The 72,089-nt window shown below is 39.1% G+C and overlaps 1 protein-coding gene across 3 annotated transcripts; it reads left to right on the top strand.

Annotated features, from left to right (window-relative positions):
• Window positions 1-13,130: 13,130 nt before the first annotated feature.
• On the top strand, window positions 13,131-69,220 carry Slc16a9 (solute carrier family 16 member 9). Of its 3 annotated transcripts, none has more exons than XM_026393726.2 (6): window positions 13,131-13,496; window positions 35,063-35,289; window positions 50,733-50,876; window positions 60,690-60,785; window positions 65,359-66,276; window positions 66,608-69,220. In XM_026393726.2, exons 2-6 carry the CDS (start codon window positions 35,094-35,096, stop codon window positions 66,784-66,786), a joined length of 1,533 nt encoding a protein of 510 aa, XP_026249511.2. In that variant the 5' UTR covers window positions 13,131-13,496; window positions 35,063-35,093; the 3' UTR covers window positions 66,787-69,220. The 3 variants fall into 3 exon arrangements, with proteins under 3 accessions (XP_026249511.2, XP_026249512.2, XP_026249513.2); XM_026393728.2 differs by lacking the exon at window positions 13,131-13,496 and adding an exon at window positions 45,943-46,016 and having other exon boundaries at window positions 35,225-35,289; XM_026393727.2 differs by lacking the exon at window positions 60,690-60,785.
• Window positions 69,221-72,089: the final 2,869 nt, after the last annotated feature.

Raw genomic sequence — 72,089 nt, 5'->3', positions numbered from 1 at the left:
CTGGGACCAGGGTGAGGGAAGATTAGTCTGAAAGCACGGGAAGTCCTTAGGGGCCAACTGTGTTTCCAGTATGAGCCACTGCCCTTTCAGCCAGGAGGTGGCTATAAACTGATCTGCAGGGTGTCAGTGCCCTTGGACTCCTGGAAAAGGTGTGATGTCAAGGCACAGAGATTGACCTTTCAGCTGTTGTTTATGGAAGTTGGTTATGACTTGTACCATGGAGATCATTTACTCAAAGAATATTTGTCAAGCACCCACTGCCTGTCCAGAAGTGTTGTAGGTTCAGGTCTGTATTGGAGAACAAGAGAAGAAGGGTCTCTGGCCGAGGGGAACTTGCTTTCTGGTGAAGGAGACAGGAAAAAATTGATAAACACATGAGAATTTCGTGTACTATGAAAAAATAAAGGAAGAAAGGGAAGGTTTATATAGTAGAAATATTTTTTTTTTTTTTTGGTAGAGGGCTCTAGGAGCAAATGAGAGCAAATGTGAAGTTCGATTTTTCAGGATCGATAAAAATCAGTTTCTGGGTACTTTCTTTGACATTTGTTCCAACACTGAGTTAGGATACTTTTCCATGGCAGAAGTTGGAGAAAACATGAGGCTCTCTGTGGTCTTGTCTTCCCTTTGTGCTGGCACATCACAACTCACACTGAACAGTGAACTCTTTCTCTAAGCGTTGCAGTTTTTCCATGGTTACTCTAGGTTGATCATGTTTGGCCCCTAACTTGGCAAAAGACTAGGTGGCTCAATTGTTCCGATAGATGAATTTAAAAAGGAATTTTAGGATAGCTTTAAAAAAAAACAGCAAAGTTAAAATTGTATGTGTTGTATTTTTTAAAATAATAGCTTTATTGAGAATAATTAATATGTCATTCAATTTCAATTGGCATACATCTACATACAATTTAAAATGTACAATTTAATGATTTTTGGTAGAGTTGTAAAGCCATCACCATAATTAATTGGGAAACACTTTCATTGTTCTAAACAGGGACTCTGTACACACTAATATCAAATAGGAGTTACTCCCTATTCCCTCAGCCTGTCCTGCTCTCCAACCCTAAACAACCAATAATCTATGTTCTGTCTACAGATTTGTCTAATTCTGGCCATTTCAACAGAGTTATAAAATAAGAAGCCGTTTTTTTTTTTTTTTTTGGTCTGGCTTCTTTCACTTAGCATAATATTTTAAAATCTATCCATTTTGTAGTATGTATCAGAACTTTTATGTTAGAAAATATTCATTGTAGGGACATACCATATTTTCTTTGTTCATTCAACAGTAGTGGACATCTGGGTTGTCCTATTTTTTTGCTATTATGAATAATGCTGCTATGGACATTCATGAATACGCAACTCTTTGTTTATTTATCATGATTCTATACTTAGGAATAGAGTTATTGCATCATATGATGACACTACAGTCAATCTTTTAGGGAACTTCTGGACTGTTTTTTAAAGTGGCTGCCCATATTCTATAGCTTTTGAAATGTTGTCTACTGATTTCAATGGGGAAAAGATGCTTTTAGACACTCTGATAATTATTAGGGTTCAAATGTTAAATAGATTATAAGACAAAAGCTAAATATTAAAGCATTTGCCTCATCTTCATTTGGTTTGAATTTTTAAAACATTCACCTATTTTCTTGAAACCTCAATTTTAGGATATCTAGCAATCATAGTTTTTTATTTTGGTTCCATATTATCAGTTTTAAGTTAAGAATTCAATTATCTAAGAAATTCATCACATTTTCTCTTAGTACCTTAGGTCAGGTGATGATCAAAATTGACATGAGATGATTTTCACTGATGATGATTAGATGCATTTTCCTTATAATCATTGAGTACTTAGTCTTCATCTGGCATGTGTGAGATACTGGGTACTTTACGTGCTCTTCTCTACTTTAAGAAGTTCACTTTGTTAGTTGTGTGGTTAGAGGAACACTGTGAACTGTAAACAATTCCTATGGCTCATTTTCTATAAGCCGACCCTTGGCATATTGAGTTTGTGGCTTTTGGCATTCATTAACTACAGACTTCTTTTAAAATACACCATTGGAGCCGCACCTAGTAAGTCAAATTTAATACAGATCATAATTCTCAGCACCACAGGAATTCCATTAGGTATTTCTTTTCCCACCCCATAGCAATGTTCATTTCTTGATTTATTTGATGATAAATTGTAACACCGTTGGCTAAAGAATCTAGTGAAAAACAATCTTGACCAGCCAAAGAAAAGTTGAACTAGTAGCCTTCCAAGAATTATATCTAAGTCAGAATACAATCCTGGAGTTCATTAAGACCATAGCAGACAGGAGATGTACAGAGTTGTGGAAAAATTGGTGTGATGTGGAATGAGGTTGATGGCTGAGGAACAACAAAAGTCTACTTGATTAAAAAGTTAATTTTTGGATTTTGTTCATCTCTAAACTGGCCACCATACCTGCCTGTCACTATAGAAACTTCCTGAGTAAATTTCAATAACTGGTTTTTATGATAACACCTTAATGAATAGCATATATGGCATTAATCCTAAGCACAGTAAATTTATCAATGGATAGTACTGTTCTCTTTTAGCTATAAACAGGAGAAGTGGGTCAGAACCTTAGTTCTTTGGTACACTCAGGAAAGCAAGTACTCATGTTGCATGTACAATGTATTAGCCTACAATAAGCATGTTTTTTTCTGGCTTAATTAACACATCTTTGCAACTACCATGCAAGTTAGGTGTTATTCTTCCCATTTTACAAATGAAGAAATAGACAAAGAGAAGATTGGAAACCTCATCAAAGTTACAATGCAAATTGGTAGCCTTGGCTTCAGGGATTGGGTCCTTGTCCTTGATGCCCTCTGCCTCTTCATTCAACTTCTTGAGATTTCTGATTCTTCATCAAAATATTAGCAGATTAAATTCTACACTGAGTAAGAAGTTTTACTTGCTAATATTCAGGGTCCCTTTCAGTTCTAAGTTTCTGACTCAAATTTAGCAGTCTCAAAAGAAAGCCACTCATAGAGCTGGAGTTGTAGCTCCATGGCTAAGTGCTTGCTTAGCATGCACAAAGCCTTGAGTTCAATAATTCCTAGGACTTAGAAAACAAAACAACAGCAAAATCTGTTGCTATCTCAATTACTTAGGAGACTTAAGAAGGAGTATGGCAAGTTTGAGGACACCTCAGCAACTTAGTGAGACCCCTTTTTTTCAGAATAAAAGGGGTTGGGATGTAGTTTTGTGGCAGAGTGCTTGCCTAGCTTGTGGATTCCCCTGGGTTCAATTTTCAGTTACACACACAGACATACACACACAGCAAAACAAAAACACTTGCATGACTGTGACTAAGGGAAATAATCAACATACAAAATATCCTAGGATTTAAAATATTCAGAAACAGCCTCTTTGTGTTTCCAAGCATGTCTGGAGGACCATGTTCAATGGAAGGAAATGCCTCTCATTATCATTGTATGTATGATTGGTTAATTCAGCCTTAGCATGGTGAGCACCAGAGTCTGTATGCTTGATCCCAGCATTGATATTTGTGGGTCATACTATGCTGTGGATGTAGAAACATGATGTTTTTTCTGAGTACATGGTGAAGGATTTGGTGGAAGGTAAAAGGGCTGTTGGCTAACTTCTATCTGACTTGGCTGTACACCTGCATCTGATAGGTATTTGCTTATTACTGCCAAAAGATATTGCTCTTTCTTCCTGAAGCTTTTTAATCTTAGTTATCCACTCTTGATTCTTCTTGACTAAATCAGGCTATTTCTAAATGAAACTGAAGCATTGGCTTTGACATCCACCACCGCTCACCCTACTGGCATCTAATGGGTTTCCTTCTTTTTGTTTGTGTTGCATCTATTCTGTGATTTATGATCACTTATTCCAAACCACAAATCAGGAAACTGAGCCTGACTTTTGTACCATTTTCAGGTGCAAAAGAGGTTTGGAGTTATTTTAGGTTTAACAATGCTGGAGTTTCTCAGATTTTTTTTTTTTTTACGATATTATCGGAACAACAAGACACAATATTTGGAATAGAACTGTTCTAGAGGATTCTGCTGTTGTGAGGCACACTTCCTTAATTTCTAGAAATTCATTCTGAACTCATAGGAAACCTCCATGTCACCCTGGGCCTTTCTCTTTGCTAATCCCTATATTCATCAGCTGCAGTTAGTTTTCTTACCTGTCTATGATTTTATTGAATTTAAATGTTCATGATGATGTTGAATTTAAATGTTTATGATTTTTTTACCTCAGTTATGAAATCAGCCTTCTAAAGAGTCTCTCTCTCAATCCATTCTCCACCATGGCTTCGAGGAGTAATAATTTTTGAAATACAAATTTGACCATATCATTCCTCTGTTCAGCATGTATCCACAGTTCTGTTTTGCCTCCTGGTTAGCTTTAATATGGAGATAAGAATGTTCATGATATAAACCATCAGAGAGGACATTTATTATGTTTGGTTAATCAGCCTCCTGATTTGCTTTTGGAGAATTACCTCTTGAGCATCCTGTCTTCCCTCACCTCAGAGATGGTTACCAGACCCCAGCCATGTCAGTCATACTCTTTCTTTTGGTCCCTTGGATCTTGAAATAAATAGAAACAAACAAACAAAAAGCAAAACAATAAACAACAAACAAAAACAATCAAATTTTATTTTTATTAGAACTTGATTTAATTTGTGTGGTGGTAAACAGCCCAGAATCCAGTCAGAAGGACAGCCTGGGTTCAAATTCCACACATCTGTTTTTTCACCTGTAAAATGGGGCAATAGTGTCTACCTCCTAAGGCTGCTGTTATGAAAACACAGGGATATAGTACAGGTAAAGTGCTGAGCTCAGTGCTAGGTGGTTCAGTTCATTCTCCTTTAACTGCCTGCCACCCCAATCCAATATCTACTCTCTTCTGGACCCTTTGTGGGCAGCAATCCCTGGACTCCCTCACTGCCTGGCTTCTTCTTGGCTTTGGCCAATGGTGGGCACCATCAAGAAAACTGAGAGCAGAGCGAGAGGTGAGAGTATTCTCTCCAAACCAATGTTTGTTCTTTGTCTCTGACCATAAAGCTCTCTCTCTCTCTTTTTTTTTTTTTTTTTTTGTACTGGGGATTGAACTCAGGGGCACCAGGCCACTGAGCCACAACCCTATTTTTGTATTTTATTAGAGACAGGGTCTCACCGAGTTGCTCAGCACTTCGCTTTTGCTGAGGCTGGTTTTGAACTCAGAATCCTCCTGCCTCAGCCTCCCCAGCCACTGGGATTATAGGCGGTGCCACGTCACTCAGCTAAACCTCTTATCTTTTCCCAATTCCAGCTTTCTTCAGGTGGTCCCTCCTTTGTCGATGCTCTTTTCCTAGGTGCTAGGTACACTAGGTCTTCCCTTTGTCACATAAGCCCCAGAGGCAGCTGCAGCTTCCTACTGTACCTAGTCTGTGGATGGCTCTTGTTTATTTCTTTAACCCTGCCCACATCTCCACAGATAGTTTTTTTCTGGTAGGTTTCCCTTATTTAACTGTCTGTGATAAACTCTATTTCCTGTCTGGACCTTGATACTGTGCCTAGCAAATGCTTAAAAATGTAAATTATTATCATTATATATTAAATTATTAATAGTAAATGTTAATATTAAGCATTTAAATAATTAAATGTTAAAACAAATAGATATTATTAAAATAAAACAGGGGACCTCAAGTACATATCATGTCTATAGTTGGCTTTTTCCCCTATATTTTTTAATAACTCCCAAGTACTATGATGGAAACATTTAAGCAACTCTATGATGTGGTTTATAGGGACAGAGATGAAGCAAATCTTTCTATATTAATCTCCCTGAGGTAGAGGCAGATAGAAGTTAATTCATTCATAATTTTAGATGATGATGATGATGAGGAGGAGGAGGAGGAGGAGGAGTCCTGGGGATTTAACTCAGGGGCACTCTATGTGTACCCTTACTCCACTGAACTACATCTCCAGTCCTTTTAAATTGCTTATTTTGATACTGGTTCTCATGAAATTACTGAGACTGGTCTAAAACTTTCTGTCCTTCTTTCTCAGCCTCCAGAGTTGCTGGGATTACAGGGGTGTGCCGCACTCAGCTAAGATTATTTCTATTTGTATTAATTTCAGTCTATGTTCAAATTGTTATGGAACTGTTATGGAAACTCTATGGACTTACATTTCTTCCCTCAGGGGTATATTTTTTTTCTTTTTAACTTTTAGCTTTATGAGTTAGCTACCATCTTCCAAATCACACTCAGGAAATCAAAATTATAGCATGTTGAATAGACGAATATTGAATTGACCACATTTTCCAAAGAAATAATGTTTTCTTGCTGAAACCATGGAGTGAAGACTTTGAACTAACTATAAATTTGGGCTGGTATGGATCTTGTACATAAAGTAGAAGTCATGCTCTTTTCCTTGCGTTATGTATTAAAGAAGAAAGCTAAAACTTAACATTTTGAACTGAAGAATTGTTTGGAATTGTCTAAATTATCTTTATGCAATACATCTAAAGCAGATACTGAGGTGGAGGCATGTTTTTAAAAACTAGCACTGTTTCATAAAAAATATTCAATTCACTGGTCTTAAGCTTATTTTTAAATAACTGTCACCTACTCCGACTGTGTTTTCACAAAAAGAAACTGGATCCATTTGTACATTTGAGCTCAATAGCTTGCACTGGGAGTAAACCCTTCTCTCCTAAGCTATTATCTAACATGATTACACCACAGATCATGTAAGCTGAATATGTAATGCATGATTCCATGCATAATTGTGTAAAAGCACTTAGAAGACCTGGAACAAAAGAGGAGCCCAATAAATACCATTTTTCTTAACCTCACTTTCTCTTGAGTTGTACAGATTATACACATTAACTAGCAATTTTGTTTTGTTTGACCCATAATGTTGTTGTTGTTGTTAATAATAATAATAATAATTCATGATATTAGAAATCCACTTTGCTTAATTCAACTTCCCTCTAGTTCACCTTCATTACCAGCAAAACACAGATGATAATAATAGTATTTACATCTTTGGTTCCTTGTGAAACCTCAGATGAGTTAATGTTAGCTCTTACCTGTCTTCAATCTGTGTGTGTGTGTGTGTGTGTGTGTGTGTGTGTGCATGTGTGTGTGCATGTGTTGTTTCTAGGGATTGAAGCCAGAGCCCTGCATGCTAGGCTCTACCATTAAGCTACATCCCCAGCCTTTTTGTTCAGAGACAGGGTCTTGCTGTATTGCCCAAGCTGATTCTCCTGCCTCAGCCTCCTGAGGAGCTAGAATTATAGGCCTGTGCCACTGCTCTAGTCTCTTGAATAATTTTCCTAAGGCAAAATGGAAAGAGCATGGGCCCACTCCTTTATTTACCTGTTGAGTGATTCAGCAAGTAATTTAACCTCTCCTAATTTCAGATCCCTCATCTGTAAAACAGAGATAGCAATCCTTAATCACAGGAGATCACTTTAAGCAGACATTGAAAAATGGCATTTATTTCTCTTCTCTCTTCCCCTAAGATTAAAAGTCATTTGAACTAGTACAGTATGATGAAAGGTAAAAGTAAGAAAAGATTAAATGACTCTCCCTAGAATTACCAAAAAAAAAAAAAAAAAAAAAACAGTAGTACCGGGCAAGGTGGCACATGTCTCTAATCCCAGTGATTTGGGAGGCTGAGGCAGGAGGATTTTAAGTTTGAGATCGGCCTCAACAATTTGGGGAGATCCTATCATTAGAAAAAATATGAAGGGCTGGGGATATAGTTCAGTGGTAGATTGCCCCTGGGTTTTCAGTCCCCATTTAACATACACAAAACACGCACACACAGTGTAGCTTCAAGGTTAATTTTTAAAATATTTTTTTTTTAGTTGTAGATGGACTCAATACCTTTCTTTTATTTATTTTTATGTGGTGCTGAGGATTGAACCCAGTGTCTCACCCCTGCTAGGCGAGCACTCTAACACTGAGCCATAATCCCAGCCCTTCAAGGTTATATTTAACATTCTGAAAATTTATCCTTTTAAATAAAACTCTGTAAATATAAAATAGAATGATTGACCTACTTTTATTACTTGTGGTCTTTTATCTTATTAGAGTGTGAGAGTATAAAATGGAATTTATTATTGAATGACTTATAGATGTATAGCTAACTTCTATAAAACCTAAAGTTTATCTTCCTTAGTTATATTTAATTTCAAAGTACAAAGTTTTTGTGGATATGCTGTTACTCATAAATAGGGGAAGAACAACCAACGTGTCAGAAGAATAAAATAACTTAGGGAGGAAATCTTGGTCAGCTGGGCAACTGTGGGACCAGTGTGATTTGGGCAGGTCCTGTGCATTCCCTGCCCCTACCCTACTGAAACCTTTCTCTGCTCTCTCTGCTTCTCCTTCCACACTGGGGTGAGGACCAAGGAGCAATTTGGGGTTAATTTCTTTCTCTAAAGTACTGACCTAGCAAATAGTTCAGGAAAGGGAAACCTTAGAATATTTCACAAATTACCAAGTTCTCCCTGCCTCTAGCCCCACCCGGTACTGGGGATTGAATCCATGGGCACTCTACCACTGAGCTACTCCCCAGCCCCTTTTATTAAAAATTTTTATTTTGAGACAGGGTCTAAATTGTCCAGGTTGGCCTTGAATTTATAATCCTCGGTGACCAGAGTAACTGGGATAATGGACATGCACTACTACACTTGGCAAACAAAGTTCTTAACAAGTGCTCCATAATAAGAATAATGCTGAGGAAAGCATTAACTCCTGCTTTTAGGGCATCATCTTTGTACCGATTCCTTCAAAAACTTTGCTTTCTTTTCTTGCCAAGGCAGGCTCATTTAGGTCCACCTTATTTAATGACCTACCATTTTCTCTCACTCCATCTGGTTGAAAGTACATAGTTATGGTTTGGATATGAGTGTCCCCCAAAAGCTTTTGAAATGTTCAGAGGTGAAATGATTAGATTATGAGAGCTGTAACCTCAGTGGATTGATCCACAGAGAGGGATTAACTGGGTGATGACTGTAGGCAGGTAAGTTATGACTGGAGGAAATAGTTCACTGGGGTTTATACATTGGAGAGCAGAACTCTTTCTCTCTGCTTCCTGACTGCCGTGTTCTGAACTACCTTTTTCTGCCATCCTTTTCTGCCATGATGTTCTACCTCATCTCAGGCCCAGAGTTATGGAGTTGGCCAACCATGGACTGAACTCTGAAGCAGTGAGCCAAAATAAACTCTCCCTCCTCTAAATTGTTCTTGCCAAGCATTTTGGTCACAGCAATGCAAAAGCTACATGAACTTTGGGACCTGGTGAGAGGAACTGGACAGATGCTCCTCAGAGCAAGAAAACTAGCAATATTCAACTTACGTGACCCTCACCTTGCCAGCAGACCTTGCATTTTTCATGCTGCTGGGAATGAATATTTGGGAGCATAAGGAGGTGTTTTAAAAAAATTTTTTGCTCACCAAAAAAATATTTTAAGTAAATATTTTAAATAAAATATCATGGGATTTCCCCCCTTTATTTTCTCTTTTAATACATAAAATGGCTTTATGTTCATTGTTACGTATTTGTGCATGAGTGTGCGTGTATAAATACTGACCCGTAGAGAGGTGATTTAGTTTTTCTCTCTGCCAACCTAACTGCCCTTCCCCTCCCCAGTGATGGAGGCACTTCTCAAGCTTCCCCGGGTCAAATTCCATCCGTAGGGACAGTGTGGGGATTGGACTAGACCTCTGAATTCTCTTGAATGTCTCAGTGATTTGCTGCATTGTGACTGAACGATGACCTGTTACAGGACACAGTTTTTACACTTCAGCCTGGCAAGTATCCCCTGTGCCAAGCAGCCATCACCCCACTGTCAGGTCCTATGCTAAGTTCCCCAGGCTGCCTTCTGTCTACTTCATTCATGAAACAAGACTGGCCCTGAAGCCATTTGAGTTTTCAACCCCTAGAGTCTAGCCTTACTCTAAGCTGTGAACTTGCCTGTGTGTGAGGACAAACTCATTTTCAGTTCTGGGTAGAAATGAGAGTGATGGCTATTTACTGACCAGTAGAGAGATCTGGAAAAAAATTTGGTGTGGGTAAGTGTAACAAGGGTTCACTTGATGCTTAGACTATATCCCTTGTGGCTTTGAAACTTATACATTTGTTTTCCTTTTTCCCCAATCTTCTTTTCCCTAAACTTCTCCTCCCTGATCTTCTCCTACCTGATCTCTCCTCCCTATTCTCATTTCCTCTGAATCACCTCTATAAAAGCCCCCCTGTACCTGTGGATAGGCAGAATCACATCTTTGGGACAGGAGTCCCCTGTGTTTCTTCTTTGTTAGCAAAGAAATAAACCTTCTTTTCATTTTTCTCAATACCTTGTCTTTGTTATTGGATTGGTGTTGAGGATGAGGATTGAGCTTTCAGTCGAATAAGTACATAGATTTCAGAAGCTATTTGGTGTGATGAAATATTTTCCAAGTAGGGTTTTGTGTTCCTATCATAGAATTTCACATACATTGAGTGGTTTGACCATGATCAAGAAGACATGGGCTCTGATGTTAGAATCTATTTAAATCAAAGAAATAACTTTCTACACTATCTTTTATTAAAGCATATACAAAAAGTTCATCAATTACCAGTGTACATGTTAACACATTATCTCAAATTTAACGCACCTGAGTAACTACAAGCTAGGTCAAAAATAGAATGTGATAAGCAGCCCCTACTAGGTCCACCTCCTCTTCAGAAATAAGTTTTTGATGGTGTTGACAGTGTTACCCCACCCTATTCTGTACTGTCTAGGTAGCCCAGATGAACTTCTTTTTCCTCCCAGGGGCTACTCCCTTGCTAGACAAACACTCTACCTTTGAGCTACATCCCCATCCCCCTTTGTATATATATATTTATTTGTACTGGGAATTGAACCAGGGAACACTTCTACACTGAGCCACGCCCCCCGGCTTTTTTATTTTTATTTTGAAACAGGGATCTGCTAAGCTGCTGAGAAATCACAAAGTTGCTGAGGCTCATCTTGAACTTGCAATCCAATTGCTTCAGCCTCCCAGGGTGCTGAAGACTGACACTGCACTCAATCCCATCCTTTTAAAAATATTTATTTTGAGATGGCTAAATTGCCTAGGCTGTCCTTGAACTTGCAATCCTTCTGCATCAACCTCTTGATTCACTAGGATTACAATAGTGAGACACCATTGAACTTCTATCCCATCCTACTCTTGCTTATTTTTGAGGACAGTATTACTAAGAGCCAGAAGTTTCTCTTCTGGTGGGCTAGCTGAAACCAGTGGGATTGAAGATGGCTGCTAGAGGAATCATCAGACAAATGCAAACTTCATTATAAATCCTTCTGCATGCTAAATGACACACCCCTTCATTCCATATGAGGTTCTTAATCGTCCTGAAAATGACCAGAAAGAATCAAGAAAGGAAGGGAAAGAGATTACATGTAAATTTGCAGAAAATCTGCACCCATTTTCAGAAAAGGCATTATATTCCCTCCTTTATTAGCCCATCTTTCTCCCTCATTGCCTTTATATCTATAACCTTCCAATCCCCAACAGAGAGGCTGATCTTTGAGCCTTTCTCCCTGCTTCTCCTATTATTGGTCAAGAATAAACCTTCCTCAACTGCTCAATTGAGCTCAGTCTTATTTCTATTTCCGCAATTCTAAGAGAGAAAAGGGAACCAATCTGGGGACAAAGATTGGTAACAACAGCATCACCTTTTCATTTGTATTCCATCCAGAAACTATTTGAGACCACCTCTCTCCAATTCTTACTGTAGTAATATATTCCTTACTCTTTCTTCCTTTTAGGGGAGGGGGACAAAACAAAAACCTGCTTATTTCCTTTCCCATAACCTGGAAGTCAGTAAATTGAATAGAAAGGAATGACATGGGGGAAAGGATGACCTTCACCATTTCTGTATTGTAGAAAAACCATGACAGGTGCAGCCAGATTTCACAGGCCTTTTTTTCTTTTCTTTTCTTTCTTTCTTTTTTTTTTTTTTTTAATTCTCATCTCACACAGACTCCATGATGCAAGCAAGAGTCTGGGAATCTCATTCTGATGTTATAAGTAAGGAAACTTATAACATATAAGGCTCAAGAGAGTTACAAAGCTTAATCTGGCTTTCTGACATCAATTTTTTACAAGATGTAGTCTTTGTCCAGGTCTGAAATCAAATCCTTCATTGTGTAAAGGGGATACTCACTGAATTGGTGCAGGGCTCTAGTCCCCTTTTTACTTTGAGTAGAAAAGCAGTGCTGCTTTCCAGAAAAAAAGTGCGCGGGTGCACACACACACACACACACACACACACTAATACAGAAAGTGCCTATCACTGGAGTTGGGGTCCCACACCTGGTGAACCCCACGGGTATCTAGGAACTGTGTCCAGTTTGTTACAGTGATTTTCTGTTGGGAATACAGCACACATCCATGTTAGCTCCCGTTAACCGCCAAAGATGGTATTGTTAGTGCAGTTCAGTCAATTACTGGGCAGACTGACCATCCTCATATGCAGTATCAGTCTCTCTCTCTCTCTCTCTCTCTCTCTCTCTCTCTCTCTCTCTCCCTCTCCCTCCTCCTTCTCTCTTCCCTCTCTCTGGCTGCCTCCCTCACTCCCTCTCCTGTGCACTGCAGGACGCCATCCTTTCTAGCAGAGCTGTCACAAAAGACAGCACTTGGCATTTTTACTTCCCACTGCCCAGGAGTTCTGGTACTGGTTTCTCTGGATCACTGCCAGTTGGGTATACAGCTTTGGCCAGCAGGGCGCCAGGTGGCCTTGGAAGCCAGAGAGATGAAGGGGGACTTGCATTCATAGCCAGACTCCGGATCCCCACAAATGCACACGGTTCTTGGCCTGCAGGACTACAGCACACAGTGGGCGGCGGCTGGGCGCAGTGGTGCCAAGGAACGCGCGCGTGTCCGCATGGAGAGGGCGCCTAGCCAGCGGTGCCCACCTCTCCTGCGGCCTTGGTGGCTCAGTGCTGGGCCCGGCCGCCGTCAGGCAGTGTCCTCCTTCCTCCTGGCTGGGCCCAGCCTGGAGCCACGAGAGCAGGCGCAGCGCCCCTACCGCCCGCTTTTCTGCCTCCATCTCCTCCTCCTCCTTCCCCCAGCCACCAGCGCAGTCACAACCGGTTCAGACTGGCCAGGGTGCCCGGCAAAGAAGAGAAACAAGGGGGAAAAACTGGGGGGAAAACTTCGCAGGGAGGAGGAAGAGAAGAAAAAAGGTGGAGCCCAAAGGAGAGGGCAGGCTCCCCAGCTCCATGTGGCCGCCGCCGCCGCAGGTTTCAGCGGGGGCAGAGGGCGGCGGCCCCCGGGACAAGGCGTAGCGGGACGGATTGCCCAATACAGCTGCAGGGGCCGGGTCTCGGGATAAATAGCCGCCCGGCCGGGAGCTGCAGGGGAGAGCGGCAGCCGCGGTCCCTACCGCACCATCTGCCCGGCCTGCGCCGGGTGCTGCGCCCCGGAGCCCCCTCCGAGGCCGGTACTCAGGTAAAGGGCTAGGGCTCCCGGGGAGGGTCCCAAGGGTGTGCGGCCGTTTCTGCTGCCTAGCCTCCTGGAGGCGAGACGTAACTTCTCGTAGGCACTCTGAGCAGTAGACGGAGATGGCCACGACGCTGTCACCCGCGGACGGTCAACTTGTAACCGGTTTCTTGTTTGGGGTATGTGCTGGGAGCTGAGTGTGCGCGGTGCTCTCACGACCATCGCTAACACCCGGCTCTTGGATGGAGTGCTTCTCCGCGGTGAGCACATTTCCCCGGGAATCTGAGGGCTACATTGTGCGTGGAACAGGCAGAGAAAAAGAACGGGGGTCCTAGAGGGAGGACGGTGCCCTGGGATGGGGCTAGCGGCGTTATGTCTTAGAACTCCGGAGATAGTTTCAGGAGTTGGGGGCAGAGCAAAGGCGTGGGATCCAGATGGGCCCCCATTTCCTTGAGAGAGAGAATAGGCCTCTGGTCAGGATTGGGTTCAAGCAAGGTCCCCGAGAGAGAGTCGGTGTTGGGACGCCCTGGGTGCGCTTGGGCTGCTAGGAAAGCAGCACGCAGGGCTCAAGGCTGGCAGATTACGCTTGGCTTCGCCAGGTTCAGCACCACCCGGGAAAGCCCTTGGGCCAGCCCAGGAGCCCTGCCTGCTCCAGGATCTCTAGAGGCACTGGCACCTCTGCTACCTGACCACCCAGCGGAACTTGCTGCTTATACAAACCCTGGCTTCAGAACCACCCAGAGGCTTACCAGAGAGATAACTATTTTTAAAAACAAATCAGTGCTTTGCCTTCTAGGGATGCCAGATCTACCTGGCACAAACCATCCAGGAAAAATAGACAGCATTCATACTAACTATATAACTTATACAGTAAGCTACTTGATATAACTTTCATTGGACAAATCTCCTGGGCTACCACAGTTTGGAGATACATAGAAAATGTATATTGAAGCCAGGCGCAAGCCTGAAATCTCAGCGGCTGGGGAAGGCAGGAGGATAGCAAGTTCAAAGCCAGCCTCAGCAATTAGTGAGGCGCTAAGCAACTCAGTGAGTCCTGTCTCTAATTAAAACACAAAAAAAGGGCTGGGGATGTGGCTCAGTGGTTAAATGCCCTTGAGTTCAATCCCTGGTACAAAAAAAAAAAAAAATTGAAAATGTATATTGGCAGTACTGAGCATTGAACCTGGCCTTCCTCTTGCTGGGTAAGCACTCTACCACTGAGCTACAATCTTGGGCAATTTATCAAGATCTTGTTTCAGAATAAAAAATAAAAAGGATGGGAGTATATTTCCCTGCTCCCACACACACCCTGGGTTCAACCTCCAGTACTGAAAAAGAAAAAAGAAAAAAGAAGAACAAATCCTTAAGGTAGATATAGACAGACCACTGAAGAAGCTAGAGAAGATTATGAAATGGAAGGACAGATTATACATTACATGATTACAGTCCCATTCAGGTAGTATGTAAATGCAGAAAATAGGTTTAGTTTACCAAAACCAAGATTTCCTCTCCCTACAGTTTCTTGAAAGTAGAAATTAGATAATAAAATTCTTTAACTTGAAATCTTGCACCAACTCATATTATTGGTTCCACTAAGCAGCTTAAGAGCATCCTTGGATTGTTCATTTTGTGTATAGGTTCTTAGGATGACAGGGGCCCTTCAGATCTATAGGATGAATTTCTGGAAGGGCAAAAGGTATGGTAAGGTAGTTCAGGACATTAGGAAATCTTTACTGGTTTTGGATTGGACTCTGGGAAACTGGTAGTGATGGTGGTGTGCATTGGTTGGTGTCTGAATCTATCTGGACAGATTGTAGACCTAGAAGGTAACAACTAGATGTGGTCAGATTTTCAAGTTTTACCTTCTCACCCCAATATTTAGAACCCTCAAATATATGTTTTTTTTTTCTTTTCTACAGTGAGCTTTATTCATAGAATGCAGGAGAGTGTAGAAGGCCTGTGGGAAGATGAAATGAGTCGAGGTCTTGCTTGAGAAACTACAACTTTCCAGGAATGTATCACCTAGTGACTTAGATCCACCCCCCCACCCCCACCCCTATTACTGGGGATAGAACTTAGAGCCTTAGGCATGCTAGGTAAGTTCCCTACCACTGAGCCACATCCTCAATCCCATGACTTCAGTCTTTTTTCTTATTTTTAGATATACATGACAGTAGGGTTTTTGACATTTTGACATGTTATACATACATGGAGTGCAACCCATTCCAATTATGATCCCATTGTGGTTGTACGTGATTTGGAGTTGCACTGGTCATGTACTCACATATGAACATAGGAAAGTTACATCTGCCTCTTTCTACTGTCTTTCGTATTCCCATTTCCCCTTCCTTCTCTTCAGTCCCCTTCATCTAATCCAATGAACTTCTATACTTCCCCTTCCTACCATCCCTTGTTAAGGGTTTAATTTTAATTAAGGATTGCAGCTGGGCATGGTGGTGCATGCCTGTAAACCCAGCAGCTCTGGAGCCTGAGGCAGGTGGATTGTGAGTTCAAAGCCAGCCTCAGCAAAAGTGAGGCACTAAGTAACTCAGTGATACCCTGTCTGTAAATAAAATACAAAATAGGATTGGGGATGTGGTTCAAAAAAAAAAAAAAAAGGATTGCAAAAACACATAGTTTTTGAGCTAGCTGATATTTTATTTGGGAATTCCCCCCATCCACCCACACAAACCAATGAATTCTCTATGGATAAAGGAATTGAACTCTAACCTAATATTGAGTTTAAGAGAAAGAATGATCCTTTCTTTTGATGACTTAAGCTAATGGGAAAGATAGGCATGTTTATTAAATATTAACAATACAAGATAGTATGAATGGAGTCATAGGACAGAACATCAATGGGCTGCAGTTGGATGACAAAGAAAAAGAGAAGTTCATTCATTAAGAACTGAGAAATGTTTGTGGTGGGTGCAGCATTTCAGCTGGGACTTGAGAAGGGAGCTCCCTGTTATAAAGTGGCCACTGGAATGAGAGTGGCACAGAGGTATGGAAGTCTGTTGTGATCCAAGGAAATGGAGCAATTTGAAGTGGGTGGAAACTGGAATGTAAGCTAGATAATATTGGGAGGTAAAATAGGGGTAAAGTACGGAGAACAAGAAAAGTCATGCTAATAAGTTAAAATGTGACAAAAATTATTATAGTCATGCCAACAATCTTAGCATCCTTTACCTCCTTTTTGACTTTATATTCAGTTTTGTAAGTTTCCCCCTAAAATGAACAAACTGTTAAAATCTCAATGATGTTTGCTTCCTATCACTATAAAAAAGGAATGTGTTCCAAATAGCCTTCAAAACTTTATTCATATCCAACAGTGCTTCCCCCCAAGTTGGCAATCTTATGGTAGAATAACTTAGCTGATTCAAATTGTGATAGGAAAACATCTCTATTATCTGTTTCAATCGTTAATAGTCATAGTGTTTATTAAACATACTTACATAAGGGGAGCCACTTATGTGATGTTACCTAGGGAGATATTATTTTTATTTTAGGCTGAGAATTTTGATAAGGCAACTTAATTAAGTGAATGGTAGCACAGGAATTTGAATCCAAGCCATCTGCTTCCAGAGCTGATGCTTTGAACTGTTGTGCTCTCACTAATAAGGGTGTCATACATGGTAACCTTTATTAATAACAGTTAGAACTTGGGCCTGGTACCTGCAGGAGTATTCCTCCATTTTTTTTCTTGGCATCCTCATTCCCATCATTCAGATCAATTTCCCTCTACACATTCAATAATGGGGCATTTTTCAACATCTTAATACTCCTTAAAACTATTTTATGATCTGACTTGGGAGACTGAAGAAGGAGGATCAAAAGTTCAAGGACAGTCTTGGAAACTTAGCAAGACTGTGTCTAAAAGTAAATAATAATAATAATAATAATAATAATAATAATAATAATAATGTGAATGGCTGGCGATGTAGCTCAGTTGTAGAGTGCCCCTGAGTTCAATCCCCAATACTGAAAAAAAATTATTATATGATCTTATACTTTAATAAACCACTCAAAAGAAATGAACTCTTCGAATAGAGACAGGATATGGGATGAGAAAAACATTCGCAAATGTTGATAGCCTCAAATATGTGATGCAAACTAGACAGATTCTCTGGAAGATTTCAGTACTCTCATTATTCCCCCAATGCACCAGATACTTTTCTATTTCAGCATCCCATACACATCAGTGTTATGTCTTAATTTTTTTTATTTTGAAGGTGTACAGCAAACGTACTAGTTGTACATAGAATACTAAAGTGTGTTCAGACAACAGTCTGGACTCCACATGATCATGTATAAATTTATATGAAGCAGAAGAGGACTTCAGGGCCCATAGCATTGTCATGGATTTCTGTACCAGAACACCACTCCTTGGCCAAGCTTTGGGGAGGGTTGTATGGAAGACAGATAAGCTATAGCAAGGGTCTGGCAGCACAGAGAGCATGACAAGAATGTGGGAAGCAGGTAGATGATGATGCCCATCTGTATCTGTGTGGATGACCCTCATTTTGCCTGTGTTTAACTCTGTTAAATCTCTGGACCTTTCCAGCTGTTCTCAGACTCTGAATGATTTACAAAGCTTGCTGCCTTCTCATCTGAGCTTGAGAGCAGGACTTAGAAATAGATGACAGTTCACTGGATGGGTAAGAGATGTTGACACTGGTTTCTGCCCCCACGTGACATCTTTAAATCTGTCTCCTTGTGTAAATCAAACGAATATGATCCCTGGTGGCAAGTTCATGAGGTTCACCCAAGTGAGACACCGTTTTGTAAATGAGCAAAGGAGCCTGAGGGTGGAGGCGTGAAGATGGTGGGAGGTAGCACCAATGCAAACTCCAAATGCAATTCAGTCTTGGCCCTTTGTCAGGGAGATTTTAGGAAGTAGGAAGAATTGGAGAGAATAAGCCTCATCCATTGAGGGCCAAGGTTACTCAGGTCCAATTAATTGTTATATAAAAATGATAGCCAGTGTTAATATACTGATTTTTTGAGTGAATTCTAAAATTCAGATTTTTATGAGAAATCTTCTTTTATTTTTTTCATGTTTTTGGAGATGGGGGTCTTACTTAGCAATTTGCTTCCAGAGCTGGTTCTTTGAAGTATTGTGCTGTCACATAACAAGTGTATTACACATGATAATCTTTATTAAGAGTAGTTAGAATTTGGACCTGGTACCATAGGAATATTCTTCTGATTTTTTTTCTTTGCATCTTCATTCCTATAATTCTGATTATTTTCCCTGTACACATTTAATCCTGGGACATTTTTCACTCTTAATAAACCCTAGAACTCTTATATGACCTGTACTTCAGTGACCCATTCAAAAGAAACTCTTAAACTCTTTGGGAAGAGAGAGGATATGGGATGAGGCCAAGGTTGGCTCCAAACTTCTGGGTTCAAACAATCCTCTTATGGCCGCCTCCCAAGTGCTGGGACTATAGGCAAGCACCACCACCCTTGACTGAAATCTTTCAGTTTTAAAACATTGGCAATTTATTCAAATTTGCTAAAAACAAAAACAAAAGCATTAGCACTGAGCAGGTAAAAACACACAGACACACATTACACACACACACACACACACACACACACACACACACACAGAGACACCCCTAGAGATGAAATTGGCCTTAGTGTTGCCAGTCTTTGATTAGATGATGTCCAGGGTCCCTTCTGGCTTCAGCTTCTATGACCCTAGACCAAATCCGCTTTATCTCCAATCTATCTTGCCTTTTTGCTGAAACAGGTCGGTCTTGCTCCCTGTATCCAGAGGGTAATATCTTTGGAGGAGCTCTTTGGCAAGCATGTGACAATCTACAAAACCTTCAAGGTCAAAGGATATCCTTTTCCCATGGCCATACTGTTGATAGAATTTAGAGATTCCAGTAGTTAACTCATGTTAATTATCCCTTTCAGACGCAATAGTATGGTTTAATTCCAGGACCCAGAGACCCAGAACTGGTTCTCTAAACATTTTCCTTCCTGCCCCAGAGTGAAATAATAAACTGCTAAGAAATTGATTCTGGTTTCCACTCGGACCAAGTGTATTTGTACACTTGGCTCATGGTGCTCAAATCTTCGTCATGGCTGGAGTTGCAGCTCAGTGGTAGAGCCCTCACTTAGCCTAGCATGTATTAGCCCTGGGTTTTTATTTTGAGACAGGTCTTGCTAAGTTGCTGAGACAGGCCTCAAATTTGCATTCATCTTGTCAACCTCCAGAGTTGCTGGGATTGCAGACATTCACCAGTGCCCCCAGGTAGCTGGGTGTTTAAAGGTAAAAATATCTAATGTAACATGGATAAAATATGGATTTATAAAATAAATATTTTTTATTTTTATTTAAAATTTTTGAATAACATCACAGTTTCAGTGAAGGAAACGATACGCTTCCTGAAGGTCAAAATGATCATTAACGATTTCCTAGTGTGCTTTTAAACAATAAATGAGATTTTAAAAAAAGAATTAAAACAAAAACAAAACCCTCTGCTCTGCTCATGGGAAAATAGTGGATGATGATGAACAATGGGAGGATTTGAAAAGTTGGAAGCACAATTAAGATGATCCAAGAACTTGGAAGCATGGGTCTGGTAGCAGCCGGGCAGATGAACTGCATCAGGGAGAGAATGGAAGCAGAAGACCCATCAGTAAGTAGGTGACTGTGACAGGCCGAGGATTTGTGGAGGAGGAGATGGACAGGAAGAGTATGGTACAGAGCTCATTGTCTGAAGGACCCTGGGATGCCATGAAGAGGAGGCTTTGTGCTTAGGCTGATGGAATTACGGGATGTTGGTTTCCAGATGGAATTCAGGAAGAGAGATGATGGACATGTTGAGTATGAGGGGGCCTGAGAACATCCAGGTGAGATCTCGACATGGACAATGGTGAGAAGGTGGCTGGAAATATGGATCTGGAGTTCTGAAGAGAGGTCAGAGCTGGAGATCTCAGATTTCTTGCTTTGCTTGTTTGTCTGTGATCTTACTGGAGTTAGAGCTTGGGAAGGTCATATGAGAGAGTGAGTTAACAAAAGCTACTGGGGAAATTTTGATATTGGGGGACTTGTTTGGTTTTGTGCAAAGAAGAGGTGTAAATAAATAGTGTTAGGCTTGAGTAGACTGCATTAAGAAGGTGCAGGGCGACACCATAACAAGGACTTTTTCTTGTTTGGATGCATTAGAAACCACAAGATACTGAGTTGAGGAAATGGAGGCAAATAGAGTATTCTTTCAATTTTTTCTAAGAAAACATTTAAAAGATTCAACCAGAGGTTCAGTGGCTTGAGAGGCTGAGGCAGGAAGATCCCAAGTTCAAAGTCAGCCTCAGTAACTTAGGGAGGCCCTTAGTAACTTAGTGAGACCCTGACTCAAAATAAAAAATAAAGAGAGCTGAGGATGTGGCTCAATCACTAAGCATTCCTGGGTTCAATTCCTGGTGCATGCACACGTGTGTGTGCACGTGCACACACACACACACACACACACACACACAAAATGCAACTATAATACAATATATAACATTTACTAAATCTTTATTCCAAGCAGTGAGCCTAGTGTTTCGCAGCCATGTTTGAAATTCCATACAGGCTAGTGCAGGCTATTCTTTTTTCTTTTTAAAGGTGGTATGGGCAATTGAACCTAGGAGCATTTTATTTTTCTTTGTATATAGACAAGGTCTTGCTAATTTGCTAAGGGTGGCCTCAAACTTGTGATCCCTCTGCCTTCTCAGGCTCCCAAAGCACTGGGGTTACAGGTGTGAGCCACCATGCCCAGCTCCAGCATAGATCTTGATTATTAATACAAACATGCTCCTGTGGAGCGGTGACCTTGGAATAGAGTCTTTCATTTCCTTTTTGATACACCTTGAGTTGCTATCTGTTTTCTGAGAACTGGTTTGGAAAGGAAGATCCTGAACATCTTTGGAAGAAGAAAGGGGTCTCTTTGAGTTGGATAAAGAGAGGAAAACTGGGGCATGAATGATGTAATGGCAAAGTTGACATGCTTAAGAGACAAAGCAGTTGCTTTTAAAGTCACAGGTAGCTTTTGTCAATTTTGAAGATTAATTTTCATCTTCATTTTACCAAAAAGAATTACCATTGGTAGTCTGGGGATTGTGTTGTGTTTTTTGCCTCCTGTGTTTTTACAGGAGAAATTGTCAGGCAAGGCATGAAATGTAGTAAAAACATAGCACGAAAGCACTCTCAAGAGCAGGGGAGAGAGTGGGCCCTCTTTAAGAGAGAAATGTTGTGGCCTCTTTGTTTCCTAGGGGTGTGTGGGTGTATGTGTTTTACTAAGGATTTAACCCGGCACTTAGCCACTGAGTTATATCCCAAGACCATTTTTAAAATTTTATTTTGAGACAGGGCCTTTTGAGTTGCCCAGGTTGGCCTTGAACTTGTGATCTGCTGGCTCAGCCTTCAGAGTCACTGGGGATTACACACTGAGCCACCATGCCCTGCATGTGTCCTATTATTGGAAGTCTTAGGGGAATTTACAGAAAGTCCTACCCAGGTACCACCTGTCAACTTTTGACTTACAGTAAGATTACATCAGATTTTTAAGTTCTTGCTGTGCTTGTTCTTACCCACACATGCCCCAGCAAAACTCATGGAGGAGGTGGGATTAAAATCATATGCTAAAGATGTAAAGGCAACTCTCAGTCACCTTGGTGTGCACTGACTTGTTCTAATTGGAATTTGTTTTTACAGATTTTTATGGAAGGTGGCTTTGATCAGAGTCATAAAAGTCTCACCTTCAGGGTAGCTTGTGTTCTTATCAGCAGGGAGGAGTCTTACCATCAAGAGCCTTGAGAGAGATAGGCTCTATGGATAACAGGTTGTTTGCCAGGAATGTAACCTATCCTGTTGACTTAAGTCAGAGCAGAGCCAGAATGGCCTTAGGTAAAGAGCTTTTTAAGAGAAAGCATGTGGTGGGTGGCTGTGGTAGGCCCAGTCTGTGAATCTTCCCCTGAACTTCATGCCCACCCCCAGGTCTGTCTGCTTCCTATCACAAGCATCCTGGTAACTGTTCAGCAGTGTCTGCAGGAAGGATGCTCATGAGCCTTGGGGCTTCCTGCACTGAAGAGAAAAAGAAGAAAGAAAGAAGGAGAGGGAGGGAGGGAGGGAGGGGTAGAAGGTTGATGGGAAGGAGGGAAAGAAGGAAGAAGGAAGGGAGAGGGAAGGAAAGAAGGAGAGTGGGAGAGAATAGGGAGGAAGGAAAGGAAGGAAATGAAAGAAAGAATATGAAAGCAAACCTTGTTTGGACTTCAGTGCCTCTTGTTTTGTTTCATTTATTTATTTATTTTTAACTTTTCATGGCTGTTGTGACCTGAGGGCTCTTGGTGATCTGTAAACAGACAATTGGTCACCGTCATTGTGGTCCTTCCTCACGGAGACCGCCTTCTTCCCATTGGTTGACTTTTCTTCTTTCTGGTAAGAAATTACGCCAAAGGATGTTGAAAATATCATTTCGATATTTTAGGGGGTGTAGTAGTGTACGTGTGGGGTGTTTTCAGTGCTGGTGAATGTGAGATAATGAAATTCTAGAACCAAGTGTCTAATAGAAGATGTTCTGTTGTGTCAGGGCAGGAGGACAGTCAAAGACATTCTGGCCACACTTTTTTTTTATAGGCTTTATTTTCAGATTTTAGGAGGAGCTGTGCCAGTATTTAAAAAAAATCATTTTATAAATAGATTAGGTTTAAAGGTCTAAGAAATAATGATTTATGTTAAGATTACTGTATGCCAGGCACCAAGCCAAGTACGTTATATAAATTAACTCACATAATCACTGCAATAGTCTGATGAGGTAAATCCTATCATTCCCCTACTAGGAACATGAAGCAAGTGAGAGATATGGGTGACCTGCTGAAAGTGACACTGCTACCTAATACCACAGCTGGGAAGTGCACTCGGTTTATCTGGGTCCTGAGCCTGTGCTCCCATTCCTTATACTGCATTTTTTAGAATTATATCTCTACATAATAATGTCTAGGTGTGTACTCTTGCAAAACAGTAGTTACTGAGGTACGAGAAAGGTGAAAATCCTGCCAGCCTTTCTTGTGGACCACATGATACTGTTACCAGAAGATCACAGCTTCCCAACCTTTCCTAAACTGAGAGGTGGTTTTGCTAATGTGAACAAATTAATAGGTGACTACCATGTTGACTGCCTTATTATAATTATCCTCCCCCTCAGCAACACCATCATCATAGTTAGAATCTTCTCAGGGTTTTTCCTGACAACCCCATAACTGCTATGCTGGGGACGGCAGAGGCTGGCTGTGGAATGTGGTGTGGACCAGGAAAGTAGGGGTGAGTATCTTGACACTGGCTGTCTGCAGATTCTTGGTCTTACAAACAGCATAAGGATGACACTGTGGGGTGGTTGGGCCCGTGTTTGGCCTTTGTGGACAACAGGGAAGACAGGAAAGGACTTTCTTCTGGCTGGCCATGGTGTGTGCTGGCTTTCTCTGGAGCTGCCAGGGTAAAACTAGGCTCATTCTCTAACCAGAAAGCAGCCAATAGATTCTGGACATTTGCCACATCCAAGTGTGGGGTTAATAGCCTTGTTACCACCCGTGTGGACAGAGCCAAATACCCCAAATGAGGAGGGAGCAGGTGACTTTTCATGTCTCTGTTCTCTCTCTCTCTGCCCCAGTGTGCTTAGGAAAAAGGCCATATTCTCCTGTGAAGGTCCAATTGTTCTCTCTTGTTGTGCCAAATTTGGCTTCTTTGGAGAGAGGTGCTTGCTTTTCTACAATGACACAATTCACCCGGGCTCAATGGCATGTTAGAGATCTTTTTAAAGAGCCATTTGATACACTCTCTATAACACTTTCTCCAGTTTTCGAAACAACAAAAACAACAAAAAAACTTTTGCAAATCGGCTGATAAATGAATCTATTCAATTTTAAGATTTTTCATCATTGGCAGTGTTCTCCTGCATTTCCCCCCAAATTTTGTAGAAAATCAAGAAAACATCTTTTTCCATAGCCATCCTCTCTGTTAGGTGGCTAGTCAGCCATGAACTGGTGAGCAGAGAAAGGACAAAGAGGGAGAACTGAAAACCACAGGAAACTTATATCTAACAGACAAGTAGGGGTGCCTGGTCTGTGAAAACCTCCCCCACCCATAATTGCATCCTTTTAAGGAAAACCATTATTTCATGATCAGGTCACACCCTTCCAGGTTGGTCTAAACCCACTCACAAAGAATGTTTTCTGAGGGCGATTCAAAGGGTTACAAACCAATTAAATGGGAGGCAGGGAACTGAGGCAAGAACTGGGGGGACTCAGTTTCCTTAGCTGCAGTTCTATGAGTACCACACCCTCCTCTCTTGAGGTGGTCTATGCAATTCCTATGCTGTCAGTCAAAAGTCAAGAGGCAGACCTGTGTGGGATTCTCTGGAAACTTCCTTGAGACCTCCAATAAAACTGGATGGCAGGAGGGGTACCCTGTCCTTCTCTCTGAGCAGGTCCACTTTCCCTTGAGAATGCCCCTTTTCCATTTTCCTCTCTCTTCAGCAAACTCAGGGCTGCTTACTCCGAGTGACATGTCTGAAAATTTATTGTCGTGTTTGCGAGAATCAGGGTGAGAAAGGATTGCTGTAGCTACTTCAGCTTCTTGGCAGGCCTTTGCCCTGTAACATTTCCTACAAGCATTTGTTTTCATTTCTATTTGAAACCCAGATACGAAGATTAAGTAAGATCAGTGATATAAGGGGAGTAAACAAGGACAGGGTAGGGACGAAGAGCTTGAGAAGAAGATTTACATTAAAAAGGGATGAGAGGTGGGAGGGAAAGGGAGTGAGAAGGGAAATTGCATGGAAATGGAAGGCGATCCTCAGGGTTATACAAAATATCATATAAGAGGAAAGGAGGGGTAAGACAAGTTAATACAAATGGAAGAAATGATTTACAGTAGAAGGGGTAGAGAGAGAAAAGGGGAGGGGAGGGGAGGGGAGGGGGGATAGTAGAGAATAGGACAGACAGCAGAATACATCAGAATCTAGAAAGGCAATATGTCAATCAATGGAAGGGAAACTGATGTGATACAGCAATCTGTATACGGGGTAAAAGCGGGAGTTCATAATCCACTTGAATCAAACCGTGTAATATGATGTATTAAGAACTATGTAATGTTATGAACGACCAATAAAAAAAAAAAAAAGATCAGTGAGTGGTGAGCTAAATAAGCTACGCCCTTGAAGGTGAGGAACAGTGGAGTTAAAAGAACAACTGACTCTGGTTGCTGCAGGGGGTGGCATAGGGTGCTCTATGTTCTGAGTATGAATGCTCCTCCTCACAGATTCATATGTTGAAATCCTAGGCCCGAAGGTGATGGTGTCAGGAGGTAGGGCCTTTGGGAGATGATTAGGTTCAGAGGGTGGAGGCTTCATGAATAGGATTTGTGTCCTTATAGAAAAAAAATACCCATCTCTCCTGGAACCAGGTGAGGACACAGTGAGAAGGCACCATTTATGAACCAAGAAGTGAACCATCCATCCCTAGACAGTGCATCTACCTTCATCTTGGATTTCCAATTCCTGACAGCTGCTGCTTATCCTTTTCCCTCTCTTGCCTGAGGATCCATCACCTTTGGGACTAGGATTTCAACATAGGAATCTGTGAGGAGCCACATTTATACTCTGAACACAGAGGACCCTGTGCCACCCCCTGCAGCAACCAGAGTCAGTTGTTCCTTACCCTCTGAGTTAGAAGAGGGTTTCACAGGGCAGTGATCCTGACCCCTGCCTGTACATCAGACTCTCCTGGGAAGCTTCTGAAGGAAGCAGGGGGAGGGCCCCCTTCTGGAGTAGTCTGGTGCTGGGTTTTGGCATCAGCTTTGTGTAGTTCTGCAGAGAATTTCAGGCAGGTGGAGAATCACTGTGGTTTGGTGAAGTTTCTCAGAGTGTCAATGTGGATGACCTGGGTCAGAACCACAGGGTGCCTTTTTAATAATGCACAGATCTGCAGGGGAGGTGGCACAGTTCTGTAATTCCAGTTACTTGGGAGGCTGAGGTAGGAGGAACAAGGTTAGCCTGGGCACCAGAGTGAGATAAACCTATCTCAAAATAAAAATAAATAAATAAATAAAAAGGACCAGGATGTAACATACACACACACACACACACACACACACACACACACGCACTATTCAGATTCTAAAATTTTTATCACACTAAAATACTCTTTGAAGGGGAGGGGAGGGGGATAGGAAGGGCAGCAGAATAAAATAGACAATATTATTACTGTATACGTGGCTGTATAACCAATGTGATTCTGCAACCTATACAATCAGAAAAATGAGAAATTATCCCCCTTTGATTCAAATGTATGAAATGTCAAGATCATTGTACTGTCATGTGTAACTAATTAAAAAATAAATAAAATAAAATAAAATACTCCTTGAACCCCCAAACTAAAGGGAAACAAAATTCTAACAAATCTCTTATGCAAAATGCTTGGGAAGTGTTTCAGATTTTTGTGAATTTTGGAATATTTGCTTATACATAATGAGATATCTTGGCAATAGGACTCAAGTCTACACATGAAATTTATTTCTGTTTTGTATCTACATAGTCTGAAGATAATGCTAGAAAATGTCTTTAATGCACCTGTGTTTTGACTACAACAGTTCAGGAGTGAAATTTTCCACTTGTGGCATCATGTTGCCATCAAAAGTTTCAGATTTTGGAACATTTCAGTTATGGGATTTTTGAATTTTAAGGATATTTGTCCTGTAAACACCACTTTTGAATTTATTTCCTTCCTTTGGAGCTGGGGCTCAAACCCAAGGCCTTGACCATTCTGGGCAAGCACTCAACTATTGAGCTACCTCTCTGGCTCTTTTTATTCCTGATTTTAAGACAGGTCTCACTAAATTGCCCAGGCAGGCCTTGAATTTGTGATCTTCCTGCCTCCATCTTCTAAGTAGCTGAGATTATAGGCATGTGCTACCATGCCCAGCTAAAAGCCCTAGCTTTCTAATGTCCTGGTAACTAGTTGTTTTAGAACAATGAGTGAGTATCCAGTAACTATCCAGTAATTTGAGTATGCAGTAACTGAGAAAGTGGGTATGAAATGATGAGAAATTCCTTCAGGTTATTAATTTAATAGCTAATCTTCATTAAGCATTTTACTGTATGACAGTCATAGAGCTTTGCATTTTGAATCCACTCTTATACCATTTATCATATGAGAAAACTGTGGCTCAGAGCCCTTAAGTAATTAGCCCATAATCACCTGGTAAGTAGCATAGACTGAATCAGAATGCAGATTTTCATTTAAAAATAAAGCCCATGCTCTTAAGCATTACTCACTTCCTGTCACTCTGGAACCAGATATTAGCCACACTTCCCCTCTTCCCCTTTTACCTTACCTACTAGCACTCAGAGGAATAAGGGAGTTTGTCAAGGGAAGATATTGCTAACTTGCTTTAGATGATTTTCTTTTACTTCTTTTTTCCATATGTACATAGAGCAGCCAAAGGTCTCTGGTGTTTGCTTTAGAAACCTGGGATTTATGCTGTTTTAATTGCTCTGAATCTTTTATGATGTTTAGTCATGACTGTGCCTGAGAAGCTGTGTTCCCTTGTCGTTTGAGGAGCTACAATGTGAAATAAGCAACATAGGATCTCCTGTTTTATTGCCCTTGTACAAACATGTTCCTAGGTTAAAAACCTGGGTGTGTGTATTGGTGGGGGTGTAGAATGAGTGAGAGAAGGGCCACCGCCTGGGAGTGCCTCATAGATATAATTGATTTGATCTCCAAACCAGGCCAAATATACGGTCATGGTAACCGTGAGTATTCATAGCATCACTTTTATTCTTTTTAAAAATCATATAAATTATTGAAACATAATTTACATACAATAGCATCAAACAGTCATAAATGTAATGAATTTTGACAGTTGGGGGTCTACATTCATTTTGTAAATAATAGCTTTATTAAATTATAATTCATTACCACACAATTCACCTACTTAAAGTATATAATTTGGTGGAGTTGACTGTATACATGGTGGTGCAGCCATCACCATAATCAATTATAGAGCATTGTCATCACACCCAAAAGAACTCTCATAATCATTAGTAGTCTCTCCTCTTTCTGCTCCTAAACTTCTTAGGCAGCCACTAATCTACTTTCTGTCTCTACGGATTTGCCTATTCTCTACATTTTGTACAAACGGAATTATGCATAAAAGCTTTTCTTACTTGGCTTCATTCCCTTGGTTTAAGATTTTTTTTGGCGGTGGGGGGGGGTGCCAGGGATTTAACTCAGGGGCACTTGACCATTAAGCCACATCCCCAGCCCTATTTTGTGTTTTATTTAGAGACAGGGTCTCAGTGAATTGCATAGTACCTTGCTTTTGTTGAGGCTGGCTTTGAACTTGTGATCTTCCTACCTCAGCCTCCAGAGCCACTGGGATTACAGGCATGTACCACCATTTTTTTGAAGTGAGGTCTCATTAAGTTGTGCAGGCTGGCCTTGAATTTGTAATTTCCTTGCTCCAGCCTTCTGAGTAGCTAGAATGACAGGTGTGCCACCATCTGTGGCAGTGCTGGGTATCAGACCCAGGGGCATCATGCATACCAGGCAAGTGCCCTACTACTGAGTCATATTCCCAGCTCTGATAACACTAATTTTTTTTTTTGTGTGTGTGTGTGTATGGCTCTACTGGGGATTGAACCCAGGGGTGTTTTACCACTGAGCTACATCCCCAGAACCCTCCTTTTTATAGGGCCTCGCTAAGTTGCTTAGGGCTTTGCTAAGTTGCTGAGGCTGGTTTTGAACTTGGGATCCTCCTGCCTCAGCCTCCTGAGTCACAGGGATTATAGGAGTGCATCACTATTGCAATATTTTTGTAATAATAGCTTATACAGCTATTTCATATTATAGAAATGTTTATAGAATTGTAGATATAAACTCAGTATATCTATATCATGAGAACTGTGATATGATTTTACAGAGTTTTAAAATGTTGAAGTACAACAATGTAGACTCCTTTTCTTTACCAAACTCATATTGATTTATCATTAAGTTTACTTGACTTTAGAAGAAGAATCATAGACAAATATTATTGAATGCTAGTGAACAGTGACAAAAAATTGACCCAGTGTCTATAACTTCCAAAGGACAAATGTTGGTGAGACAACGCTCACTCATATGTAGATTAACAAATAGGTTGAATTCATTTGTATTATGTCTTTGACCTAGATGGAACTTATATTATTTTAAAGCTTGCTGCTATTTACAATTGTTGTAAAAATTAGACAATAAGTATGTGGACACCACTGGTGACAGCAGATGTTGTACTTTTTAACCCTTGGTAATTACAGACTGAAAGTGCTTTTCATTACTGTTACAAACACCTGAGATAATCAACTTATAAATAGAAAAGGTTTATTTTGACTCACAGTTTGAGAGGTTTCAGTTAATGATTGGCTGGCCTGCACATCATGGTGGGAGTGGGAGGCAAAGCAAAGCTTCTCTCCTTGTAGCCAAGGTACAAAAGAGAGAGAGCAGTACTATCCCCTTCAAAAGAATACCCCCAAGCCCCACTCCCCACTTCTGCCTAGTCCCCACCGCTTCCCTAAACTGGTGTTTAAGCCTTTAATACATGGTCCTTTGGGGACATTTAAGACCCAAATTATAGCAGCAGGGGTAAGGATGGAGCTCAGTGGTTCAGCACTTGCCTACCATGCCTGAGGCTCTGGGTCCAGTCCTCAGTACTGCAAAATAAATAGATAAGTAAAATTAATAAAAAACAAGTTATAGCCAGGTGCAAATCCAGTATGTTCCCCAAAAGGCAATTAGCAAATTCCTAATGAAGGAAGTGCGTACAAAAAGGGAGAGGTGAATATTAGGTATATTACTGGAATCACCTTATTCCATCAGAGGAATAGCAGGTGAGAGGTATGTAAGCAATAGAGGAAACTATAGGAGTAAGCTGAAAAATGAGAAATCACTAAATGGTATTTTTAGACCCTATATGTCTTAAATTATGAGATGACAACAGATCCGAAGCTTTTAGTCATCTCCATAAACACATGTCTCCTAGTTTAAGTTGATAGGCACGGGTACTTTGTATTTCACAGGTATGTATTTCTAAATATTTAACACAAAGAAGAATTTCTTTGGCTTTTGACCTATATGTTGAAATGTCTCCAGAGAAAAGACAAAAGAGAGCAAAGGTTTGGGGTAATTATTATTATTATTATTATTATTATTATTTCTTTTGTAGTGTTAGGAATTGAACCCAGGAACACTTTACCACTGAGCCACATCCCCCAGTCCCACTGCCTCCCCCGCACTTTTTTTTTCCTTTCTCTTTGAGACAGCTTCCTGCCAAGTTGCTTAGGACCTCACTAAATTGTTGAGATTAGTCTTGAACTTAAGATCTTCCTGCCTCAGCCTCCCAAGTCGAGGGGAGGCATGTGCCACCAGGCTGGGCAATAAAAGGAATTTCTGTCTACTTAGATTTGAAAGCCAATAAGAGAGATAATCCTCTCCACTGTCATCTTCTGGAAAATACAAGCTTTCTTCATAATTCTGCTGCTCTGCCTGTGTCAGTGTACATTTTCCGAAATGCAAAAATTTGAGAATTTCAATGAAATGAAATTTCATTTGTCTTTATACAAATTCTTAGTCTCATCAGTTTCTTTGGCTTGATTTTTCCTTTTTTTTTTTTTTGTCATACTGGGGATTGAACGCAGGGGTGCTCTACTGCTGAGCTACATGCTATATCCTCATTCTTTTTTTTTTTTTAAATTTTGCAACAGGTTCTCACTAAGTTGCATGTTTGGTTATTTCTATCACATATTATCTAGTTAGTTAGGGTAATAAGATGATACTGAGTCTATATAAAGGGGATTCTGAGCAGGAATTTTAAAGTACTAAATAATCATTAGAAGGACCGAAATTATACTGTTTTACTTTTACAATGAAGTAAGTACTAGAGACAGTACTCACTCCTCCCTGATGGAGGGATATTACTGATTATTTCAAATGATCTCCATGTCTGGAAGTTTGAATTATTTTCCCTTTTAACACAATTGTGTGTTTGTCTACATTTTAGACTCTACAGATTTCTGTACAAATTCTAACATCTTTCAGTTTTCAATTATTAAATATGGAAAGTTATTTCATACAAAGGCCTTTTGCAGGTTATGACATGAGTTTTGCCTAGTGCTCTGAATTTGAAGTGAAGAAATTCACTACAGCCCAGGTAAATGATGGGTGTATCCATGACTCTTGAGGTAGCCAAGTGCATCGTCATCTAATTAAGGAAGTGCGTGAATGGATGAATGATATTCTACTGTCCTTACCTATTATCTGATGAAACCACAGCCAAGGGAATGGCTTGGCAAAACCTGTAGGCAAACAAGATTCTTGTTGAACCTGACTATAAAACTGGCATGGTGAAGAGTCACTGAAAGAATAGGTTAAAGTAGGAAGGCCTATTGGAGACATGGAGGTTAGGCCTTCAGTCTTTAAACCCATGGTCATGTAAGCTTTTTAAACCCAGAGAAGGAAAAATTTTATTTTTTTTTAAAACTAAATATCATTTGGAAACAAAACCTAGTAAAAATTAAACCAAACGTAGGTAGATATCACGTGTGAATTTAAAAGTCCCTCCCCCCAAAATAGAACAACATGGTAAGAATTGTGCATTAAGTAAGGAAGATTTAATTCAATGATTCATGAGTATTTCAATAGTAGAATATATAAATTTTATCATGTTAAAATCTAAAGAGGAAAATTCATATTGTCATCATCCTGTTCACTGCAAATTCATTTAATTAAATGTAATAACCATTCTTTATAATAATACTTAAAAATAGAAAAATATATTTTCTTAACTTAATGAAATAAATCATGAGGTGACACATGCCTGTAATTCCAGCAACTCTGGAGGCTGAGGGAGGAGGATTTATAAGTTCATAACCAGCCTCAGCAACTTACCAAGACCCTAAGCAAGTGAGACCCAGTCTCAAAATAAAAAGTAAAAAGAGCTAGGGATGTGGCTCAGTGGTTAAGTGCCCCTGGGTTCAATCCCTGGTACCAAAATTAAAAAAAAAAAAAATCTCAGCTACAGAGGCAGTACCATGGCATTTGAAGGCATTCTCATTAAGGTTAGGAATTAGACTAAAATAATTATTTAACATTATTCTGGATGACTAGTGAAAGCAAAGGAAAAAGAAGGAAATAAGTAGAAATGTTCAAAATAAGCAGTTAAAACTACCACTGTGTAGGTGATTGTAAAACTATATTACATTATAAATTTTATATATATATATATATATATATATATATATATATATATATATATATATAATGAAGAAAATCATCTGCAAATCTACTGCTAAGAGGAGAATCTAGTAAGGTAATGAGATACAGAATTAGCTTACAGATACTGATAGCTTTCATCCATATTAAAAAAAGGCAAATTAAACAACTGGACCCAATTACAATATTAGCAAAAAGAATAAGATATGTAAGGATACAGTAAGTAGAAGTGTTGAAAGAAAGTTTAAACACTAAGAACACAAAAGGAGACTTGAATAAATGCAAAACACATCATGTTGTTAGAAAGATTCAACATCATAAAAGAATCAATTCTCCTAGTCTATATTTGTGTGTCTCTCTGTGTGTGTGTGTCTGTTGTGTTTGTGGTGCTGGAAACAGGCTGATTCTGAAGATCATATAGAAAAGTAAACCAGCAAGTTGACTCATGCTGGTAGTGCCACCAACTAGGGAACCTGAGGGTAGAGGATTGGAAGATCAAGGCCTGCCTAAGCAATTTAGAGATACCCTGTCTAAAGGTCTGGGTATATAGCTCAGTGGTAGAGCACCCCTGGGTTCAATCTCCAATTACTGCAATAAATTAGGTTGATGATTAATTAATTAAAACGAAAGTAAAAAAGAATAACCAGAAAATATTGAAAAAAATTACAGTGATGGAGAGAGAAGGAACTTCATCCCACTAAAGACTCAATTTTAAAGGAACCCTCTGACACAGCAATTCCTCTTGAGTTCTGCCTGACAGATACGCATATGCAAAAGAGATGTGTGCATATGTAAGACTAATCGATGCAGCATTGCTTTACAAGATCAGCCACAGGGGACTCATTAAACAAATTAAGAGAAAGTCCTGTACTGGAATACAGTGTAACAGCAAGAATGAGGAAAATAGTGAGCATTAATATGAAAGGTCTTCAAGATATGATGCCAGTGTGTACAGGACGCCTTGTAAAACATAGGGGAAATCTAAATTTGAGTCTGCTTGTATGTGCATAAAGAAACTGTAGATATAAAAGACAAGCTCTTGTTACCTGTGGAGATGGGGATTAGATGGGAAATAGATTGATGAGTGCTATATACCTTTTGTCCTTTTTTTCAGTTTTGAACCACACAAAAGTGTTTTGCCTGTTTACTATGTAAGTAAAGGAACAAATAAACATATGACCATATAGTGAGATACTATGTGCTGATTTAAGCAACAACAAAGGAGTAAGGATGTTTTCTGGGTGTTTGAGGAAAAAAATCTCTAAGGATATTAAGTACATGAAAAAAGGTGCAGAATATGATGTACCATATGATTATTTTTGTTTGTTTGTTTTGTTTTGTTTTGTTTCAAAAAGAGGGAAATCTAAGTGCACCTGCTTGGTTTTGCTTGTACATGTGAAAGGATACTCAAGTTGGCAAATATTGTGATGTGCTGCCAGCACCCGCCAGCCCCTGTCAGGAAAGAAAGATTCCTTGCCCCAGCTGCTGGGACTGCTCTTAGCAGATGGCCATCAGCTGATTGCCCCCTGGGATCATCACATTATCTCTTCTTCCTGGGTTGACCTGTATCCAGTGAATGATCAGCACTGGGTATGAGGTCCTGAGGGCAACTCTGAAGTGCCTTCCCAACATTAGAACCCCCTGCTCTTAACTGTTTTGTGGTTTATCTGCTCCCTCTGCTGTGTTCCCTTCTGTAGGTGCAGACACAATGACACTCCTAATAAATTATTTTCTTGCTAAGAGTCTACTTCCAGGGGAGTCCACGAAACTAAAATCATGGGTTCCCTGCCATCGGGAGGGAATGAAAACTTGGTGAAAGCGGACAAGGTTGGAAAAACAACAAGTCATTTTACTCTGTTCGCTTTTTTTTTCGAACCCAGAGATGCTCTTCCACTAGGTATATCTCCAGGCGTTTTTAATTTTTAATTTTATTTTGAAAAAGAATCTTGCTAAGTTGTGCAGGCTGGCCTCGAAATTGTGGTGCTCCTGCCTTAGCCTCCTGAGTGACTGGGATTACAGGTGTGTGCCACACTGTGCCCTGCCACTCTTTGCCTTTTTATAATCAAATTTTTTTTTTGTACTAGTGGATCCAAGATTTCATAAGTGAAAATCTAAAAACTAACTTGATATGTCAGTACTATTTTGTGCCTGTTCATGTATATTTAGGGACTCTTTTTATTTCTTGATTTAGAAAGAGATATTTTAATCTAAAAATACTGTGCTACCACAATCTAAGTTTAATTTGCCTTTCTTTTCTGCTTTTTTTTTCCTTTTAGGACCTACAGAAAGCACCAATCTCACCTTACAATGGAATTTAAAAAATCACCTGATGGTGGATGGGGCTGGGTAATTGTGCTGGTCTCCTTCTTCACTCAGTTTTTGTGTTACGGATCCCCGTTAGCTGTTGGAGTCTTATATATAGAATGGTTGGATGTCTTTGGTGAAGGAAAAGGAAAAACAGCCTGGGTGGGATCCCTGGCCAGTGGAGTTGGCTTGCTTGCAAGTAAGTGGAGAAATGTATGCCCCTCCTTACTGTTTCATCCTTAATTACATTTGCTGCATTGTGCATTGTTAACATTGTGCAAGGCATAGAAAGGCTTTCTTTTTTCTTTTTCTTTTCTTTTTTTAAGTATAACATGGACTGGGGTGTAGCTCAGTGGTAGAGTATTGCTTAGCATGCACAAGGCTCTGGGTTTGATTCCAAGCACTGAAAATAAAATGTCTAACATATTTTCCTGATGTGTCCTCTTTTGCCCCTTCTTCTAATACATCAATATGAAAACACAGGAATTCCATAAAATAATCAATTATTCATGAATGAATGAATGAATTCCTCTACTGTTCTCCCTAAAGAGGACAGAAATCTTAGTGTGCCAGGCAGTGCACTAGATGCTAGAAATGAAAAAATGAACTGCAAACCCAAGGCTCCTATCATTAAGAAGCTCATAGTCTGGGGCTGAGGAGGTAGCTCAGAAAATGTGGCTCAGTGGTGGCAGGTTTTCTGCATGTCTGAGGCCCAGGGTTGGATCCCTAGCACCAAGCAGGGGAAAAAAAATGAAGCTCACTTTTTCATGAGGGGACTTATATACTTTCTTGAGTACAAATGAATAAGTGATGAAGGGAGTGTGCTAAGTATATTCAAGATGTGTTGGTGACCAAAGGACCAAAAGATGTGCAGGAGATGTCTAAGTCGTTTCCACCTGACTCTTGATTGCTCTTCTGGTTTGCTACCCTGATCAGATCAAATGTCCTATATTCATGACAGCTTCATAAGAAAAATATGACACAGCAAATTGTAGTCTTGTCTTACAATGATGATGTTATTAAGGATTTTAATCCGGGTTCTGAAAAAGGTAAATGTGTGGTAGTTTGTGTGTCTTTGAAAGGAAGTTTTTGAATAAATGGTTGCATATTATATAATACTGATTTCTGTCATCTTTATGCACTAGAGGATTTTTAATTTTGTTTTGCCATCATATTCTACTTCAATTTCTGACATCATTCTTTGAACTCTGCAGTAATATTTAGTGATCTTCGCTGTAATTTACTTAGAACTACTGAAGCATAAATGTGCTAAGACAGTGACTTAGATAGGGTCAGTAGCCCTGGAATCTCTTCCTGTGTGTCATGAATTTGACATGATTTGCTGAGCAAATCACATTCTTTCTTCTTGTGAGGAAAATAAGAACATTGAATTGGTTATTTATTAGATGTTTTTGAGTTCTAAAATGCTTATAACAAAGTGCATTAGCTGTTCCTTCTTTTAAATATGTGTGTCTCTTGGATGTTAAAGGGACTCTTGGGTGGGAGGTGGGGGTGCAGTCAGGAAGCAAGTGCTTCCAATTGTTGTGTTACCTTTACAAATTAAAAACAAGACTTGAAAAATAATGTTAATGATCTGGCTGTGACAGGCAAGATAACTAAGCATAATTAAACAAATGAAAATAATATTGGCATTATGAGCACAAAAGAAATAGGAAAAGTTTACCCAAGTCTTATTTGAAAGAAATTTTCAAAATAGGGTCTGCTTATAAAGTTGTCAAAGTACAAGTGGATGGTAATTGATGTGCTAATAAAGGGATTTGAAAGTACTGATTTCTAGAAAACAACCTGGAGTGGAAAGGAAAGAAATTTTAAAAAGTCTTCTAATTTGTCACTGTTATGATTTGGACATGAGGTGTCTCCCAAGGGCTCACGTGAGACAAACAGGAATGTTCAAAGGTGAAATAATTAGATTATGAGAGCTGTGACCTAATTAGCAAATTAACCCATTTGGTGGATTAATAACTTGAAAGGTCTACTGTACTGGTAGTCATTGTAGGCAGGTGGGGCATGGCTGAAGGTGGTGGGTCACTAGGGGTGTGCCTTTAGGGATTATATTTTGTCTCTGGCTCCTTGCATATGTCTGTCTCTCTCTCTCTCTCTCTCTCTCTCTCTCTCTCTCTCTCTCTCTCTCCTCCCTCCCCCCACTGCCTTCCTGGCTCCCATGTGTGGAATCACCATACTCTTCTGCCATTATGTTCTGCCTTACCTCTAAGGGGGTGGAGATGGCCGACCATGGAGTGAGACTTCTAAAACCTGGAGCCAAAATAAACTTTTCTTCCTCTAGTTGTTCCTGTCAAGTATTTTAGTCACATTGACAAAAAGCTGACTAACACAGTCGCCATTTCCATTAGGAAATATTTAAGTTAAACAGAAATGTAACTACCCACCTTCCATCAAGGGTCCAAGGATAGTTCTAAAATGGCATCTTACTTAGTACCTAGTTGGAGAATGAGGCTTCTTTTCATGAAATCTGTCCAGGTTGGAGAAAGCTGAGGTCTCCTTGAGATGGGGACAATTTTCCCTTGAAAATTGAAGTGTAGCTATGAACTTTCTCCACATTCCTAGTGGATATTCAATTTTCTCCAGGGCCAGGGGCAGCCATCTGTACTTTTAAGCAAGAGGGTACATAATTTGTAGGCCCTGGTACAAAATGAAAATACAGGATCCTTGCTTAAAAATTTATTAATAATTTAAAGACAATGACCGCAGAGCATTAAATAAAATGTGGGGACCTTCTAAGAGCAGAGCCTTGTGCAACTAATTAGATTACAAGTCCAAGAGGCCAACCTGGCTTGTAGGGGCTGGAGCGATGAAGAATTTTACCAAAATTCGGGGAGAGAACAAGTACTTGGAGAAGCTTAGTCAGAGGCTAACTCAAGTCCTGGCTCTGCTACCATATAGCTGAGGAACCTTGTGCAAAGCCCTTTATTTCTCTAGGCCTGATGTCATCAGTTTGATGAGGAGGCACTTGGACCTGCCAATCAAAGCTTTTCAAGATGAGCATAGAAAAAGGAGAGCAGAGAGTTCAAGATGAGGAAGCAGTGAAAAACAAGACAGCTAAAAAGCTAACACTATGGGACTGCGTGTATGTCCTTCCGACATTGTGTCCAGCTGTGAGCATAGTTCACACCACTGAAAATATGTGATGTTTTCCCCGTGGTTCTTTGCAGCATAAATTAAGAGACAAATCTTGAAAGCTGAGGTTCTACTGTATAAGCAAGCAGTGTCTAGCAGTATGTAAGCCACACTGAAAACCTGCTTTTTTGACAACTTTGTTCTAGATAAATAAGATCAATATTACTTTGGAAGTGGGTCAAGCATGTTTCATGTTGGCAGTCCAAATGGTTACTAGTGGTTCTTAACCAGAGAGATAATTTGAATCATTTATAGAAAAATTTCAGCACATGATTGCTTAGATTTTGCCCTTTAGTCATTCTAATTCAGCTGTAAGGGGCCCATGTATATTAATGTGCATCCCTGTGTATGTGCATGTTGTATGTGGGCACATGCATGTGTGTGCGGGCACGTGCATGTGCAGGCACGCAGGGGATCAGATCAGGGCCTCACTTGAGCTAAGCAGACCTTCTACCGCTAAACTACAAGACCAGTCCCATTTTTCCCCTGAAGTCTCAAAAGTGGTTTTTATTTGGGAACTATACTGGCTGAAACCTTTTCTATTTAGATTTTGGCTTTGTACTTTTTTGATAACTCTCAAGTTTCTTTGTGGATATGACATTGCTCATGCCATAGAGTTATAAAAAATAAATTATGTTTTCAGTGACCCTGGTTCTGGTAGTATTCTAGTGAAAAAAATGCATAGATTCAGGGATATGTATGAAAAATACATAAATTCAGGGGTATGTATTAATTATTTGAGTTTGTTTAAAAAACATTGTTCTTACACATCAGTGGGTGGAGGTGGAAGTGGGGATGTGAATAGCGTATGGTCCTGGGAATCTGCATTTTAACTAACTCCCCCATTCTGATGCAGGTAGGCTATGCAATCTCTGAGAAACATTGGTAATTTTCTTTATCTAGTTTTGTCCAGAGAAGACATCATGCTTGATCAATTCTGTGATCTGACCTCTAGAACTTTATGATAGCAGAATAAGGACATTTGCCAAGAAACATACAAATTCTGTTTTTCATGTATTTAATTTTCCATTACATTCTCCAACTATTCATTGAGTGCTTGGTTTCTACCCATCACTTTTACTTGTTTAATCTCAGTCAATCCTCATAACAGTGCAGTGAAGTGGATGTTATTGTCCTCAAGGCTTTAGGGACAATGCTCAAGATATACATTCTCTAATGGGAAGAGTAGTACCTGAGATCAGGCTTTTCTAACCTGGCAAAACTGTTCACGTTTAAATTGAAGATAATAAAACTACCAAAAATATAGGATTATTGTGTAGAATAACTGAAATAATGTTTGACCTATGGTAAGTGCTTGATAATGTTAGGAGTTAGAAAAGAAATCGTGAGTAAAATTACTCACTCAAGCAGTTCCATCAAAACTATAGAACCTGAAAAAGAAAGGGATCCTTCAGAATGAAAGACAAAGACACTTCTTGGAAGAAAGGGTTAGCAAAGAGTGCCAGAACTTTCCTGGGGTTGCAGTTAAACATCTGGAATTTAAAGACCCATCCCTTATCTCTGACAAAGCTGACAAAGCCAGATTTGGACAGTCGCTCTTCATATTAGAACTAGGAAGAGGCAGGCATGCAATTCTAAACTTTCCTCTCTACATGACCTTAATTCTTTTATTTTTTAATTTTTTTTAGTTGTAGATGGTCACAATACCTTTATTTTATTTTTATGTGGTACTGAGGATTTTGAAACTTGAATTGAGGAGAAAATACTTTTTTGCCTGAATTACTATTATTCATTCTGATACTGGGGATCTAACCTAGAGGTGCTCTACTGTTGAGCTACCTGTGCCCTGCCCTTTTTTCAGACAGGGTTTCCCTAATTTTATTTTGAGACGGGCTGATCTTGATCTTGTGATCCTCCTGCTTCAGGGTCTCAAGTACCTGGGATTACAGGTTTGCACCACTGTACCCAGCAGGTGGCCTGAATTATTTGTTTATCCAGATGATCCTTGGGATTGTCACTGGAGGTGGTATGAGTAGGTCCTGGAGAAGGGAACTTCCATTCAGGACAATGGGGTCCTTGACATACAAGACAGAAAAGAATTTCAGCACTTGTCAGATGTTGAGGCACAGGGATTTATTTAGGAAAACAGGCAGGATACAGTCAAGGGAGAATGTGGGCCATCTCTAGAGTGAGGGATGGGGCATGGGGAAGTGTGTGGGGCTGACATCAGTCTGGTGATCACAAGATGTTTTATGGTGGTCTGGCAATTCTCAGGACCCTTGTATTGATGTATTTTCCATTATCTCATCAATGGAGAATGTTAAGAATGTAACTGTAACAAGGACTTAGACGCTTTTACTTTTACCTGCAAATGTTTGATGGGTGGCTAAAAACAGGATCAAAGACTTGGCATCTCTGCCTCCATTGCATTGTTTCTAGTTACCTTGGCTTCCAGGAATAGTGCTGATCCAATAAAAATCTGGTGATGAGTCGAAGCTGACTCCCAGGCAATAGCAACTTTTATGATTTTATCTGGAACAAGGCCCTGCCCCACCAATCTTGAGACAGTGAGGGACAGACAACACCAGATCAAGATCAGCTGCTTCTGCAGCTGTGAAAAGCCCCCAGAACCCTTGCCCTCATTCCTCTTTCTATAGAACCTCATAGTCATTTTCAGCCCCTTGAAGACAGAGTTGAGGGCAGGGTTGCCCTAGTCTTCCCAGAGTAGCTATTCTGACTAATATTTCTTTCATGCTTGTCACTGCTACCTTTTCTGTTTGTATTTTTGGGGGGTGAATACCCAAACCTGATTTATTGGATCTCCAGAGTCAAATCTCTAGCCAAGGACTTGAGTTAAAACAAACAAACAAACAAAAAGCTATCCAACAAGCACATATGCTAGTGCACTAATAAACAGTTTAAAGGTCAATTTTTATAAGTCAATGGATTTCTAAAAATGTGCTAGTGGTGCCAAGATATCAGACACCATTCATGCTTATAAGGGGTAATCTCAGGGAAGAGACATTAAAAAAATAATGAATAATTTGAAACTTCACAAATACTAAGGAAATAGCAAGGTTGAGAAAATCTCTAGGATTTGTTGACTGAGAATGAAATCAACCTAGTCAAGACCAAAAAAAAAAATTACATTTATTTGGGGCTAATTAGGATCACAACTCAGGAAAACAGATTCAAGCATCTTGAAAATGTGTTCTGACCACAAAATGATAGCTTTAAACTACAAGGGGTTTGGGAATGACATCATTTATTAATCTGGAATTAGGATTGGTGCTGTTGGAAGTTAAACTGCTTTATGAGAAAGGGATTGGGCATGGTGTCAGTATCTAGGTAGTGTGGGGAAAGGGGTTCCTTGTACACATGCCACAAACTTGGTCAGCTTGCATCCGGGAGTGGGTGTGTCTGCAGCCCAGTTCAAAGGTTCAGCTCTGGATGTGTCTGAGGTCTGCTGAACTATGGCCTCCTGACTCTAAAAGTGCTCTAAACCCCTGAAACTCCCTTTTGATTTTGTTACTGGGATAAGTCTGGGCTGCCCACCACTAGAAGGCCAATGTTCCAAAGATGAGCTGGTAGGAAGGAATGAGGTCTATTCAAGGACTGAAAGGTGGAGGGGTATAAAGCTGCATGTTGGGAGTTTCATGGGCACAAAGCGTTTTATAGGGAAGGAGGGAAGGAGACAGGCAGGAAGGTTGTGTGCTGGGCATTTCTCCTTTCTCTTCTCCTGGAATAGCACTCTAGGGACCTCAGCCAGCTGGGGCTAGCTCGTGTAATTCTTTTTAGTCAGAAGTAAAGACTAAGGAGGGGCATGGCAAAAGTCATCAGATGTTTGGGGTTCTGTAAATCTAAAGAAAGATTTAGCAGGTAGCATCCTAACTATTTAGGTGGAGCTTCTCTTTAAAATTTAGACTACCAGAGAGAAAGGAGGGACCCAAAATGAATAGAGAGAAGTCAGGTGAAGAGAGGGGGAAATGAAGTGACTATTAAGGACGAGTTTCCAAAAGAGCCACCCTGCTATAGTTTCTCTACATCCTTTTTGAAGCCACACTCATTCCCACATTAATCACAGTTTAACTGTCCAGTTTAACCATCTCAGCCTTTGAAGTAAGCCAGATAGGAGGATGTACTGTTTTACAGGTGGACAGGTATGGAGAGGGCTCTCTGTGCAGGTTTCTGTATGCAAAGGTCTGGAGTTTACACACAGGTGACAGCTCTTGGTGGAGGAAATTTGGCTGTAGAAGAAGAAATGTGTGGGGAGGTGGGGAGGAGAAATGATGATCGGTCTTCCATGTCACCTTGGTTAGGCCACATTCTCTGGTTATTTAAGTACTAATCTAAGTATCATTGTGAAGGGATTTTGCAAATATGAATAATGTTTATAAATGGTGCAGTTTCAAAAGGGAGATTTTTTTCCTAGCTAATCCTGGTGGACTTGATTCAATCCATCAAAAGCATTAGGAGCAGAAATGAACTTTCCCAGAAGTTCTACCTGAGGGCTGCCGCTTCAGACTTTGCCTGAGAGTTCCAACTTGCCCTTCCTGTGGCCTGCCCTGTGGATTCTGTACTTTCCTGTCCTGCCAAGGGCCACCTGACCATTCACCCAAACCAATTACTTGCCATAAATCTCTTCATATTTATTCCCTACTGATTTTGCTCCTCTGGGTGAAACCTGAAATACGAAAGGAATAGAAGCAGCCAAACTGGAGGAATGTCATGACCTTGCAGTTTTTTTTTTATGATGCATTAAAGCATCTTTTGGCTACTTGTCATCTTCAAATCCCAGAAGGGTGGAGCCATTTCTCAGGCAACCCAGTTGCTGAAACAGCAGGGAAATCTTCTGTTCTGTAGTTTTGTGCTCAAAGCAGATTTCACAGTCTCCTCCCCTATTTTTTTGTCCTTCCAGCCTCCCAGCTCCTAATATGAGTCAGTAAATTTATCTCCAGGTACATGGAGTGAACCAACACAGGAAACCCCATTTGCTGAAAGAGTTCTGACTGTCAGCAGAGCCAGGTTTTAGCATTAGCCCTCCAACACTGATAATTCCTTCAAGGAGGACTGAATTCCTGCCACTCACAGGATCTGTTGCCTTGGCCAATTTCCAGTGTAATCTGCAGTTCCAGAATTGGAGTGACTGGGTGTTGGTACCCTTTCCACCCTTCTATATGAATATCACCAAACCAGCCAACCCACGAGGCAGTCAGTGCAAATGAGCTCAAGGGTTTCAGTGGGATTCAGCTCCTTCTACTTTTTTTTTTTTCTTTCTCAGGGAGATGCACTTGAGATTCACAATCTCAGCTGAGCCAGGGGTGAGGACCTGTCAGTTCAGGGCAGTCAGCACTGTGGGCTCCCTGCAATTTAGGCGGAGGGGAGGGCTCCAATGAGCCTAACTGATCCCCTCTGACAGGAAATCCTTGCTGTGAGGCAGGTAGACTACCAGTTTGTATTGTATTTCTTACTGTCCCAGAGGCTAGTTAATAGCTTCAAAACAGCAGACCTGGCCATCCTTCTATTCTGGAGTCTCTCTGAGACTTTTGGGGTAGGGGCAAAGTGTAAGGAGGTTGAGTTTATTTCCCAAAGGAAATAATTTCTTTCTCAAAGCTACCTTATAATAATCACAAACTGGAAAATTGCATTTTGTTTCTGTTCCTTTCATATAGAATGCGTTTTCATCCTTTTTAAAAATATTTTTTTAATATTTATTTTTTAATTGGACATAATATCTTTATTTATTTATTTTTTATGTGGTGCTGCGGATCGAACCCAGGGCCCTGCACATGCTAGGCTAGCGCTCTACCACTGAGCCACAATCCCAGCCCCATCCTTTTGTTGATATAACCATATTTCATGGCCCAGTTTACGTCTCAGTTACTAGGCCCAAGACTATCTCTCTCTTATGAAATCTCAAAATGCATGGTTTGAACCTTTGTTTTGGTGCTTTCTGCCTGTGGCCTTGGGCTTTGGTTTAACTCTTGATGTGTGTGTGTGCTTTGCTTTCTAGTCTAGGTCCTGGATTGTGTGTGACTTTTCTGTTATGAGATTCTAGTGTTCTGTCTAATACAGTGGACACATGTGGTTGGGCTTATGGGCATTTGAAATTTGATTTATTTGATGGCTGTTGCCGCAGTCTGTCTGGGCACAATTCAGGAGCCACTTGTCAAAAGAAACTAACTTTATTTTTAGAACCACACACGCCAAACAAAACAGCTCCTCAGGAAAAACCCTCAGAGCCCAACTGCCACCACCGGCTTCCCACAAGCCTCTCTCCCCACCACCAGCCTCTCCACTTCCCACAATCCTCCCGCTCTTGAGGCCGATTGGCTGGGTCGCGTGGGCGGAGCCAAAATAGTCTCCCAATGAGCAGCTCCGTGGTCTGAAAGGGCAGGGAAACAGCCCAATGAGCATCACCACAGAGGAGCCAATCAGCTAGATGTTGCTGGGGTCGCTGTGAGCCAATCATCAGCTGGCAGTCTGAAAGTTTGCTGGGGCCCCTTCGGCTGTGGCTCTCAACAGGCTGTAGGCATAAAAATACACAATGACTTTCAAACACTTAGTATAAACTGGGTGTGGTGGCACATGCCTATAATACCATAGCTACTCTGGAGGCTGAGGCAGGAGTTTGAAAAATCAAAGCCAGCCTTGGCATCTTGGAGATACCCTGTCTCAAAGCAAAAATTAAAAATGATGTAGCTCAGTGATAGAGCAGTACTGGGTTCAGTCCCTAGTACTGGGGGCAGGGGTTACATATCTCATTAATGATTCTGTTTTTATTTTTATTTTGAGACAGGGTCTCACTAAGTTGCCCAGGCTGTCTTTGAACTTGAGATCCTTCTACCTGCCTAATTAATGATATTCAAATGATATTTTGGGTATATTAGGTTAGATACAATGTATTCTTCAAAATAATTTTAACTCTTTTTATTTTTAAATATTGCTGTTAGAAAGTTTAAAATTCCAAATGTGGCTCACGTGTGACTCTATGTATTTCTGTTATACAGCACTGCTCTAGTAGATGCATGGAAAATAATGAAGGAATGACAATGGTTTGTTATTCATTTTCTCTTTGATTAACTCATAGACCTAAATATGATGCTATTACCTGTTTTAAAAAGTCAAGTAATTCTTACTTCCCACTAACTTTCTTTTTCTTTCTTTTTTTGCTATGCTGGGTATTGAACCAGAGAGCTTTGAACTTGCTAGGCAAGTATTCCACCTCCACACAGACTTTGATAGCAAAAATCAAATTCTGTTGATTCTTCCCCAATTCTCTGAAGGGTTAAAGGAAGCAAAGCTCTCTCTTACTTTCTTACTTGTTTAGAAGTGATTCATCCTTTTCATTTTCCTAATTCACTTGTGATCATAACAAAATACTTCTTCAATTAGACTTTTCTTTTTCCTTTTCCTCATTGGTTGAAACTTATATCAATGCATCTGACTAGTAAAGAAGTATTTTCTCTATTTTATTTTGTTTTATATTTAAGAAGTCACAATACTCAAAATCTCATCTCTCTTTTATTTCTTTGCTCCTCACTTTGATTGGGTTACTTTGTTCTCCCCAATGCACACATTTTTACCTTTTTGAGAGCATGTGTCAGCATTGTGCCAAAAAAAGTGGTGCCCAGGTACCATGAAGGAGGGTAGAATATATTTCACAAGATACTGCCTCATATGGCCTAGAAAGGATGGAGCCATTCACCTCCCACTGCCCCATGCTTCCATTTAGATCATTCCTCTGTGCTGCCAACTCTGTCAGCTAACAGTTCAGCCAACCAGACAAGAGGGATCTCCAAAACCCAGGTAATAATAGTAGTAGTGGCTTCCAAAGACCAATTCCAACCCTACTAATAATGGCTCTTACAATGATACACACCTTAAATTCCAGAAAAAATTTCTGGAAAAAAAGAGAAAAGGCAAAGAATGTAAAGGCTGTGTGTGTATATGTGTAAGATTTTATTTTTCTATTGTCTTGCATTTCATTCTGATATGACATCCTTCTTATGTTTCCTTATTAAAAGGTTTCTCCTTTTCCAGGAAAGTGGTGGTGATCATGGATGGTCATCGAATTAGTTAATTAATTAATTATTTTTTGATACCAGGAATTTATCCCAAGGCACTTAACCACTGAGCAACATCCCCAGTGCCCCCCTCCCCCCGTCCTTTTTTTATTTTGAGGGGGGTCTCAGTAAGTTGTTTAGAGTCTCACTAAATTGCTGAGGCTGTCCTCAAACTTGTGATTCTCCTGCCTCAGCTGGGATTACAAGTGTGTACCACTGTACCTCCTGGTTGTTTGTTGCATTTTAAAATGTCAATGACAAAATAAGGAAACTGCTTTTTTTTTTTTCCTAAAATTTTCAGGTTACTGATTTATATTATGGGTTAACTAACGTCTATTCAAAAGGTCCCTTGTGCAATGTGAAAGACTCCTCATAAGAAATCTCCCTTCAGAATAGTCCTTTGATTTTTACTCATCTCTTGAAACTTATCCAGTGTTGAGGAGAAATGCATGGTTATTATCTTGGAGAACTTGTGTGTTATGACAACAACTAAAACAACTAAATACAGTTTTACAGATGTGACTTGAATAGTTACTAGTGGTACTTTGTTCTAATTGTTTTTGTTGAAATATGAAGCTATTATGGTTTGAATCTTTGCAGAGAGAATCTATAAATACCCGCGTTCTTAGGATTCTAACAATTTGCTCTAAATTTTTAAATACCAAGTGATCATAAATATTTTGTATTAATTGGATATAAATTTATAAAAACTACTTACTCTGTCAGATATTAACAAACGTGATTTTTTTCACACATATTTTGATTTTTAGGGAAAAAATTAAAATCCTGATTGAAATACGTCTCACTGAGAAGACTGCTGGTCTGACTCTGGCCCTAGCTGGGGCCTTGACTAGCTATGTATAGGTCTTATGCAAATTACTTACCTTTCTGAGCTCTAGTTTCATCATTTAAAAATGAAGTGTTTGAGCTATTTCAATGCCTCTTTTATCTTCTTTTCTCTTTTCCCCCTAACTTTTGGTGGTACTGGGGATTGAATCCAGGACCTTATGTGTACTAGATATGTACTCTATCACCGAGTTACACCCCCAGCCTTACAATTTTTTGTCTTTAATCTCTGACATCAATCATTTTTTTCTCTAAGTAAGCAGCAGATGGCAATGTGAAAATATTTTTTTTTAAAAAGCTTTCCATTTGTTGTTTTCCTCTGTCAAAGAAGTTTTGCTCATTTCTTCTTAGAGCTCAAAGTGTTTTGGAAAGAATCATGATTTAATATTTTATCACATAATTGATTATGATATTATATTTTTATTTTACTTTTTTTGGTACTAGAGATTGAACTTAGGAGTACTCTACTACTGAGCTCGGTTCTTAGCCATTTTTATTTATTTTTTTTATTTTTTGGGACAGGGTATCGCTAAAAACCTCTAATTTGTGATCCTTCTGCCTCAGTCTTTTAAGTCACCACATGTGCCACCATGTCCCAAGATGTCATATATTTTATAAAATGATTAACTTTTATCACTAACTCCAGACACCCCAACTGTGTGTTTTTTTGTGGCATTAATAAACGTTAAGGAGCGTACATTTAAAGTCTTATTTTGAAGATTCAACTTGAAATCTTTCGAGCGTGTCAGTAATAATCTCTCTGTGCTTCATTTCCATTGTGGCTGTAAAATTTATAAACAGTGACTCTCAGTGTCAATGCAGTTTGGTAAACAACAGAGAAGGGTCATGCCTTTATGTTGTCAGACATCCATTTATGAAATTTGATTCTTAAAACCATGTCTATTTTTGAAACATCTAAGTATTTCTCATTGGGTATACAAACAGCTCAACTCTTGGATGTTAAGTTTCATCTTTCAAGTGGATTTTCAATTTTAAACACTGGTGCAGAATATTCCTCAGCCAGATGCGGTGGTGCATGCCTGTAATCCTAACAGCTGGGGAGGTGGAGGCAGGAGGATCGTGAGTTCAAAGCCAGCCTCAACAATTTAGTGAGGTGCTAAGCAACTCAGTGAGACCCTGTCTCTAATAAAATACAAAATAGGGCTAGGGATGTGGCTCAGTGGTTGAGCGCCCCTGCGTTCAATCCCTGGTACCCCCTAAGCCCCAGAATATTCCTCTCCGTTTGTCATATAAATATATCTGCTGTTCTGCATTTGCTTTCAGAAGAGGGCCTGAAAATGGCAGAAGCCAGTTCATGGCCAGAGAGGAATGGGTGATCCTTAGGTATTGGAAGTTATGTGGTTTTAGTCTCAATGGTCATAATTCAGTTTTAAATGTATGTAAATCATGATATTGGGAATAATGTTGGGCTTTGGGACATGGGATCCTGGCTCTGCCACTAACTAATAGTGTGAATTGGGAAGGCTTCCATTATTTCTCAATTTAGGGTTACTTACAAAAGAAGGAAAAGACTGGGTGCAGTGGCACACATCTATGATCCCAGTGGCTTGGGAGCCTGAGGCAGGAGGATGGCAAATTCAAAGTCAGCCTTAGCAATTTATTGAGGACCTAAGAAATTTAGTGAGGCCCTCAGCAATTTAGTGAGACCCTGTCTCAAAAATTAAAAAAAAAGAAAGAAATTAAAAGGGAGATATAGCTCAGTGGTAAAGTACTACTGGGTTCAGTCTTCAATACTGAGAGAAAAAAAAAAGCCAACAGGACATACAGAAGTGTGCACATAGCACATGAGTAAAGCTTAATAAATTTTCATAAATGACATAGCCAAGTAATCATTCTCATGGAAACCTAGAACATGAGCTGCATCTGGAACACAGTTCAACTGTGTTCTCTTCTAGTTACTACTCTTCTCCACTACAAGGAAAACACCATCCTTGACTTTTAACCATAGATTTTTTTTTCCAGTACTGAGGATTGAACCCAGGGGCACTCTACCACTGAGTTTCATCCCAGTACCTTTTATTTTATTTTTGTCTGTTCATTTGTTATTCTAGTGTTGGGGGTGGAGCCCAGGGGGTGGAACTGAGCCACATCTCAGTGATCTTTTAAAAAATTCTTTTTAGATATACATGATAGTAGAGTGTACTTTGACATATTATACATACATGGAGTATATCTTCCCATTCTTGTGGTTGTATATGATGTGGAGTTACTCGGATAGTATATTCATATATGAACATAGGGTTTCTTCCTGCCTCAGCCTCCAGAGTTGCTGGGGTTATAAGTGTGCACCACCATGTCTGATCTAATGATCATTTTGCCTGTTTTGGTACTTTTATGGTTGTAATTACATAGTTCATGCCTTCGCATTGTGTGTCTTTCAAGATGTTTGAGAAATTACATTCTTATCATTAGTGTAGTTGTAGATCATTCTTATTACCATAAGTAGCCCATTATAAATATAAATTAGAATGAACTCATATACTCTATTGCTGATGAATGTCTGAGTTACCTAATTTGAGTTGATTTTAAAGTCAGTTACCTGATTTTATTAATAGCTCTGCTATGAACATCTTAGTAGATGACTTTGGGTATAATAGTATTTCTTTTGGGTATATCCACAGAATTAGAACTTCTGGGTTTCACAGTGTGTCATGTTCATCTTTAGTAGATTATGAGGATCCTGCTTGCTCTACATATTTATTAACAGTAATGACTGCCTTTAGCCATGTGGGCAGATGCGTTTTTTGAAAATTGAAGAGTATAATCTGTACCTTGCAGTGTTGTTAACTCAGTTAAGGTATACTTCTCTTTGCTTCAAATCTTGGATCTTTTTTCTACTATGGACTTGGACAACTTACCAGAACTTCATTTTCCCTCCACATAAAATGAGACCCTAATGTCCTTTCATAGCTCTGTAATTCTGTTACAGTGTTAGTGGAATTTTACTATTATTTAAATCCCATTACATGAGCACTTACCTTCTCATACACAGAACAATAAATCCAGGTAGTGATCGGTTTTGCCAACAGTGCAGAGTAACACTATAAGGTGGGCAGTTTCATTATTTTAGTTCTCAGATGAGGAAACTAAATCAAATGAGATAAAATAAGTTGTCCAAGATCAAATGACTAGCAGGTAGTTATGCTAGAATTTGAATTAAGTGACTCCAAAGCAACCCACTCTCCCTTCCTCTCTTGCTTTCCTTTCCTTTCTTTCCAGGAGTTTTCTATCTCTGCTCAACACCCTCACCCTGCTTTTAATCTTCCTCTCTCTCTCTCTCTCTCTCTCTCTCTCTCTCTCTCTCTCTTTCTTTCTTCCTTCCTTCCTTTCTTTCTTTCTCTTTCTTTATTTTTAAATTTAGGGACAGAGTCTTACTAAGTTGCAGAGCCTGGCCTCAAACTTGGGATCTTCTTGCCTCGGCTTCACGAGTAGCTGAGATTACAGGCATGCACCACCACACCTGTCATGGGGATTATTTTTGTTGTTGTGTGTTTTATGATAGAAAAAAGGTCATCTTGAACTTATGATGGTTTGATCATATAATTGTGGGAAAGAGATTAATGTTAAGTAAGTGATGATTTTTTTTTTTAAGGTCCTGTCTGCAGTCTCTGTGTCTCATCTTTTGGAGCAAGATCTGTCACAATCTTCAGTGGCTTCATGGTGGCTGGAGGCCTGATGTTGAGCAGTTTTGCTCCCAATATCTACTTTCTGCTTTTTTCCTATGGCATTGTTGTAGGTAAGGAACTTGGTCACAATGACTTTTCTAACTTCACAAATCACACATCATTTCACCAGAGTCAAGATTATTTTTCAATTAAGATAAGGAGTGACAATGTTCAGTAATAATTTACACTCAGTGAAAATTCTCCAAAAATTTGGTGCTTTAACAATGTGTCTTCTCAGTGAATCAAAGTGTGTGAAAGGGAAGGCTGGCTGGGGTTGTAACTCAGTGGTAGAGCTGTTACCTAGCACACACGAGGTCCTGGGTTTGATCCTTGACCACACACACACACACAAATGTGTGAGAGGATGAGCATTTGAACAATCCACTTTATGTCTGCTTGTAAGGCACAAGAACGTTTTCATGCTAGCACTTGTCTTGCTGTAAGCACAAAAAAAGGAAAAGCAAGAGAAGAGAAATATACAACTTAGATGTCATGGCATCTGTTGCTTCTTAGACCTAGAAGTGGTCCCTTTCATATTAGGCAGTCAAGCAGGGCTCTGATGAACTGTTTGTGTTCCACAATACCTATTGCCAGGGCCTAAATCAAAAGTTACAGTGGAAGTATAAGGTAGATTTTATAACACATTATTTTTAAAGATAAGGCATGAACCAGGTGCAGTGGAGGGTGTCTGTAATTCCAGTGACTCTGAAGGCTGAGGCAGGTGGGATCAGAAGTTCCAGGCCAGCCTAAGCAACTTAGACCGTATCTTGAAACAAAAATTAAAAAGGAGTAAGGTTGAAGCTTAGTGGTTGAATTGCACTGAATTCAATCCCTAGTACACCCCCCTTCCAATAAAAAACAAACAAAAACATAAATAAAGCATGAGAGTGAAGAAAACTGTGTGGTAGGGATAATTATTGATGAATGATCTTGGTTACAGAAGAGCCAAGAGTAGAGAGCTCATGACCTAAGGATGCTGACAATGGAGGTGGGGGTGCTACACTTGCCATGGGTTCCACTAATTGCATTCAAAGTTAAAAATCACCAGACTCTCTGAGGTGGTACATGCTGGTAATCCCAGCTAAGGCAGGAGATCTTGGGCAACTTTGCAAGACCTTGTATCAAAATAAAATAAGAAGAGCTAGGGCATGGTGTAGTAGTAGAGTGCCGCAGTCTGGCTGGGCACAATTCAGGAGCCACTTGTCAAAAGAAACTAACTTTATTTTTAGAACCACACACGCCAAACAAAACAGCTCCTCAGGAAAAAACCCTCAGAGCCCAACTGCCACCACTGGCTTCCCACAAGCCTCTCACCCCAACACCAGCCTCTCCACTTCCCACAATCCTCCTGCTCTTGAGGCCGATTGGCTGGGTCGCGTGGGCGGAGCCAAAGAAGTCCCCCAATGAGCAGCTCCGTGGTCTGAAAGGGCAGGGAAACAGTCCAATGAGCATCACCACAGAGGAGCCAATCAGCTAGATGTTGCTGGGGTCACTGTGAGCCAATCATCAGCTGGCAGCTGGAAGTTTGCTGGGGCCCCTTTGGCTGTGGCTCTCAACAGTAGAGTACTTGCCTAGCATGTGCAAGGACCTGGGTTTAATCCCCAGTACTAAAAATGAAAAAAATAAAAAAACAAAATCACTGGACTCTATTCCTAACAGCTGTTGAAATTTGAAAAAGATGACCTATAACTTCCAAAAGTTTCATCTAAGTATCTGAAAGAACCTAATTTTGTTTACTACCAATATTCTTTTTTACTTGGAAATATTTCCCCAATAATGAGTACTGGAAATTATAGCAGCTAATATCATTTACACTTTGTGTGTGTGGGTGTGGTGCTGGGACATCAAACCCAAGACCTCGTGCATGCTAGGCAAGCCCTCTACCACTGAGCTACAGCCCAGCACCACCACCACCTCTTTTATTTGGCCAAAGAACCAAGGAACAATACAGGCATTATACCAACTATCATGTTTTTGTGTTTAAACTAAATATCAGGGTCTAGAGAAATGAAAGTTGGATGGGCCCCTTGGCCCAGTGGACCTATTATTAATAAGACCTGAGTCAGATCCCTTATATTACCTAGCACTCAAAGGAGCCCACTCCAAGGGGATGCCATGTAAACTCCTCAGGTCCTTAGTTAGCAGTGTCGACCCATTCATTCTGTATCCATCAATGCACAAAAGAATTTTCACTTTCCCCAGTATATAAATAAATAAGATGCCATAGCTATCTTCAGGGGAGAATTCAGATTGTCATTACTTACATTCCTGTCATAGTGCTTATTGCAATCTCCTTCCTTCCAAATCCTGGTCTTTTCTTTTTCTTTTTTTTTTTTTTAAAGAGAGAGAGAGAGAGAGAGAGAGAGAGAGAGAGAGAGAGAGAGAATTATTTATTTATTTATTTTTTAGTTTTCGGCGGATACAACATCTTTTTATTTGTATGTAGTGCTAAGGATCGAACCCGGGCCACACGCATGCCAGGTGAGCGTGCTACCGCTTGAGCCACATCCCCAGCCCCTCCTGGTCTTTTCTTAAGTTAAGGGTTCTGAGTCAGAAAACAGGCTCATGTCTGATAGGTGGTGAATCCCAGAGATTAGGAGGAAGCTATCAGTTTATGAAGCAAACAGTGGACTTCAGAACAAGAGATGTAGGTCCTATGACCTTGAGAAAGCCTTTTAATGTTCATGAATGACCTTCCCTTCATCTGTGAAGACAGGCTATGAATCCTACCTCATATGGGTCCTGTGAGGGCTAAAGGAAGTCAAGCAACATTAATAACAATAAAATAGTAAAATAATTGAGTTAGATTTCAATGAATGAAAAAAGAAATCATTCACTCTGGTAATTGTTGGGGTCCTGCGAGCTATTCCTTGCTAGTATATTATTAATACTTACTCCCATGATTGGCTTCTTTGTGATTTTACTTCTTTATATGTTCATGATACAGGGCTCATAGAATATTTGTGGGACAGAGAAATGGGATAATAGATGTATAACACCATTTCCATTCTGTTACCATTTGAAGTAAATTATCAAAAGAAATGGCAGGAAAATTACTATACAGTCAAAACTCCTCTCCTTTCTGTATCATGAGCTCCTTGGCCGGGGGGGGGGGGGGGGTGTGACAAGGAAAGTTCAGTCTAAACGTAGCATTTACTGAACCCAAGTTTTGTGGAGAATCATACTCTAAGAACTCTCATGTGTGTGTAATGAGCTAGACGGCCTCATAAGGCAGAGGGTATGGCCTAGGCAAAGAGCTAATGCTAACAGTCAGGCTCTGGGATCAGACCATGGGCTGCCTTAGCCAATTCCCAGCTAACAGTCTGTAAACATGTTTCATGACTTCTATTTCTTCTATTTTCTTATTTGTTTTGGGGTACTGGGGATTGAACCTGGATACTTTACCAGTGAGATATATCTCCAGCTTTTTTTATTTTTTATTGCAAGATAGGGTCTCCCTAAGTTGCCAAGACTGACCTTGAACTTGCAATGCTCCTGTCTAAACCTCCAGTTTCACTGGGATTGCAGGCATGTGCCACTGCACCCAGCTGTTCCTTTATTCTTAAATTCCTTTCTGACTTCAAGACTATGACAGCAGTTTTTGGCTGTCCAAGAGGCTGTACTGAATCATAAGTACTTGTGTAATCGATTAAAGAATATTAAAAAAGAAATCAAACCTACATTGGATATCTCATTTCAACCTAAAAGGCCAAAATAATTACTAAAGTATATTAACTGGCATAATTCTCTTTAATAGTTGATCTTTTAAAAAATATCATCTTAAAAATACGTTATCCTGTTTAGTTTTTTTTTTCTTTTTCAGCTCAAATTAAATTGTGTCTAGTTTTCAAATAACTGTAAGCCTTACAGTCAATCCTGGTAATTTAGACTCCTATTTTCTCAATAACTTTACTAAATTAGAAGAAGACAGTGTAGTGTGAGATTGGAGATTAGATGGGACCGGGAATGGTAATGTAGAAAATGTTCCATTAGTGAATTGCTGAAGTCTCTTTCTAATAATTTTTTTTTCTGAAAAGCATAATTCCAAACTAATTTGTTTCTCAGAATTCTCTTTTCTGTGGAATATATTGTCTCTTGGCTGCTTGATTATGATTTTCTTAATACCCTCTTCTTGATTTTTGGAAAAATCCAATTTCTTTTCCTTCATCTTCCTTCATTTTCTATCTTTCCTTCTCCCTTCCTCCCTCCCTTCTTTCCTTCCTTTCTTTTTGGTACCAGGGATTAAACCCAGAAGCACTTAACTATGGGGAGGTCACCATTGCCTCATCAGGGGGTCCCTTTTCTTGCTCAGGAGGGTATAAGTCACTGGAGAAAATAAGTCAGAAATAATTAGTGAAAAAATAAGAAACAGAGTCAGAATTATAGTTTTGAAGCAGAGTGCCTGATAGATCCCGTCTACACAGGAGCTGGAGCTGGACAATTAAAAATTGGCTCCTGGTGATTTATTTAAGGGAGTACATCAAAGGCAGGGATAAGGTTTCAGGGGTGGAGTCTTGCTTCTGTAAGCCCTGCAGTCAGCAGGTTGATTGGCATCTTGGCCGGTCACACCTATCTCTAAGAGGCTGTGTGGCTGTACCAGGTTACCCCATCTCCAGTGCTGTGTGGGACCAGGCAAAGCTGAATAGAAATTCACATGTATTTGGGCCATCTTACCTTGTGCGATTGCCACAGGAAGTTACCAAATACCAGATGTTCCTATTCAAAGGCTACAATGCCAGTGCAGTTCACACATAGCCCATGGATGGCTCTCAACACTTAACCACCAAGCCACATTCCCAGTCCTTTATATTTTTTATTTTAAGACAGAGTCTCACTGAGTTGCTAAGGACCTTGTCAAATTGTTGAGTTTGATCTTCCTTAATTTTCTTGATATCTGTATAATCCACTGATATAGAAGGAGAAAACCTCATTTTCATCTGACTTTCTTACTCTAATTGTGGCAAAAGTAGAATTTTACAAGCCTCTCCTCCACTCCTCCTTTTAAATGGTTATATCATTAAAGATAGTCTTTTGATCATCATGGATATGCAGTTGTAGTAAGGAACTAAGATTTTCTAATACAATCTGAGGTTAAATCTATACAATGCCAGAAAACTATAGAATTATAAATGTAACACAATAAGTACAATAGTGAAATGAAACCAGCATTCAGCACTGGTGTACTATGTATGTGCAGGAAGAGGGTGTGGAAATTTAAAGGAGTCTTAAAGGACAGCTAAATATCCATTGGAAGGGTAGTTTGAGGAAGACATTTCAGAGCCCAGATGCTTAGAAGCATGAGATAGAATGGATAACAGCAGTCTCTCTCTCTCTCTCTCTCTCTCTCTCTCTCTCTCTCTCTCTCTCTCTCTCTCTCTCTCTCTCCCCACCCCAGTCACATGGGGAACTGTAAATACATCAAAGCATGGTGCGAAATAGAGGCCTGATGAGAAAAAGTTTCATGTAGTCTTTATTGCAGGAGCATGATGTAATGAGTACCATTGGGAAGCAGCTTAGATTGGTGGGGAAAGCACTGGAGATTGAGACAACTACTAATTAGGAGGCCATAGTCAGATCAGAAAAGCTGGAGGAGGTCAAATGAGGCAGTAGCAGTGCAGAGAGAGATGATGGTGGTTGATAATGCAGAGAATGGGTGTGATAAACAGCTGGATGTGCTAACCTAAATAACAATCAGAGAGAGATTCTCTAAAGATCAATTAAGCTTATTTGAGAGTATACTATCATTGAAATGGGGATATTTATGCCATAGAAAATGATGAGCATAATTTTAGGAGGTTGAAGGAAGAGGAAGTTTTTAAAGGTGAAATGAGGAGGATTATATAGGATTTTTGGAACAAAGATCCTTGGCTACAAGAATCAATAACAAGGGTGGCATCTGCCCAGTTGTTGGGTGAATGTCCTTGCAGAAGATTTTCTTCCTTCCTTCCTTCCTTCCTTCCTTCCTTCCTTCCTTCCTTCCTTCCTTTCTTCCTTCCTTCCTTCCCTCCCTTCCTCCTTCCCCTGCTCTCTTTCTTTCTTTCTGGTTCTCATGGCCTTTTTGCAAAGTTGTAGATAAGGCAGTATCTTTTGTGAATAGTTCTTGCATTCATGCATGAGATCCTCTCTTTTATAACTTCCAACCTTTATTTAGTTTCTGGTTATGGAAAGACAAAAGTGACTCTGCTTTGATCCGACAACTTTTATAGATATGAGATGGCCTCTGGAATTGTGGTCTTACCCAAAGATGTGTGAAATCAAACAAAGAATGCGGAAAATAAATGTTAGAACATCTAACTATATTTAGTTTTAATTATTTAAGCAAAGGGAAACAGTTGTACTTAACTCATGTTTTATGCTTTGAATTGTCAGCAGTGTGGATATTTTATTTTAAAATTATGCTTCTACTGGAGATCGATGCTCATCAATTCTTTGAGTCTGATCAAAACTGATTAGGACCAGGGAACGCTTTAAAGCAGTAGTTACCAGATGTTTTCATCTTACTTTCTTATTTAGGACCCTAAGGAGCTTTTCATTATGTGGATTATATTTTTCTTTATTCTATAAAAATTTACTGCATACAAGATAAGAAATTTTAAAAATATTTGCTTAGTAATTCATTTAAAGAAAGCAAACTCAGTACATGTTAACATAAATAACACATTTATTATATGAAATAACTCTGTTTTCTAAAACAAAACAAAATTCAGTGAGAATTTAGTAAGAAGAATGTTTTTGTTATTGTTGTTTTTTTGTTTGTTTGTTTTGTTTTATTTTGTTTTGTAGTGCTAGGGGTCAAATCCAGATCCTGGTTTGCTAGGCAGGTGCTCTTTCACTGGGCTACACCTCCAGCCTGAGAAGAGTGATATTGTTTTCAAACTTTTGAAAATCTCTTAGTTTCAGAGAAGACATGGGTTCTCATATGTATACCAGTACTGACTCTGTTGCAATATGTTTTTTAAATCATGTTTTATGCTTTGAGTTTTATGAAGAAAATTTGGTCTTACAGAAAGATGTAGGTAGAAAAGGGAAGTATTTTAATAGCTTTTTCAGTCAAGTGGACATATTCTTTGATACTATATGAAAATTCTGTAGGAGATAGTTTCCTAAAAGATTAATTGCAATGTGCACCTGATACCACATCAGTATACATTTTTGTACTTTGTTATATTAAACTCATTTATTTTGTAACTTGATTATTTTTTTCAAACTTGACTTTATAATAATTATTATTATTATTTATTATTTATTTGAAAAACATTAGTTTTCTAAGTAATTCAAGAACTTTAAAAATATTAAGATATTTCAAAAATCACTTTCGTTAATATTACCAACAAGCTCATTAGAAAATCTGTGTGTGTTGGAAAGCTATAAAATTCATGGTGCAAGATACAAGTTTTCTAAAATTCTATTTTTTTTTAACTGGAAAATTTGGCTTTTATCACTGGTGATAATTACTGACACTTGCTTCCCTTGTTAGTCCATTTTTAAGGAAATACCTGCCAAATACTCAGAGTGAATAATCACAGTTTATTTATTAGACATTGTACAAATAAAAAACACAGGGTTACATAAAAAAAAGCAGTGGCTATTTTAGCTGGCTACTGAAACAATTGCTTAAGTGCTTGTCTTTAGAGCAATTTTTATAAAACAGACGAAGCATTTAAAGCAATTTTGTTTGGTCTCACTGTGAGTGTGTGGTGGTAAAGCCTATGAGATATGAAGTTTGGTACAAATATCTTGATTTCTGCTAAGTCTTTTGCAATTTTTTTGCCATCTTTTTTTTCTATACCATCAGCATAAATATGAACACAGTGAAAAAAGTAAACAACATCTTGGCATTCTTGTAACAATATTTTTGGCTTCATGGACTCCATGAGTTCTTCACAACCTCTCTTTAATAACTGTTGGCTTAAGATCTTCCTAATAGAGGTGTGAGAGTAATGTGCTACTTTCTGCATTTCTGAAAACTTTGAAGAAAATACATTTTAAATTTCTGCTAGGGTTAAAAAAATAAATAGCATAAGCATTAGGAAAACGCTATTAAAAGCACAAAGAAAATAATTGGAAATGCAGAGTACATAGTATTACAAAATGCTAAGAATTCTGAATCAGTTATCTTTTGAGATTTTCATGCACTGTTAAATATGGACAATAGTTTCCATTAATAATGCAGTTGAGATGATTTCTCCTTGAGTGCATTGGAAATCGGTAAAATTCAAGAATAAGTTAAAAAAACAAATGAATTATTTGACCTTATTTGACATCCATGAACTTGAAATTATTTTTTAAAAATTCTATGTAATCTAAGGTTAAAAATTTAAAAGTTGTTGCCTCAACATTGTTGGCATTGGCATTTAGAAATCTGAAATGTCTTTTTTTTTCATGTCTCCAATGCCACATATTTAATAGACCCTGACAATCAATTCACAGAAAACTAAATCCATTTCTCCTCCAAAAGCATTCAAAAAGAGTCTCAGTTAAGGTTGACACTTTCTGGTTTCACAAAATTGACTTTTTAGAACTAGTATTACTTTACATCATGAAGTGTTCTATATGTTGTAATGACAGCTGTATAAATTAATCCAATTAATGTTTAAATTAGTGAGATTTTTCCCCCTCAAACATACAAAATAAAGTATTATGGTACTGAGGATTGAACCCAGGATCACTCTACTACTGAGCTATATCCCCAGTTATTTTGTAAAATTGTTGTTGTTGTTGTTGTTGTTATTAATTACTTTGAGCAGGGTCTTGCTTTAACCCACCTGCTTCAGATTCCTGCATCACTGGGATTATAGCCATGCACCACTGCCCAACCTGGAAAAGATCTTAATTCACTTAATGGGTCATGGTTAAAATTCAATTTTCCGCTTTGCTTAGAGTGAGCCTCAAAGTTATAATGCTGAAAAAGACAGGCAAAACGAAAATGCATTAGAGAAAAAGGAGAATTTTGTGAAAAATAAACTGGGGTTATCAGATACTTCATAGAGAGAAAATGATTATGCTAACAAACAAGATACTGGATATAATTTGGAGACAAATATTACCTTTAAGACTCAAGAAGGGAAATTTAGTTGTAAGATTTTTTTTTAATGATGAAAAAATTCAAATTTACAGGACATTACAGAATAGTATAGCAAATAATCATACTTAAATAACCACTACTTAAATTTAACAATTTTTAGTATTTTATCATATTTGCTTTTTTACACCCAAAGTTGCTTTAGACTAAATTAAATGCATCATCACCACATGCTTCTTGTAAGTTATAAAGTGTGCATCCCTAAAAGATGAAGACTTACAAATATTAATTGTTCTGTGATGGGATGATTGAGCACCCCAGAAGAACTGCCTGAGACCTTTGCTTTGCAGACTGGGTGATAAGCCAAGCTCCAACAAAACAGCTTTTGGAAAAGGGTTATCTAGAAACTGTTTAGGGTACCTAGAGGAGGAACACTGAGTTAGGGGTATTGACTTGAAAGAAAAAACAGATATTCAATGGGCAAGTTTGGTTAAATTTTACTAGTTGGTGTCCATTTGAACCATTTTCTCTGTCTCCTCATAATGTCTTAAATGACATTTGCATGATTGATTTATGCTTTAGAAATTAGATTTCTTAAAATTTGACCCTGACCTTAAGGTAGGTGTAGGGTGAAAACTGCCCAATTTTTCCACTGGGGCATCAGAAGTAACACAGATGGAGGGGTCCAAAACCTGAACTCTGAGGTTTTATCCAGCAGTAGCAATGTCCTGTTGGAAATACTTGGTTATTCCTTTCTTCTTTCTTCCCTCTTTCTTTTTTCCGATCCTCTCCTTTCCTTTTTTTTTTTTTAATTGAAGTATTTCAATCTGTCTTAATATGTGTAATATATTCTTATGCTTAGGTCTTGGATGTGGCTTATTATACACTGCAACAGTGACCATTACGTGCCAGTATTTTGACAGCCGACGAGGCCTTGCACTTGGCTTGATTTCAACAGGTACACTTTCAAAATAAGTACAGTATTACCACTAGTCATCCCTCTAAACAAAAGTTACCAAGCACAAATATGTTCAACCAACCACTACCCAGCTAACAATCAGGTAGCAAAATTGTTGTTTACTCTTCTCCTAGAAGGAAATTTCATTTCCCACTGTAAATATAGGAGTAGCTTTCAAAGAAGCACTAAAATCACTGGGTATTGTGGCACACACCTGTAATCCCAGCAACTCGGGAATATGAGAAAAGGAGAATGGCAAATTTGAGGCCAGCCTCAACAATTTAGCAAGTTCCTCAGCAACTTAGTGAGACTCTGTTTCAAAATTTAGGAAAAGGGGCTTAGGATAGAGCTTAATGGTAAAGCACCTCTAGGTTAAATCCATAGTACTAAAACCAAGCAAGCAAACAAAAACCCGACTAAGATGCATATATGAAAATTCTGGGGCATTGTATGTGCAACATAATATATAAAAAGGAAGCTTATGGGCCCAAATATATTGAGAGCCCCATGCTGGGAGGGCTTTGCTAAGAGAAGCAGAGAATGCTGTATAGAATGCTTATTCTTGAGAAAGACATGAATAAGGGAAATAAAATGAATGCTCCTAGAGCCACTGTCAGAGACTGCTGGCCATCTCTATACCTCAGAAATTGCACAGTGGTGTTTTACTTTTCAGATTATTTTTTAAACTGTTTAGTGAATTTAGCAATTTTTTTGTGGCCAATATTTTATGAGTATCTTGAGGGGATATAGCTGTCATGTTATCAAAAGCTGCAAGTTTACATAAGCTAATTATTCATAGGCAGTATTCCTTAGAGATCAGACTTCAAGATAGGCTGAAGAACTTCAGTATTTATTCTGGCAACAGGATCCACACTAAGTTTTGTTAGTATTGCCACCCAGGAGCAATAAGATTTGTAGTTCAACTGAATTGAGTTGAATATTTACCTCCAGTAGTCCTATATCCCCACCCCACATGCTGGGGATTGAACCCAGGTGTGCTGTACCACCAAGATACATTTCTAGTCCTTTTCCTTTTTTTTTTTTTTTTTTTTTTTGAGACGGGATCTTGCTCAGTTGCTCAGGCTGGCCTCAAACTTGCCATCCTCTTGCCTTAGCCTCCCTGGTCTCTGGGATTGTAGGCCTTCGATATTGTGCCCAGCTTACCCACAGCAGTTTAAGGAAGCATTGCCAGGTGGGAAATGTGAACCATGGTCCAGGAGGAGACATGTCCAGAGTCTGAGGACATGGTTAAAGCAGAAATGGAAGAAGAAATCCAAAACACAGATGATGGGGAAATCAGAGCAGTTGGAATGCAGTTTAAAGAACCTGTCAGTGACCTGAACTGATCAGTATCCCCACATGTACACAAGAGGGTGAGAGTAGGCATGGCAACTTACTTAAAGGACAAAAGATCTCACCTGAATGGTATGTTTTTTTGTGTGGAGGCAAAAAAAAATAGACCCTGGAGCCAGACTGCTGGATTTTGAATCTTGATTGTTACTCACTAGCTGTCTGGTGTTGGATCACATACTTAACTATTGTGTGCTTCCATTTTCTGAATTAAAAAATGGTTATAGTGCTACTAGCCATCATATTAAGTTATTAAAGATAAAAAGGAGTGTATGTGTAAGACATAGGGTGAGGGTTCTAAAAGTACCAGTCATTAAAATTGACTGAGGTTTCCCTTCATGTCCAAATTTACTTGTGTTGAAGATGTTGGAGATTGTAGGCTGTGAAAGTGACTTTTGCTTTTCGCTCAGTCTAGAGGGAAGGACACAGGGGCTGTGCCTCACTGAATCAAAATGGAATAATTATGAACATTCAGATTTGAAGGCATTTTTAATTTCAGCTCACAAGAGCTAGGTGAGGTGAAATTAGGAAGAGGCACGAAGCTACCTTCAGTGAAAGTAATCTACCTTCAGGCAAGCAAAAGAAAAGTCACTGTAGAATTTTTTTTAATTAAAAAGAAACCTCAAATCAAAATATTTGAAATATTTTGATTTAGTTGAAATGAAGAAAAATATAGGCAGAAAACAAAATTTGGGATACACCATCTTTCTCTGTGGTGGACAGGGGTTGGTAAATGGATGCCCAAAGATCAATTCTGGTGCACTGTTTTTTATATGCCTCAGGAGCTAAGAATGGTTTTGACATTTTTAAAAATCAAAAGAAGAATATTTCGTGGCATATGACAATTATATGAAATTCAGTGTCCATAAATAAAGCTTTATTGAAATTCAATGATGCTCCTTCCTTAATGGATTGTGTCTGGCTATTTTCATGCTTTACAGGCAGAGCTGAGTATTTGGACAGGTTTTATAGAGACCATTATGCCTTAAATATTTACTCTCTGGCCCTTTACAGAAAAAGTTTACTGACCCATGGTGTCAATGAGTTAATCAACACATGAGTTTGATTAACTCATGTTTTTCAGTCATACTGTTTCAGTTTCCCTGAGCACCAATTAATATTTTCCCTCTTTGTAATAATGTATAATCTAGACAAGAATGAAAGAAAAATTAGTGTTTTATTTCACTTTGTTCTTTACATGACCATTTTTCCAATTAGGTTGTTCTTTTTGAAAATTTAAAATTACAGTCTTATAGTTTATAAAATTGCACAAGGAAATTCTTAGATTTCTGTCCCTGAAAGAATTCCTGCATCTTTTAAAGCCATAGCCATAGAGAAGATGGGAGGGGAGGGGAGGGGGGATAGTAGAGGATAGGAAAGGTAGCAGAATACAACAGTCACTAATATGGCATTATGTAAAAATGTGGATGTGTAACCGATGTGATTCTGCAATCTGTATTTGGGGTAAAAATGGGAGTTCATAATCCACTTGAATCAAATGTATGAAATATGATATGTCAAGAGCTTTGTAATGTTTTGAACAACCAATAAAAAAAGGAAAAAAAAGCCATAGCCATGTTCTTGTGGGATGTAGCCTGAGGTGTATAGTTTGATTTTTTTCCCTCATCTGTCATATAATTAGCATATCATAGGTATCTAATAAGTATCTATTTGATATGTTTTCTTATATTTCAAGATGTTGGCAGATTAACTTGGTTGGCAAACAATGAGAAAGTTATTTTTTTCTTGATTAAGGTCAATACATAGAATATTCCAAACACCAAGAACTTTTTAAAGTATATAATGATGTCACATTTTGTTAGAATCTGTACAAAGTTAGTGGTTAGGGAAAAATCACAATTGACAGTTAATGGATGCTAATGTAGAACAATGGTCCATGTAGTTGCTCTGCTACATTCAATCATTTTAATTTGTCATGTTCCACTTTTACAAAGATAAAGAGTTAATTTTTTCTTCTATTACTCTCAACAGTCAGTAAAGTTCTACAGTAGGAGGAAAAATGCAAGGGTACTCACTCTCCCACCAATGGTACTATTTCAGCTGCCAATACATTAACCTGAGTCATCAATTAATGTCTGCATGAAAAGAATTATTTCCTCCTTTGGGAATTAAGGAGTAAAGTAGAAAGGGACAACTGAGGTCTCTAAGAAAACAAATTTCTTACAACTCCATGACACTGAGCTATTCAGTTATTTATAAAATCAATTTTTTTTAAATAACATGGGCTTTTACAACAAGCTGTCCATGTCATTATTCATGTGTCAGAGCATGTTTCCACTTGTGTCCTGTTGGATAGAGATCCATTTTAAATGTATGGTCAAACTGTGTAGACATTTAAAAAACTGATCCGTTTATATTTCTCCTGCTTTTTCATATGACATTTTCCAATGATACTTAAATTTTAAAATACTTGATGTTTAACTAAAACCAAAATTAGAACCAGATGAGAACAGTACAGATTAATTGAGTCAGTATAACTTGGCATTCTGGTGTGTTGAATATGATTAATGCTGAAAAGGAGGCATATATGTCCTACTACATGATATACAAAACAGCACACTTTGTAATTAAAATACTGTATCAAATTCTACTTTACTCTTCTCCAAATTTTGTAATGTGTTAAAATATGAATCAGTCATTCTATTGATTTAGTAATGGATTTTAACAAACCACTATAAATATCCTAAAACTAAGCTAAAACCAAGCTGTATTCTTCATCTCAAAAATAAAATATGAAAATTTGCTTTTTCAGTGGCGATAAATACATGTTTCATGGGGTTTGGCACATAATAAATGCAAAAAGTAGCTACATAATGATATTTGTTAAGAATATGGGCTCCTGGAATCAGACCAATTGAGTATGAATCCTACTCATTATTTATAGCTTTGTGATCTCTGGCAAATTTCTCAAGCTTCTAGTTCTCAGTTACTTCATCTGTAGTTTAGAGATAATAACAGAAACTACTCAACAGGATTATTTAAAGGATTAAACAGAAAAACTATTTAGCAGAATTATATAAACATTGTATAGCAGTATTACTGTTGTTGCAATTGTTATCTTTAATATTCTTGTGATTTTAACATGGAGGTACCTATGAATATCAGAGTAAATATAAATTGAATTGTGATAAATACTAATGTTTGTGCTGAGAGCCCCAAATTATAGGAACCTAAGACTAAACAGCCCCCATTTCCCTTTCAGGTTCAAGTGTTGGCCTTTTTATTTATGCAGCCCTGCAGAGGATGTTGATTGAGTTCTATGGACTAGATGGGTGCTTGCTGATTGTGGGTGCTTTAGCTTTAAATATATTAGCCTGTGGCAGTCTGATGAGACCCCTCCAGGCTTCTGATTGCCCTTTACCTGAAAAAACAGCTCTGGAAAATGTGGCAGAGACATACTCCATTTACAGTGAAAAAGAAAAGAACCTGGAAGAAAACATTCACATTCTTGAAAAGAGCTATAGTAGCGAGGAAAAGTGCAAGGGCACTTTGGCCAATGGTGACTGGAAACAGGACAATCTACTTCATAAAAACTCCACATCAATGACTCACACAAAAGAGCCTGAAACGTACAAAAAGAAAGTTGCTGAACAGACATATTTTTGCAAACAGCTTGCCAAGAGGAAGTGGCAATTATATAAAAACTACTGTGGCGAGACGGTGTCTCTCTTTAAAAACAAAGTATTTTCAGCTCTTTTCATCGCCATCTTCCTTTTTGACATTGGAGGGTTTCCCCCTTCATTACTTATGGAAGATGTAGCAAGAAGTTCAAATGTGAAAGAAGAGGAGTTTTTTATGCCTCTTATTTCCATTATAGGCATTATGACGGCAGTTGGCAAGCTCCTTTTAGGAATACTGGCTGACTTCAAGTGGATTAACACCTTATATCTTTATGTAGCTACCTTAATAATCATGGGCCTGGCCTTGTGTGCAATTCCATTTGCCAAAAGTTATGTCACATTAGCATTACTTTCTGCGATCCTGGGGTTCCTTACTGGTAACTGGTCCATCTTTCCATATGTGACCACAAATACTGTGGGAATTGAAAAACTAGCTCATGCCTATGGAATACTGATGTTTTTTGCTGGACTTGGAAATAGCCTTGGACCACCAATTGTTGGTAAGATATTTCTCTTCAAGTCAATTCACTTTTACTATTCTTCATTGTGACATCTCCAGATAAAGAAAGACAGATTGTGATAACAGTGCAGATTTGCACAACATTATTCAAGATCACTTTGATATAGTTGAGGAACCAAACATACTTTCTCCGGCGTGGCCCCCATTCTTTATTTGGGAGAAATGTCTGCCCACCCATGTTAGAAGTAGGTGGGGTAACATATAGAAAACTTTCCTAATCCTAACTGCATATAAAATTGATGGAACTTGGATATGGGGTTGGTATTCGTACTATTTTTATGAAACTCACTTTTTTCTTACTGTCATTTCAGGTTGGTTTTATGACTGGACCCAGACCTATGACATTGCATTTTATTTTAGTGGCTTCTGTGTTCTGCTGGGAGGTTTTATTCTGCTGCTGGCAGCCTTGCCGTCCTGGGATACCTGCAACAACAAACTCCCTAAACCAACTCCAACAACGTTTTTGTACAAAGTTGCTTCTAATGTTTAGAGGAATATTGGAAGCCATTCTTTTGCCATTTTATACCATAGAGCAAAACATATTTTTTAAAAATTCTCAAGCAAATTCTCTAACAGTTAAAGACTATTTTCTCACAACAAAATTTCACTGTGGCTGACTCTGAATGTGGATTTTTTTAAAAACAGATTTTATTCTTTATGTACTGTATGTGTAGCCTCTGTCTCCTGTATGTTTCCCCTCCCTCCCTCCCTCTCTCCCTCCCCCAAAGTAGACTATTTTGTTCTACTATTATTCATTAGTTTTTCATATTGTAAAACATTTGACCAGCCTCTAAAGATTTTCTCTGTAGAAGTATAAATTCTTTGCCCACCCCCCTTAGTTCCACTACAAAACACCCAGAGGGCTCTCTTCAGTTTTAAAATTGATGCCTGCTGGGTGTGGTGGCACACACCCAGGAAGCTGAGGCAGGAGCATCTTGTGTTCCAGGCCAACCTGGACAACTTAGTGAGACCTCGTCTTAGAATAAAAGATAAAAAGGCCTGGGATATAGCCCATTGTTAAAGTATCCCTAGGTTCAATCTCCAGTATCCCCCAAAATTAAAAATAAAAATAAAAATAAATGAAACTGATGCAAGCCTCATGATGAGATATGTGTAAAGGTCACTAGGGAGTAAATGACTTCCTTCTCTGTTACACCTGCTGCTAGTCAGTAGGAGACATCAAAGCCATTTCATTTCCGGAAATAAAAGTGGTTATAAAAACAACATTAGACCAGGCATGGTGGCGCATGCATGTGATCCTCGTGACTCAAGAAGCTGAGGCAGGAGAATTGCAAATTCTAGGCCAGCCACAGCAATTTAGTGAAAGCCAGTCTCAAAGTAAAATATAAAAGACTGAGGATATAGCTAAGGGTTTGAACACCCCTGGGTTCAATCTCCAGTACTACCAAACAAACAAACGGGCAGAAAATAGCATTAAAACTTACAGTGGAATGAACTGATCACTTAAAAAAAAAAGATATTTTAAATTATAGTCATCAGTTTCCATTATTCTATTTTATTTACCTTGAAGTACTCACATGGTGTTTGGGGCCCATGGTGCATCAACTGTTTTGATTCCTAAGGTGTTTGCTGAGATGCAGGCAAACTCCAGCAGCACCCACCAGAGCCCTTCTCCATGGCTGTCCACTAGAACCTCACTCACTTGTGTTTGTCATCACCCATTCAGCTGATGTTTCACAAGAAGTGCTGATTTTACCCATTTCCAAATTGGAAATGTATTTTTTAACCATTCCTCCTAGCAAGTAGCAAATATCCATTTGCTTTGGGCACAGTGGTGATGGGTTGCAAACCTTTGCATAACTTCCTGAGAAAGCATTTATTTGCTACTATCAGATCTTACCACTATCATTTTTTAATTCAAGGGCAGAACTAAAAAGTGTGTGGTGTGTGTATGTGCATGTGTGCATGTGTGCGTGCATGTGTTTGTGTGTGTGCTCTGAGTCTGTGTGGAACATGGGAAGGTAAAAAAATCCTGATAAGTTGATACCCTTTCCAATCTCACTTAATCTTAAGAACAATGTTCTAGAAAGAAAATAATGTTTAATAAATTGATAGTTTTCCCCTCTAAAGAAATGGGGTTTTAAACTTTGGTATGTATCTGAATCTCCTATAGATCCTTCAAAAATTATACGGACATGGATATGCTTAGAAATTTTAATTCTGAATGTTTTAATTCTGTAAGTCTATTTGGCTGTGGCCAAGCATCTCTATTTCTAACAAACTCTACAAATGATTCTAATAATAAAGCCTGGGTTGCCAATGACTGTTAAAAAGATAGACAATAAGTGGACATTTATTCTCTTAAAAAAAACAAAAACAAACCCACAAGGTCTGAGGTTTTTATAAATAGCCAAGTATTCTTTAAACAGAATCCTTCCCATTGTGCCAAAATTGTCTTTTCATTTCTTTTGAAATATGTGATGATTTTTGTACTTCTGTTTTGCCTTTCTTCAAAGGCATCTGAGGCACTTTATTAATCTGAGCCCTCGAAACACCTCTGTGAGGTAGGTAAATAGTACTTTCCTGTGTGGTAAACCTGGAGTATGGAGAATTCATAATTGAGTTAATCCTACTCAGTATGCAATAAAGGGGCTCCAAGTCCTCTTGGACTTCTGCTCCATACTCAGACTTCTGGAAAGTTTTCTGTACCTCATTCTTTAGTCAGTTTCAAGGTTAGCAAAATAAATGAACAAGTGACATTTAAAAGAAAAAAAAAAACCAGCTACATGTTTTTGTATTGAAAGTTCCTTTTTTTGCCAATGTTATGTTCTAGAAAGTAATCTGAAAAAGTTTGACTTTTGTGATGTCTCTGCATTCATCAATGTTGATAATTATCCAAATGTATCCACTGTGTCTACTAATACCGTTCAACGTGGGCATTATCCATTGTCTAGGGAATGAATTTTAAGTCACAATAAATATTTTTACATCAGTTTGTTTTGTATCAGTTTGGTTGCTTTCTGTCTTATTAGTTTTCTTCCCAATTATAGTGCCACTTCACTTGAATGCAAATATACATTTCATAATGTAATTCAGACTTCCAGAATTTGATGACCAGGTAACAGTATATTCAAAAGTCAAATTGCTTAACTAATTTGATCATTGCCTGCCCCAAAGTTAATATATCAGACCTGCAGAATCCTCTTGAGGAAAAGACACATTATTTTTAGATTCTTAATAATGATCCCACCAATCATACCAATCATTTAAGGCTTTTTTTTTTTTTTTTAAGATGCGGTCTTGGTATGTTGTCTAGGCTGGCCCCAAACTCCTGCCTTAGTCTCCCAAGTAGCTGGTACTACAGTGGGAAAACAAGTGCATGCCACCATGAAAGCCTAATCATTTTTGGAATTCTTTTTCTTTTTTACACTACTGGGAATTGAGCCCAGGACCTATACATACATTACACAAACTCTCCACCACTGAGCTACATTCCCTTTCCATTTTCTTTAGAGACAGGGTCTCACTAAATTTCTCAGGCAGTCCTCAAACTTGTGATCCTTCTGCTAGTTATATAAATAATTATTCAGGATTTGCCCTTTTTCCTAAGATTTAGCATTCAAAAAATACTTAACAAAATCATATTGATTGGAATAAAATATTTTATTTTATTTTATTTTTTTGGACCCTGGAAGTACCTCCAGCTGAGTTCAGGAAGTGTGGTGTAGAGTTTGTCAGTCGCCCTCCGCCCTGACTTTTTTTTTTTTTTTAGCAGTTCCTCACTCCTTTCTGCCTCCTCCCTCTCAGGATGAGCCTTAAGGAGCCAGGTGCTGATCTCATTGTCTCTGGGGCAATCTTGTTTTCAGGAGACAGTTTCAGCCACTAACTTGTAAAGGCCCCATGAGGAACAATTCCCAAGTACTGCAATTCAGCATGAGGAGTTCATGACTGGATGGCAAGTGCTGATCTAGAAGTTCCATGACCTCAGGTAACCTCAACACCATCAGGATGTTCCAGGAAATGAAAGAGAGCTCTATTTTGAAGGAAATAATTCTTACTTTTACTGAAAAGGAGTAGTACCTTAAACACAAAAAACACAATTTACATTAGCAGTGCTACACCCATTTTTTTCTCTCTGATCAAAAACTTGGGACCTTTTGCTGTCTGATTAATTTTGTCAGAAGTGCAGTTAGTAAGATCCCTCTTTGAGTTTGGAGTTAGCCCAGCCAGGTGAAATGATCAGAGACTTATGAACAAACACATGGATGCTATTTGGGGATGCAGTAAACACACTGGGGAAGGTTATGATTCCACAAGCAGATTGCCTGGGTTGGAATCCTACCTAGTCCAGTGGCTGTAGCTGGGTGACAGTGAGAAATGGTTAGCTCTCAGAGCCTCATTTTCTTTATTTATAAAACACACCATTGAGCTATTTTGAGAATTAAATAATACAGAGATCCTTGGCATGTGATAGGCAGCCAGTAAACATTAGCCTTTGTTCTTCTTGGCCATTCTAAGATTATGGCTTCTCAGTACCTGCAGGAGGCGGCCAGTGTTCCTGGCACAGGTGAGGGGTAAATGATTGCAGTACCGGGCTTCATTTAGGAGAATAATGAGCCTTTTGTTATCCTTAACTTGTCCAACTGTCACAGCTCTTGCCCTCCCCGGAGAATGTTTCTGTCAAAATCTTTTATCCTCAGGGATCATGACTCAGCAGATTTTTCTGGAATTGCCATTCAGAAGCTCTGACACCCAGCAAAAAAAACAAAACACAAGCTGTTCCTCCACCAGTCAAACAGAATCCACCTTTCAAGTTGAATTGCTAGGGAAATTTGAACTTTTATTTTTTGCCTTAAAAATTTAAGGTGAGCAGTTCAGAAAGTGGGCTTGAAATTGGGTAGAAAGGAAATTAATCTGATTTGTTTACAGAGTGCTAATTGCCTTGAGCTCAGGGGCCACCTTACCCCACTGCCTTTCCAGTACATCCAGAGACTTACTCTTGGGGGAATGTAATGTCTTGCCAAGTCTTCTGGGATTCTATTCTCAGCAGATTACAGTGACATTACTTGCTTTTTACTGCATGTATTTTTGTCCTATAGAGTCATTTACTTTTAATGCTTTCTCCTAGCAAATAGGAGAAAATATATTTTTTCTAAGTGGTATTTTTTATCATTCTAATTTGTTATATATGACAGCAGAATGCATTACAATTCATATTACACACATAGAGCACAATTTTTCATATTTCTGGTTGTATACAAAGAATATTCACAGCATTTGTGTCTTTATACATGTACTTAGGGTAATGATATCCATCTCATTCCACCATCTTTCTTATCCCCATGCCCCTTCCCTTCCCCTCCCACCCCTCTGCCCCATCTAAAGTTCATCTAATCCTCCCATGTTCCCCTCCCCCTGCCAACCCCACTATGAATCAACCTCCTTATATCAGAGAAAATATTCGTCATTTGATTTTTTGGGATTGGCTAACTTCACTTAGCATTATATTCTCCAACTCCATCCATTTACCTGCAAATGCCATAATTTTATTCTCTTTTATTTATTTTATTCCATTATGTATATATACCACATTTTCGTTATCTGTTAATCTTTTGAAGGGCATCTAGGTTGGTTCCACAGTTTTGCTATTGTGAATTGTGCTGCATTAAACATTGATATGGCTGTGTCCCTGTAGTATTCTGTTTTTAAGTCATTTGGGTATAAACCGAGGAGTGGGATAGCTGGGTCAAATGGTGGTTCCATTCCCAGTTTTCCAAGGAATCTCCATACTGCTTTCCATGTTGGATACTCCAATTTGTAGTCGCACCAGCA

Source organism: Urocitellus parryii, chromosome 5 (assembly GCF_045843805.1).
Source record: "Urocitellus parryii isolate mUroPar1 chromosome 5, mUroPar1.hap1, whole genome shotgun sequence".
In the NCBI taxonomy this organism is placed as follows: Eukaryota; Metazoa; Chordata; class Mammalia; order Rodentia; family Sciuridae; genus Urocitellus; species Urocitellus parryii.
Note: the sequence above shows the minus strand (reverse complement) of the source record. Positions and strands in the feature narration are given on the sequence as shown.

What these genes read in the sequence shown, in the direction of transcription:
- Slc16a9 (XM_026393726.2), top strand. Translation starts at nt 35,094, where the DNA reads ATGGAATTTAAAAAATCACCTGATGGTGGATGGGGCTGGGTAATTGTG. An exon ending in TGGAGTTGGCTTGCTTGCAA is followed by an intron (nt 35,290 to 50,732) that starts GTAAGTGGAGAA and finishes TTTTTTTTTAAG; the next exon opens with GTCCTGTCTGCAGTCTCTGT. An exon ending in TTCCTATGGCATTGTTGTAG is followed by an intron (nt 50,877 to 60,689) that starts GTAAGGAACTTG and finishes TCTTATGCTTAG; the next exon opens with GTCTTGGATGTGGCTTATTA.